This window comes from Microcebus murinus, chromosome 11 (genome assembly GCF_040939455.1).
Source record: "Microcebus murinus isolate Inina chromosome 11, M.murinus_Inina_mat1.0, whole genome shotgun sequence".
NCBI classification, from domain to species: Eukaryota; Metazoa; Chordata; class Mammalia; order Primates; family Cheirogaleidae; genus Microcebus; species Microcebus murinus.
The window spans coordinates 7,509,464-7,564,865 of NC_134114.1; the positions used below are offsets into that span (position 1 = coordinate 7,509,464).

General features: G+C 42.3%; 2 protein-coding genes across 2 annotated transcripts; one reads left to right on the forward strand and one right to left on the reverse strand.

Moving 5' to 3' along the window:
• Window positions 1-15,022: 15,022 nt before the first annotated feature.
• On the reverse strand, window positions 15,023-35,556 carry ATPSCKMT (ATP synthase c subunit lysine N-methyltransferase). The gene is made up of 5 exons (XM_012791133.3): window positions 35,520-35,556; window positions 28,912-29,201; window positions 24,503-24,640; window positions 23,407-23,457; window positions 15,023-16,400 (listed from the first exon to the last, which is right to left on the reverse strand). Exons 1-5 carry the CDS (start codon window positions 35,533-35,535, stop codon window positions 16,230-16,232), a joined length of 666 nt encoding a protein of 221 aa, XP_012646587.2. The 5' UTR covers window positions 35,536-35,556; the 3' UTR covers window positions 15,023-16,229.
• A 320-nt stretch (window positions 35,557-35,876) lies between these two features.
• CCT5 (chaperonin containing TCP1 subunit 5) lies at window positions 35,877-50,336 on the forward strand. Its single transcript, XM_012791131.2, has 11 exons — window positions 35,877-36,083; window positions 40,263-40,323; window positions 40,808-40,972; window positions 42,108-42,306; window positions 44,030-44,222; window positions 44,305-44,454; window positions 46,238-46,357; window positions 47,034-47,219; window positions 47,699-47,836; window positions 48,320-48,500; window positions 49,910-50,336. Exons 1-11 carry the CDS (start codon window positions 35,979-35,981, stop codon window positions 50,035-50,037), a joined length of 1,626 nt encoding a protein of 541 aa, XP_012646585.1. The 5' UTR covers window positions 35,877-35,978; the 3' UTR covers window positions 50,038-50,336.
• Window positions 50,337-55,402: the final 5,066 nt, after the last annotated feature.

Genomic DNA, 55,402 nt, shown 5'->3' on the forward strand with positions numbered 1-55,402 from the left:
AGTACTATCTTGGATAGATTAAAAGAAAAAAAAGGACATTCAGTATCATTCATCATTAGAGAAATACAAATCAAAGATACAATGAGATAACACTTCACCCCCACTAGGACAGCTATAATCAAATAGATGGACAAGGGTTAGCAAGAATATACAGAAATTGGAACCCTCACACACCATTGATGAGAATTTAAATGGTGCAGCCACTTTAAAATACACTTTGGCAATTCCTCAAAATGTTAAACATAGAATTACCTTATTAGAATTACCCAGCAAGAGAACTGAAAACATATGTTCTCACAAAAACTTAAGCATGAACATCCATGGCAGCATTATTCATAATAGCCAAAAAGTGGAAACAGCCCAAATGTCCATCAACTGATAAATGGATAAACAAAATTTGACATATCAACATGATGGAATATTATTCAGCCATAAAAATATGAAGTACTGTTACATGGATGAACCTTGAAAACATTAGACTAAGTGAAACAAGACACAAAAGACCACATATAGTATAATTCAATTTATATGAGCTTTCTGGATTTAAAAAATCCACAGAGACAGAAAGTAGATTAGTAGTTACCAAGGTTTAGGCAAGTAGAGGATGGGGGGTTAGTACTAGTGGGTATGGAACTTATTTTTAGCATATAGAAAATGTTCTGTTCTGGCATTAGATAATAGTGAAGATTGCACAAAGTCGGAACTGCATACTTTAAAAAAAAGACCAATGCCCTACCAATAAAGTACAAGTTCCTTTTATTAAAAAAAAAAAAAAATCAGATAAAATACAAATATATGTGAAAATCTGATTATGTTCAAAAAATTACATACAAGGTTATAGCAATTAAGCAAAGATGAAAAAGTGAATACTGGCCAGGCGTGGTGGTTCACGCCTGTAATCCTAGCACTCTGGGAGGCCAAGGCAGGAGGACTGCTTGAACTCAAGAGTTCTAGGCCAGCCTGAGCAAGAGCAAGACCCCATCTCAACAAAAAATAGAAAAATTAGCCAGACATGGTGGCACATGTCTGTAGTCCCAGATACTGGAGGCAGTAGGATCACTGGAGCCCAGGAGTTTGAGGTTGCAGTGAGCTGTGATGATGCCATGGCACTCTAGTGAGGGCAACTGAGCAAGACTCTTGTCTCAAAAAAAAAAAAAAAAAAAAATCAAATACTAAAAATCATATTTTGCCTTATCACATCTTTTTTTTCTTAAATAGAGAAATAATATTAATCATTATGTTTCTATATCATACAATATGGATATAAAAACATGTCACATGAAAGCTATATTTCTATATGGCTATGGCTAATAAAATAGCCAGAAATCACTCTATCTTCTTCTTTTGTTGGGCTAATTATAATAAAATATCCTGTAATGCTTTTTTTCAATAGCAAATAAATCATATCTATTCATTAATTATATACCACTTTCTCCCCTTTCTCAACATGTTTTACTATTTTGCAAAGATCTGATCAACAAAGTTTAAATAAAGCACCAGCCATAGTTTTGACCAGTATTTCCACTATGGGGGTCTATTCAGATCCTGCACTTCACATCTACTATTCATTAATTCATCAAAAACTTTACCACTGTTCCTTTCAAAATACCTGTAGATATCTGTCACAGGATTCGAGTTAAAAAAAAAAAACAAACAAAAGACCAAAATGCTGTGCATATGGTGCATGCTTAACTTTGGAAAAACAATGGCAATCAGATCGAGGAAATACATATAATCCAATGTTCATTAAAATTAAGATCAATCTTAAAAGATAATTACAAAAATACAGCTTAATTATCTCATAACCTCACATGTACAAATCGACCTACCAGTCTGAAGACCAGCCTGTTATTTATTCTTTACCAAATGGCAGTGGAAAAGACTAGAGGCTGCTGAAGGTTTGAAACACGGAAGAATAAAACTTCCATTATGTTCACACCACTGCAGCACTGACACTCGAGATAGGTAATAGATTTTGGAGGGCACTGAACATATTGGATTTGCATTATAATCACCAAATCTATGGATCATTATAACAACAGATTTCTTTATTATTATTATTTTAGCATATTATGGGGGTACAAGTGTTAAGTTTACATATATTGCCCATGCCCCCCTCCCCCCTCGAGTAAGAGCCTCAAGCGTGTCCATCCCCCAAACGTTGCACATCTTACTCGAACAATAGATTTCTTAATTAAAATACATTACAATTATAATGGTTACAACGTGGTTCCTATGAGAAGCCTGCTTTTCAGAATTCTTTCACTAACCCATGGAAAAGAAGGGAGAAAACAAATAGTAACATCTCCATTTCATATTTTCAATATAAGAAGATGAGAAAAGAAATGTCTTGCACACTGTCACCTGACATTACAAACATTTTTAACAGTAGGCCAAATGCGAGAGAAAATAAGCAAAACAGATTTTTTGACCCCTGTTATTTAGTGACTGAAAACTCCTACTCAAGGTCAAGGGTTTTACAGGTTGAATGTGACATATCAGTGTTAAAACTGATACAAGTAGCTCTGCATTGGAATGACATTTAGATGTGAATAATTCAAAGAGGATGAAAAAAACTAGAAATGCTCTCTTTGAAACTGCAGCAATGAAAAATATAGCAATTTCTACACAGTTTAAGAAAAAAAGTTGTTCATAAAGATCTCAAATTGTCAGCAGGAGAGGATTTTTTTTTTTTAAGATAAAAGTCATAGAGAAAAAATATTTAGGGCTAGCTCATACCTACTTATCTATCCCACAGTCTAATGTAGAGTCAGAGAGAGGTTTTTTCTCTGCAAATGGAAAATTTCACATGAATATAGGCTTAGGACTCAATGATGACACCATTTTTACACTTTTTAACTTTCTTGTGGTAGTCTAAATGTGTTCTATAGCAAAGTAATTCTTGTGCCCCCCAAAATAAGAGCTGTCTGTTTTAGTGGAAACCCTCCTTACATGGGACCAAAATTTATGTCTTAAATGGCATCGTGTAAAACCAACCTAAAGAAATAATCACCAAACAACGGAAGATACAAAATATCTACATGTGAGCCAAACCACAGAGCTGAATAAAATGTAAATCTATCATGCACTTATCTCATCTCAGAGAACTGCTGAGCACTCAAGCTTTTCTTCGTCTTTTTGCCTAAGTACTAAGTGGGTGGAAATGTTTTCCTTTCATTTACTGGAAACAAAAGTGATGCTGCATCAGCAGATAGGCTACAAAATAAAACATACCATAAGATGACGCCTAGTTAAATGTGAATGAAACCAAATGACAAGAGGCTTCATTAGGGCATGAGTTTTGCAATCAAAAAGTTGTATTCGGGAAATTTTAAATGTGGAAGGAAAAGGCCTAAGATCCCAGCAAAGACAGAAGGGGCACGCGGTACATGCCACAACCCAAAGAGCCCAAGACGCAAGAGAGACACAGCATGGTTAAAGAAAAGATGAAGTTGGAAGGTGGAGGGAGGGGGAGGGCAGTCAGCTCAGCCAACCATGGAAGGGAAAAAAAAAAATAGTCAGTGGGAAAGAATTCCCAAATTTTAAATAAAAGCAGAAACATGATAAGTGTGAAATTCATAGTTCAGTTTTTGGAACCTACCACTCCATAATACATGTTTTAATGGACATATGATAAACGAAAACTTGTTAGTAGAGGTAAATGTCCTGTCAATTAGCCATTATGCCAAGAGAAAATTTTTCATTAAAAATTCCAACTTTGGCCGGGCACGGTGGCTCCCGCTTATAATCAGTGCTAGTGGAATCCTAGCACTCTGGGAGGCAGAGGTGGGAGGATTGCTCGAGGTCAGGAGTTCGAAACCAGCCTGAGCAAGACCGAGACCCTGTCTCTACTAAAAATAGAAAGAAATTAATTGGCCAACTAAATATATATAGAAAAAATTAGCTGGGCATGGTGGTACATGCCTGTAGTCCCAGCTACTCAGGAGGCTGAGGCAGGAGGATCACTTGAGCCCAGGCGTTTAAGGTTGCTGTGAGCTAGGCTGATGCTATGGCACTCTAACCTGGACAACAGAGTGAGACTCTGCCTCAAAAAAAGAAAAAATTCCAACTTTAAGCTCATTCACTTAGGAAGAAACTAACACTACTAGTATCCTATGATCATAAAAAACGAAAGAAAGTTTTTTGAAAATAGAATAGAGAGCAAAACAACTAGGTTTTTTGTTGTTGTTTTTTTAATACACAGAGAGATGGCCACATCCATTAACTATGCTAAATAAATCCAGTCTCCAAGAATGTTAGGATAAAATATTGCTCAGACAACTGAGAGGCTTGTAAATAAGCCAGCCAAACTCTTACTAGGGATGTTGGAGAAACTGGGTAGAACCACAGAGGTACCAGAGGTCTGTAGAGGCCTGTAAATACCATCACCAGTCGTGGAAACTCTACATGAAAGAGAGCTTGGCGCTACCTTTGGGAAAGCGTTGGGCCTGCAAAGAAGTAGAGGCTGCTAGACAGGTGGTAGATTGCTAGGCACGGACCATGGCAGGGTGCCTAGTTATATTTTCCAAACTGCAGAGACAAGACCACTAGGTCTGGGATAAACGGCGAACATCCTGTCGCTGGACTTCACTAAGACATGTGACCAACTCTCCCCTGACGTCCCTCCTCCGCTGATTTAGTCCACGCGTATTTACGGACCGTTCTCCTAGCTGGGATACGGCGGTGGAGTCCTACCCACGTGGACCTGACATTCTGGTCACTCAATCACCCACATGTCCTTAGTTAGAGTCGAGACGGGGAAACACGAGCCGTAAGAGAGCATGGCTGATTGAGTAGATTATAAACCAAATGAGCAGCCTCCTAAGAGTGCTGACCAGCGGCGCAAAGCGGACGTGGTTTACGTGCTGGGGAGGTGCCAGAGATCTGATCACAGCCCTGTCTCACTCAAAGTCTGACGCTGCTTTTCTCAAACCATGTAGACAAGAACACTAATCACGCGGTTATTAAAGTTGTGTATGGCATGAAGTGTGCAGGAATAACCAAACGACTGAATAATTAAATTTGCATCCAAAAAGCCCTTAAAAAAAACATAGCAGTGGGGTACCTCTAACATGATAAAATTTTTAAAAGAATATATTTAAGGTTCTTCCCTTGCTTCAAAAACATAAAACCCACCTGAGTCAAAAAATAACTCCTCCTACATGTTGTACACAAGCATATGCTGTGGGATAGACAGCTTGTCAGAGACATAAGTAGAAAGTCCATGTGAGTTGAGAGTGTAAAATCCCAGCCCCATTTGAAAACGAGCTCAAGAGTGAGGAAGGGGCTGGTCCAGGGGTCCTCAAACTTTTTAAACAGGGGGCCAGTGCACTGTCCCTCAGACCGTTAGAGGGCCGGGCTATAGTTTTAAAAATAACTATGAACAAATTCCTATGCACACTGCACATATCTTATTTTGAAGTAAAAAAACAAACGGGCAAAAACACGCACATGTGGCCCGCGGGCCGTAGTATAAGGACGCCTGGGCTGGTCTGTTCTCTGCGCTGGCTGGGCCACAGCTGGGACTGAGTCTGGCTCAGGAACCGCACTTCGGAGAGATAATTACAACCTGGCTTCTGTTAAGGACAGTGATCAGCCTAGGGAGGGCTGAGTTATACAAAGAACCGTGAGAACAGAAGATTCAGTAAGGACAGGAGTGAGTCCTTCAAATATTCCAAGTGCTTGCCACGGAGAAAGCATCAGATTTGTTCAGGGCGGTCCCCAGACGATAGAATTAGGTTCAGTGGGTGTGCAGAGCTGGAGGGGCTGGTTTCAACCAGGAATCAGGAATAAGGAAGACATTTCTAACAGGGGTTCCCCAAGGTAAGAGGGGCTGCCTTAAGAATTGAGGGTGAATTGCCCAGACCATGGACATATTTCTGAGGGGCTTCAAAACCACAAAAGAAATATTTTAGACAAGGGGTTGTGCAGAGTCAATAAGCTGAAGTTTCCAGCTGGCGCTGTTTGTTCACGTTTCCTGCTCTTCTACCCAATGTGTCTTCTTTTAGACAATACAAAATCTAAAGATAAAGTGTTGGCTTTTATCTTGCCATCATAATTTGGTGTTGGGCATAACCAGTTCTAAAAGTTAGCATTAAGCTCTTAGAGAAAGCCAGAGGAACAATGAGGGAAACAGGCAGCAGGAAGGAGAGCTACAGCATTGACCGGCCAACGGGCATGGACAGGCCCAGGGAGGAATCCGATAGTTCTTCACTGTCTGGCTCTTCTAACATTTTTGGTTCTTTAAGCTGTTGACCTAAATCTCACAAATAGTGTGTTTCTGTCTTTTCCTTTTATTCTAAAGACATAACAAAAGGCTGGGTGTGGTGGCTCATGCCTGTACCCCTAGCACTCTGGGAGACTGAGCCAGGAGGATCTTTTGAGCTCAGGAATTTGAGACCAGCCTGACCAAGAGTGACACCCCCCGCCTCCCTCCCCCACACCGTCTCTACAAAAAAAAAAAAAGGAAAAATCAGCTGAGAGTGGTGGTGTGCACCTGTAGTCCCAGCTACTCAGGAGGCTGAGGCACGAGGATCACTTGAGCCCAGGAGTCTGAGTTGCTGTGAGCTACGATGACACAGAGCAAGACTGTCTCCAAAAAAAGAAAGAAGGAAAGAAACAGAAGAACACAAAGAATCAAAAGATCCAGAGCCAAGAAAGTTTAGGACAAAAGAATGAGCTGAAGCCTTTCATCTCATTGAAGCAGGATTTGCTAAGCTTAAAGAGCAAGAGCCTAACACTGAGCCGTTTACAAAGGTTAACCGTGCAGTTGGTGAGAACATCAGCAGCTACAAGGCCGTTTATGATGACAAAAAGAAAAAGGCTGTGCAAACAACCCTAGATACCTCTTTCAAGAAACCGACTTCAGTGGTGAGCTCCCTCCTCCGGCAACAGAATCAGACCCTGACTCTCCAGCACCTGCTCCATCCTCATCTTCCCATTAACGTCAGCTGCCTCCTTGCCTCAACTATGCCGTCTCCATCCTCATCCAACTATGCCCCTTCCAATAAGCAAGACACGGATGCAGCATTAGACGGGTGCTACCCTTTAATATTCTTTTTTGAAATTACCCCTATCCCCTATCTAAACGTTTAATATGAGTTTGTTTTTATATTCTATTAGTTTGAATTAAAGGAAGGGGCCGGGCGTGGTGGCTCACGCCTGTAATCCTAGCACTCTGGGATGCCGAGGCGGGCAGATTGCTCGAGGTCAGGAGTTTGAAACCAGCCTGAGCAAGAGCGAGACCCTGTCTCTACTATAAAGAGAAAGAAATTTATTGGCCAATTAATATATATAGAAAAAATTAGCCAGGCATGATGGTGCATGCCTGTAGTCCTAGCTACTCGGGAGGCTGAGGCAGCAGGATTGCTTGAGCCCAGGAGTTTGAGGTTGCTGTGAGCTAGGCTGATGCCACGGCACTCACTCTAGCCTGGGCAACAAAGGGAGACTCTGTCTCAAAAAAAAAAAGAAAGAACACAATCGTTTCTGTAACTTATTATTACACTGTATTATTATTAGCACACATGAGCTACTACAGTATTGTTGTTATCATTATCATACATGCTATGTTCATCAGGGATCTGAGTTACATGCAAATCTAACCCAAAGACATTCTCAGAAACATATCTCGTCCATAACCCAGGGACCACCTGTACTTCAAAAGTAGCTTAATTTCATGGCCGGGCGCTGTGGCTCACGCCTGTAATCCTAGCTCTTGGGAGGCCGAGGCGGGCGGATTGCTCAAGGTCAGGAGTTCAAAACCAGCCTGAGCAAGAGCGAGACCCCATCTCTACTATAAATAGAAAGAAATTAACTGGCCAACTGATATATATAAAAAATTAGCCGGGCATGGTGGCGCGTGCCTGTAGTCCCAGCTACTGGGGAGCCTGAGGCAGGAGGATGGCTTGAGCCCAGGAGTTTGAGGTTGCTGTGAGCGAGGCTGACGCCACGGCACTCACTCTAGCCTGGACAACAAAGTGAGACTCTGTCTCAAAAAAAAAAAAAAAAAGTAGCTTAATTTCAAACATAGTTATATGTTTACACTAACTTACCTTCAGGCAAAGTAGACACATAAGGCAGTTGGTGATCCAATACTGCTTAGAAGATACTATTCATCTACCCATTTCTATGTGGGTAGAATTCTGGAAAATCTGCTGCTTTTTCCTTATGTTGGGCATATGCTTCTAACTCAAGGACCACCCTGTGTCTCCCCAAAAAGAGTTATTCTGATTCTAAGAGGCACAGGACCCACGGTTCAGAGTCGTTCAAGTGTTGCTACTATCTGAGCTGAGCAGAGGAATGGATTGGTTACACACAGCACGAGAGCCTTCTCCACACCTTGGCCAGGTCACAGAAAGCACACAGGAGGTAGGGTCACAGGAAAAGCACACAGGAGGTAGGATCACAGGAAAAGCACACAGGAGGTAGGATCACAGGAAAAGCACACAGGAGGTAGGATCACAGGAAAAGCACACAGGATGTAGGGTCAGGCAGGCCTGCGCTCAAATACCAGCTCCGCTATGTACTGATTAGTGCATGAGCCTTGGCAAAGGGATCACTCTCTAACTGCTTCAGTTTACCCAACTGAGAAACAGCATGTCTACACGGCAAAGTTAATATGAGAATATAAAACAATGTATATAAAAGACCTGCAACATGGTAGACAGGACACAAGAGCTATCCTTACCATCCAAGTTTCTGGACTGCCAATTTCCACTCATAAAATTGACATTTGCGGGTTGAGAAAACCTTAGGGTGACAGTTTGCCTTTCTGAGCTCTCACAGATATGCCAGTAGGGTGGGTTGGGCTGGGACAGGGCCAGCGGGCAGCAAGGAGTCTGACATGTCTCCATTACATATTCATCTTTTTCAGACCCATTAACATCAAATTTAAGGAGGTCCTTAACAAAATGCAAATGCTCTCGAAAAACAGCAACATGTAATCTAACACTTAAATCCAAGATAACTGGGCATGTGAAAAAAGGCCACATGATAAAATGATAAATGGTAAGTTCCCCGGGATAAGGTATAGGGACCAAAAAGGGAAGATCAAGGTGGAAGCTTTACCTGTCTTAGAATTCTGCTGACTGCTAGCTGGGCTTTACCGGGATTCAGCCTAATGTGTCGCATTACACTGTCTCTCCTTCAAATCTCACCACCCGCCTGAGAAACACCGTGAAGCTCTGTTTACAGCAAACCCCACCAGAACTTGCTACTTGAATGTATCCACCAAGTTTGGGATATACGTGGAGTTTTGTGAAATTATTTTGGCGTTTGGATTAGTTCTTATAAAAAAATAATGTTGCTGCCCCATTTTTCATCCTATGATATCACAGAGAAGAAAACTAACTTGATTCCTCCTTTCTAGCCTTGAATTAAACCTAGTGATCAATGAGGTATTGTTTTATCAATCCTTCCTGGATAATGTTCACACCATAATATTAAATTAGAAAAATAAGACATCTAATTTCCCTCACCTATAAAAGTTATATGATCTTTTTGCTCATGTTCAATTTGCACCAGTCCATTGAGTCACAAGTGCGCCAACCGCAATATAATCATAATGTGTCATTATTACAGAAGCACCTCGTTCCAAAGGAATAAAGTGTTCTGCCTACAAGGACTCCCAGATAACTAAAGTTTTCTGTTTGAGCACAGAAACTTTATTATGTTATTTAGGTGCAGATATCCTTACATTCACGTAAATACACATTTTTCCATTTAAATATATGGCATGCACCATCTTTGGGGACAGTAAGTTCCTTGAGTTTAATACCTGCTATGGCAAGTGGTATTCCATTCATCATAAAATTACCTATTTCATAAATGGAGTTCTTCAAGGAACATGATGGAACCTGATCAGACAAGGAGACAGGCCATGATGCTCAAAGGTTCAGCCACAGCTCTGCTCGCTCTGCTCCTGCTGCACTCAGGTTCCGAGGCCCTGGGCAGGCGAGTCCCTGGCAGGGCTTGCCCCTCGGGACAGTGGCCTCCCTGAGCTAAGAGCGGAGCACGTTACCCTCTTGTCTCCCTCATGGCCGTTGCAGTTCCTCTGGCCTCAACCTCGTGACCTTTAACTTCTACTTCTGTGTCCCCAATTCTCAACGTGGACTCTGAGTAGCTCAACTCATCTCTTCTGCTGGCGACCTTGCTGGCCACCCTGCTTTTGGCTCAGAGCCCAACCCTGGTCCCAACAGCTGGGCAAGGGTGGAGGTGGGGAGATTTTTGGTCCTCATAAGGACTAGGTCAGGTGGGGCAGCATCGTTTCAAAGAGGATGAGGCACCATCAGCGACCTATTCCTACCAGGGGCTTCAAGAACAGCTCTCCCCCCCCCCCCCCCGCACCCCCGAGTTCAAATCCGTGCTGGGTAAGCACAACTGTATCAGCACCAGCCAAACCCTCTGGGATTTCATAGACGCCGACTTCCTCCTCTGAGCATTCACACCTCACAGCTGGGGTTCTGACAGTTTATCGCCATTCATCACCTTCCCCAATATTTTGACCACGTTGTTTTGCAATACCAGAGGGAAAAACTGCCATAGCCTCATGTTTGGGAGGATGCTGGGGTTGTGTGAAACCTTTGCTGCCAAAGGCTGTCTTAACGCTGCACAGACCCATGAGCTCTGCTGAAAGGATTCAGGCTGAGACCGGGAAACTCATCATCATTTTGGGTCATCTTAGGACTCCATGCCTGCTCACGGCTGGTCCCTTCTACAACACCCCCACCAAGTGGCTGTCCAGGCCCTGATCCGGCATCTCCCGGAGAAGGAGCTCTGCCCAAAGGCAATGCATTCTAACTTTAAATGACTTTATTAAGACTGTGCTTCACACTGAACTTAAACTTCAGGTCCCTTTAACATCCACATAATGACCTTAGCTTGCTCCCCAAAGCCAATCGGAGCAGACCTAATTGCAAGGCAGCAACTGAGCACAACAGAGCGCCAGTGCTCCTGCAACAGGCTGCGGCTCTGGGCAAGCGAACTCCTCTCGGATTAAAATTTAAAAAAAAATTGAAGATAAGAGCACCTCCCTGGGGATGAGAAGGGTGTGCAGGACATGAAATCCCAGGCACAGAATAATGTCCATTCCCATCCTTTCTTCTTCCACATGACAATCCCGCAAATATTTGAAAATACCTGTCATGCTGCCTCTAAACCCAGAGTAAACATTCACAGCCCCCTTAGTTATGCTCTTAGGATACATTTTCAAGACATCGAGAATTCACTTCCGTTTATCAATGTGGCTTCCTCTATTCCTTTTTCTATTTCTAGATTTTCGTATCGCCCATTCGAAACCATTGTTTGGGGACAACCATGCCAAAGGCACCCTCTATGTGAGCCAGGAAGGGGAGGTGCTGAGGAGACCCCTCCCTGGGAGAACCCCGCATGGAAGGACGGTGCCAACTGCACCCCAACAGCCATGCAGAGGGAGTCCGGCGAACTTCTGGAGCCTGTTCAGCCAGCCAGCCCAACCATCACGTTAGGGGGCAGCTGGCATCCCTTTGCTGCTGGCCCACCAGAGGACCCTCTGGGAGCATGGCTCCCTCCACGCCCGTCCTCACCAGGGCGAAGGAGGCACTGGCTGGAGCCGGCAGGAGACTAGGCGGTGCTGGGGCTCTAGGCTAGGGGCCGCTCGGCACGGCTACCAGCTCCTATGCTTGGCAAGCAGCCCTGCCTGCCAAGAGGGCGTCTCAGGATGCTTACTTCCCTTGGCTTCCCTAATTCCTTCCTACTCCTGAGAACTAGTCCCTTTCCCTATAAAACTCCCTGTGATACGGGGATACAGCTGAGGTTATGCTGTGACTCACCCTTGCCCATGTCCCCAAAAGCACGATGCCCTCCTTGGGAGACTCGGGTCCCTCAGGGACCATTCCATCCCCTGTGAAGTCCGGCCCAACTTCTCAGCCCTCGTGACTTGGTAGAGTCCCCCAAACACCACCCCTGGCAGCTAGTCTGTGAGTGGGGCTCTCTGCCTGGGAACTCTCCACCCCTTTCACGCTTCAGATGCACCTTCCAGCCTTGCCAGAAAGTGCCTCCTCCGCTAGTCCTCGCCAGAAGGGGACAGTGGCCCCATGGTGCCTGCCACTCCACTGTGGCTCCCTGCCCCAGGTCAGCCTTACAACCCTCTTACCTCTATCAAAACAACAACACAACACCCATGTAAAAGCAGCAAACAACACAACACCGCGTAAAAGCAGCTTAAAACAAATGGGTTTATCACTTCACTTCATAAGACGTCAGGAAGCAGGAGGCTCGGGGTTGGTTCAGCAGCTCAGCAGCATCCACAGATCTGGGTCGTTCTGTCTGTCTGCTCCATCATCCTCAGCATCTTGGCTTCCATCTTCACTTTTCCCCTTGTGGTCACAGAGTGGCTGCTAAGCTCCGGGTATTACCACCTAAAAGGGCACGTCCAAAGACAGGAAGGATACTCACTCCTCACCTATCTCCTTCTAGCGGCAACAAAAACCTTTCCCACACTGCCAGTAGACATGCCCTCAAATCTCACTGGCAGGAACAGGGTCACAATGCCCACCGTCCACCCTGGTACCCACAGCAAAGGGAAATGGAACCAGACAAGTGGCAGGGGCCCTGTGATGACCACATTGATCCTGGCACCAGAAAAACTAGGGGATCTGTTAGCAAGACAGAGGGGAGAATGGCTCCGAGGTAGGAGGCAAGCAGTGGCTGCACACCTCCTTCCTGGCCCACTAGCGTCCCTGCTCCAGGACAGGCTCTGCACACCTCCTTCCTGGCCCACTAGCGTCCCTGCTCCAGGACAAGAAGCCTGGGGCAGAGGCCGGCGGGCTCTGCTGCCCAGCTGGGTGAGGAATGCTCTGCTGTGGCCCAGACGACTTCAGGTGTCTCAGTGAAGGCCAGTCACACTATGGCACACAGGGCCACAAAGGCGGCCACACACACCGCACAACCAGTGGGTACACTTCTTGTGGGTCTGTCTGATGAGACTTAAGTAGACTCCTGTAACGACAAAGAGGTCTCTCTTGGAAAGTGCTCAGCCGGGGATAAACTAAGAAACGCATATAACAGCACACACTTAGAAGACTGCTGGACTTTAGAGCATTTATTTCTTCATCGTCAGGGCTTCCCTACCTTTGGCCATCAGGGAAAGTACTTTGGCAGAGGGATGGCACCCATCTGCACGGCTTAAACGTCAAGAATTGTGCATTTCTCCTCTTCTGTGTGGCTACGCCTTGTCGTGGTGCACGCTGTTTCCCAGCCACGGCCTCTGAAGGAGAGCCTCTTCTGAAATCTTTTAAACTTGGTTTCACATACACTTGGTGGAGCTAAGTATTTGAGGGAGTGTGAACACCAGAAGCGATTGAGGGTCTGACTGGGCCACCTGGGCCACCTGGGAGAGATGAGGTTGTGTTCCTCGGATCCTGCTTTTGGAAGAAGATGCAGTCAGAGGGCAGCTCGCTCAAGCCATTGGCCTGAGTGTTGACAGAAACCCCCATTTCTATTCACCCTGGGTCCTGTTAGGCTACATCACTCTAAACTATCTTCTATAGTTCTTTTTAAATTTTAAATTTTATTAAGGTAGCACTGGCCCCTGATTTCCATCTGCATAGACATTTATAAATCTTCTGTTTGACAGCTAACAATAGTAGCTCTCATTCCCAGACTTGTGTCATGTGCAAAATGGATCAATGTCCTTAACCTAATAACAGATAAAAATTCAAATCAGCCAGAGAGGCCACAATAACTTCTACAGAAAAACCCTTATTGTACAGTTTAATTAACAAGCCACAATTTTAAAAAAGCAATTACAGGCCGGGCGCGGTGGCTCACGCCTGTAATCCTAGCTCTCTAGGAGGCCGAGGCGGGCGGATTGCTCAAGGTCAGGAGTTCAAAACCATCCTGAGCAAGAGCGAGACCCCGTCTCTACTATAAATAGAAAGAAATTAATTGGCCAACTGATATATATATAAAAAAATTAGCCGGGCATGGTGGCGCATGCCTGTAGTCCCAGCTACTTGGGAGGCTGAGGCAGAAGGATCTCTCGAGCCCAGGAGATTGAGGTTGCTGTGAGCTAGGCTGACGCCACGGCACTCACTCTAGCCTGGACAACAAAGTGAGACTCTGTCTCAAAAAAAAAAAAAAAAAAAAGCAATTACAGATCTTGCAGACTCAATGAATGACAACGCTTATATGAAATGGTCCACCTTACTGTGAGGTTGCAGGACCAAGCATCACTGAATTCTTGAGAAGCTAAAGGAGATACTCCAAAAATGATAAGTTACTAATAACTCTGCACATAGCTTGATGCCTCTACAAATCCACCAGGGACACATCTACAAAGCTGCTTAATCCCTCCAAAGTTCCACAAAACCCTCCCCTACCACCACATCTGCATGGTGAGAAGCTCCCACAGGTCACTCTCCAAGTGTGCCCAGACGGGTCACAGGCAGAACTGGCTACAGTGGAAGGTGATGGTGAGAAGCACACACCAAGAACTGCCCTCCCGCCAAAACTACACACCACGGGAGATCTAAAAAGATTAGGAGCTGATGGGACAGAAAGACATGGCAGCCACCAGATGCCTAGAGATGCCTGCAACAACCCACCCCCGCCCCCAGACACACACAGCTGCCCTCTGTGTTGTCACACTGTCCATTTCTGTCGCACACTGAGACTGGCTTACTTGCTTGTCTCCCCCTTCCGGAATATGAGTTCCAGGAGGCTGGGGCTTTGCGAGTCTGTTCACCGTGGAATCACACAGAGCTTACTACACAGCAGATACTCAAGACATATTTGTTGAATGGATGAATGAACATGTCCCCAGATGGTTCTCATTTAAATAAAAAGTATCAAGTTGATCGTATTTTTATAAGTTTAAAGATGTGACCACCTTACTTCATTAAATCCCCATCGAGATAGTTGGGTGTTTAGGTTACAGGTGTGTGACTGGGAGTTCTATCTCTCTCCGCGATAAGCAGGGATTATTCAAGCCACCATTCAATGCTCTTTTTCAGATATATGAAACATGTCTATTCACATTCAAAGGTTTTCCTTAATCTGTCATTTATTTGAATCAGTCCAGTCTCCTCTCATAAATGAGAAATATTAAATAAATGGCTGCTCTCGTAAAATAGTGACCAGCAGAAATAATCTGCAACTTCCATGAATAATCATAGTGACCAGCAGAAATAATCTGCAACTTCCATGAATAATCTTTTCCTTAGTGCCTAAGATAACAAATACCATTTACAGACCAAAGACCATGTGCTTTGGGTTTAACAAACTGGTCTCCAGTGCTCTGCTCGGTTACCACTACCCCAGGGGCAGGGGTATCAGGAAGCCCAGGCTCACAGACGCCAAGTCACAGATCCACGGCTTCCTGCTGATGACAAAACAGGGACTGGAACCCAGGGCAGCCTACACCAAAACTTATCACTTATTTTGCTATTAATCCTTACCAACTCCCCACTATTATCATGTATCTTTTCTGAATATCACACTTCGTTAAACTTAAGATGCTATCAATTGTAGTTGGTATACACCTACATGATGTACAACACTGCCAATTAAAGCTACTGAACACCTTCCATTGGAAGATATGTCACAATTTTGGAAAATATTAAAATGTATATACACACACATTTACACCCATGTATACACATGTATATATATAAACATCTTAGATTCAATAAAATACAGTAATCTAGCCTTGGAACAAATTATTCCTAATAAATGTTATAAAATATAAATGCCTTTCCGAATCCTTCAAAAACTTAATTTTGCCATGAAGTACAACAAAGAGAGAAAACTTACATACGAATAAACCTATAGGAAACTGCAAGCATTTGACAATATGAATACATTTGTCTCTTTAAAAATCACTCCTCATCTGTGGCATTAAACCATACTGTTTATAATGTGTAGAGCTGTAGACATCTTTCAGACCCATGAATATGACCATTGTACCTTCATATTGTCATGCAACCAAATGCATGAAAAGGCAGTGAGCATGTTTTTTAGAATAAACCATTAAAAGAGAAATTCAAATCTGTTTTTCTTAACTTCTGTTTGTTTTCTCCTAAAGTTAAGGGAAGTAACAGTAATCTGTCATCCTATACCAAAGACAAATATGCTCTGCTGTTCAAGACACAGCTGCTGTGAGTTTCCACACAATCAGAGAAGACCGCAATGTTTCAGAAAAGCACTCTTGGTAAAGTTTATATTTGAATGACCAGCTGGAAGTGTGTTGATCTTCAGGGCCTCTTTGCACCCCCTCTAAAAGTCCTCGCATCATATGCCCACACCGTGTCTATCCCCTCCCCGGTGACGTGGTCCGGGGTCCAGTGTGGGAAAGGGAACCGGCAAGCAATGACGCGAGCATCGTCCTCAAGTTCAAGTTCAAGTTTCTTCTCCAACTGCAGCATCTGTGGGGAACAACAGCCATTATTTCAGTGAGCAGTGAGTCAAAGGAAATGACTCTAAAAAGTCCTTCTGTGTTTAAGAGCCCCTGAAAGTATCAGCATAAAAATTACTACTTTAAAAAGATCACTTCGGGGGCACAAATACATTATCAAACAGGCCATTCAAATGCAGAAGGCACATTAACCACTGCCATAAGAACATCTTCCAGTATCGATTATAAAATGTGCCATTTTTAGCAGATGTGCATCATAGATTTTCAGTTTTCTGACTAAAATCACGATGTGGCACTCATTAAAATAAGGAACAGCTTTAAACTATTTACCTACTGAAACATTTCAATATACCCAGTCTCATATATTTCAGACATATTTTTCCACATTTTTAACATCCCTGAAATCAGATACATCACACAATTGACATCATCTTAGAATTATAATTGGCAATATTTTTTTTCTTTCTTAATGGCAATGGTGAATCTTAAAATCAACATAATCTAGAATCAACGAAATATGGTATAATTAGACCCTGAAAAAATATACACATTCTATCAATTTGAAATATGATGAAATATTTCATAATTTTTAAAAACTGTACCCATAATATACTGATAATGAATTTTTTTATTTTTGTAGAGATGGGGGTCTTGCTATACTGCCCAGGCTGGTCTCGAACTCTTGGCCTCAAGCAATCCTCCTGCCTTGGCCTCCCAAAGTGCTGGGATTACAGGCGTGAGCCACCATGCCCAGCCCAATAATGAATTTCTTGATAGTCAACCTAATATATATATCACTTTTGTATTAATATATCATTTTATCACCAATCTATCAATAGTTTTTATTATTTGTAAAAGTATTGACATATTTTAATTACATCGACAAATTAACCACCTGCTTAAAAATTTATCTGTAGGTCCTAAAAATATATTTACCACCTTCACATCCTAAAAACATTTTTTCCACTTTATTCTTTTAACTTGTTATTTTGAGATAATTTCAAACTTACAGAAAAGTTACAAGAATAGAACAATGAACTCCTATTTGCCTTTACCGGGTTCACCAATTTTTACTATTGTGTCACATTTGCTCGCTTCCTTTCTCTAGGAACATTTTTTCTAAACCAATTGAGGAGAGCTTGCATACAATATGCTCCTTCACCCCTTAATACTTCAGTGTGTATTTTCGAAGAAAAAAACCCTCTCTAACATGAACCTAGCACATATCTTGTATTCAGAAAATTTAACATTGTATTCCAATAATAAAACTCTAACTCTGTCACTGTACCAATAATGTCCTGTATAACATTTTCCCAGGGCAGGACCCAGTCCAGGATCACTTTTACATTTAGCTGTAACATCTCTTTGCTCTCCCTTGATCTGGTACAGTTCCTCAATCTGCCTTTGTCTTTCATGACAGTAACACTCTTCGGTTATTGGGCCAACTGGCCCTCAGCTTGGGTGCTCTGGCGTTTGCTTCTCACTGGTTCAGTGTGTATCTTTGGCAACACCCCAGCTGCAAGGCTGTGAATTGACCAGGCTTCACAGAGGCCCAGGAGGTCCTTTTGCTCTCCATGGTGACATTAACTGCTCGGCAAAGGTGGAATCTGGTGTCTACACAGTGCAGTTACTACTTTTCCTTTTAGAATCAGTTGTTTGTGGGGAGATAGTTTAAGATGATGTAAATATCCTGCTACTCATCAGATAGTCCCTGCCCTAGAAGTAGCCCTCATTGATGATTCTGGCTACAGTCAATTTTTGCTATAATGGTTGCCAAGTGGCAATTTGCTAATCCTATCATTCCTTCTGGATGTGTGGTTGGCATTCCACCATAGGGACAAGCTTTCACTTCTCTCTCTCTCCCTCTATCTACCTATCATTAAGTATGAACACCTAGATTCTTATTTCATTCAATGGCTTATAATCTATTACTGTCATCATCTATTCTAATGCTCAGATTGTCCTAATTTGGCCACCAGAAACCTCTTGCAGCTGCTTCTCTGTCCTTTAGACACGCTCCCATCAAATATTCTGAGCACTTCCTTTTATTCTGGCTCCACAAAAAGTTCCAGGCTTTTGTATCTTCCCTTCCCCAGCCCTGGATCAGCCGCTTCTCAAAGATTCTTGGTTCTGCTTACTGAGAAATGATATTTAGAAACCCAGATCCAAGCAAAAACTACTCCCTTTAAAAGTAACCAATTAAAGCAAGATGAACAAATCAATAGTGCTTCTATGAAGGTTTTCTTTTTGACCTATATCTTATAAAAGTGCTTAGAAAAACTCAACACGACCTGTGGCTAGAGTGAGCCAAAATTCTAATTCTTCATTAGAATCAATACCAAGATAACAAAGATAAATTTCATTAAGGATGGAAGATTTCTATTCATTTAACAGCCAGTAAAGGATTAAAAAAGAAAATAAAAGTTTTGTTCCTTGAGGGAAAAATTAAATAAGCAAAGAATGAGACAATATGCATTTTTTCCAAAATATCAGAGATTTCTTATGGTAATTTTGTTCATAAAAAGGATAATTGTAAACTTATTCATATTACTATTATTCTTTTCTCTTTTACAGTTTCTTTTATTTCCAAATGATTGTCATATGCTAAGTCAAGATAAACCTAGAAATGAAAAGAGCTATTTCAATCATAAGAAATTAACTGACTAAATTACACATAAATATGCAACAAATCTGGTCCTTGATATCATACACAAAGAGAAGCAGTGATATGTCCTGTCTAATGGAATTCAAAATTATTCATATAATTATAGGCTTCAAAGTAACATGAACTCACCATATTCCAATTATATCTTCAAAACTTTAAATGTGGGTAGAAACCAGCTCAAAGGCATAAGAGGACTCAGCCGTGCCCCCAGCAGCCTCACCCCACGAGACCCCCTGAACACCTGCTTCACTTGGCTACTTGGGTGACTCACCCCAGCACTCCCCCCTTCCCAGGCTCCTCTCTCAGTGTCCCTGCTGGTTGCCACTCCTTTCCCAGACCCCAAATGTCAGAGCCCAGGGCCCAGGCATTGGACTGCTCCACTCCTGTGCTCCCCACAGGGGCCCACAGCCACCTGTGGGCAGATGCCTGACAAACCTACATCTCCAGTCACTCCCCTCTCCTCCTGACCCCAGATTCCTCCTTACCCAAGACCACCAGCTTAACACGCCCACACACACCCAAAGTCCCCGTGCTCACACTGAACTTCCCTGCCCGGCCCTGCCTGCACCTTCCCCAGCGCAGTTCGCAGCAATGCCAAACTTCAGTAGCTCAGGCGAAACGCCTGGGGTCTCTCCCGTGATCCTTCTTTGTCTCTCTTCCCCACGCTGGATCTGCCCTCTGATCCTGCTCATTCTATCTCCACCATGCATCCGGAATTTGATCCTTCTCAGCAGCCACTGCATTGTCCGGCCACCTGCAAGAGCTCACAGCCCATCTCCCAGCTTCAGCCCGGTTTGCCTTCCGTCTTGTCTCCGCAAGACAGCCCAGCCCGCGCTCCTCCTCAACCCCAGTGGGTCCCGCAATCCTCTCTGCTCACCCCAGGCTCCCGGCCATCAGAGGGCCAGCGTCCTTCCCGCCCCAGCCCTGTCTCCTCTGACCTCCCCTCACTCACGCCACACCCCTGCTTGCCGCTCTCATCCCAGCGAGCACACCTTCCCTCCCCCCAAACATCGCCTGTGCGGGACACCGTCCCTGCCCGTCACTCCCTTGCTTCCATTTGCTCCATAGCCCTTCCCCCCTGTTGGCCACTATCTTGTCTACAGGTGTCGCATTTAATGTATGCTCCCCCCACCAGCATAGGGGCACCTCAGGGTGGGGACGTACTCTGCTTATTCACTGAAGTATTCCAAGTGCTTGGAGCAGGGCCTGGCCATAGTGGCCATGGGAGGGAGGGAGGGAGGGAGGGAGGGAGGGAGGGAAGAACTGAGGGAGGGAGGGAGGGAGGGAAGAACTGAGGGAGGGAGGGAGGGAGGGAAGAACTGAGGGAAGGAAGGAAGGAAGGAAGGAAGGAAGGAAGGAAGGAAGGAAGGAAGGAAGGAAGGAAGGAAGGAAGGAAGGAAGGAAGGAAGGAAGGAAGATTCAGTCATGAATCATTTTTCTTTATCAGAACATAAGGATGATATTTTCATTCTTCAATTCGTAATAGAATTCAAAAGTAAAAATAGTCATTCTCACACATGGGCACAAAGAGACGTTAACAGTCACAGGAAATCAAGAAGTGGGGAGGGGTAAAACTCCACCCGTAAGGGACAGTGGACACTACGTGGGCGATGGGCACACTAAAAGCCCCCCGACTTAAGCACTATACAAGGTACCCACGTAACAAAAACCTTTGTACCCCCCATAATATTTTGAAATTATTTTAAAAAGTTAATGGCCTTTGGGAAAAGTGTAAGTAATGGGTGTGTTTGTGCCCCACGCATTCACTCCACAACTGTTTACCGGGTGGTCACTCTGTGCCGGTGCCGCCTGCAGGAGGTCTCGCAGCGAAGACGACAGGCCTGGTCCCCGACCTCGCGCTTTCCGTGCAGTGCGTGTGGCAAACACTGCCAAAGCCACCAGGCGAGAAACGTACAATAACTCATCCAAGGAAGGGCAAAGTGTGCCATGGGATTGAAAAACAGGGGACACTGGCGTTTGCCCCCTTGGGCCATCAAGGACACTCTGCGGAGGAGAAGACCACTGAGCGTGAGTGGTCAGTAGGCGTCCACTCACTAGGCCCGGAGCAGGAGGACTGAAGTCAGGGGGCCGGACACAGCCCCAGGCTCTGGGAAGAGAAGCCCAGCATATTCCAGGGGCGGGGAGAAGGACAGAGGGCTGGCACAGAGAGCTGGGAGGCGTGGCCCAGGTGAGGCTGCAGGTGAGTGGGGACCACTTCACGCCAGTCTCGGGGCCACACTGAGGGATTGGGACTTACCCTTTAAAAGTGGCAACAAGTCATAGAACGGTATAAATAAGGACATTATTGATCTGTCCTGCATTTTGAAAAGATGCTCTTGGTGCATAAGCTGGTGTTAAACGTGGATCTTTACAATCCTAGTGCTGTATTTGCCAGATCCGAATGGGATTCTTCAATCTTTTACATCAGATGTGTGCTTGTGTTGAACTGCTAGGACACCGTTGATTTTGAGCTACAACTGCACAGAGCTACCAGGGATGATTAATCTGGTATTAGAAGCAGGAGTGAGGATTTACAACCTCCGGGATTGTACCTCTGAACTTCTCCAAGGTTCCTCCTGGCTCTCTAAGTGTCTACCTGTGCATTAGCTGCCACGGGACACGTTTCATGGCACAGTGGCTTTGTCGAGCCACCTCCCAAGGCTGGCACAGTCATTGCTATAGCACCCTCTCCCTCTGCTCACTGCCTCCACTCAGGCAAAGCTTGATGGAGGCTGAAAGTCGGGGTCCTCCACACACGAAATTCCCTCCCAGACCATGTGGCCCTCTGCACCCCTGGTCGCTCTGCCAGCGTGGAAAACTGCAAGCTGGCTGAATCTCCGTAACACAGAAAATGTGGACGCTTCGTGTACTTCAGCTGCTCCCCTTCTTCCTTGGGAATGGTGAAGTGCTACAAGTTCCTTATTTAAGATTTCTCTATGTACAGAAGAATGGGCAATAATTGCAAAAGCATTCGTCAAAATAATAAGACTCTTATTTCCCCTGAGCGAATAGCTCCAAAAACTGACTCTGCTTCAAACGTGAAGAGAAACACCAGGAGTCGATGTTATGTGGAGATGACTGAGGACTACCAAAGGCCACTGCTGCCCCCCGCTGGGACCAGGCAGCCACGGTCTCATAATCCACGGCTCGCTTCCTCATCCTGCCTCTCCAGACGGCATGGAATTCCCAGCAAATACTAACTTCCTAATTCTATAAAGCATGGATTCAAGTTAAAGTTACTTGTCTCCAAAAAGCTAACTTCCATTTTAGAAGGAAAGCTCAAGCATCATAATAAGTAGTAAATTACCATCAAAACTCCACATCAATTCCATGATCCCAAGTGGGTTTTTCTAAATGACCAAAGACTGTGCACTGTGCCCTTCTACCTCACCTCACTTCTCTAACAAAAGTGTAGACACCTGAGTTTGGTCTTAATTTTAGGCCTAATGAGAATTACAAACACAGAATACTGTTACTTTCAAGAATATTTAACAAAAGTGTTTCCAAATTGTCTTTAAAAATTAAAGAATATGGCATTACACCGAAGGCCTTACTAGTTTCTCAAGCATTGAAACATCCTATATAAAAATTAAGGCATAAATAAGAAGACAAAAAAGTAAAATTTCTTTTTTTAAATTAAAAACTGTATCAGTTATATAGTGGCATTTGAGCCCACATCCATCCAATTCTGCCAAGATTATTATGGTTATAATTATAGACTCTGAAAAGTGAAAAGGGATTTCTTTCTACGGTCTGTAAACCAGCAATTACAGTGAAAGCATCGCACCATGGCCATCTTACCACAGGCCACAGAGGCCCATTTTCAGCACAACGCTGTGGCATTTTCACTGTTGAAAGTACATAATCAAGGTTCAATACTCCGTTCCTGGGAAAATCAGTAAACTGAGGTAAATTGAAACTAGTCAATGCTCATCCACCCTGAAAATTATCTTCCTGCACAATCGGAGGCAGGATCAATTCCAAGGGAACATCCCATTAACCTTCCCAAGCGACTTCAGCTGGAGGTGAGTGAGCAGCTCTGAAACCGCAAAGTACGTTAGACACTGGGACCTCAGAAAGCAGTTTCCAAACCGGAATTTTTAAGGCTTCAGTAGATCACTGGGAATTTTATCTGAAGCCAAAGTTTAAAAACATGACTGAGTCTTTTATGACTAAACTTTTAAGGCTCTGAAATATCTTAATAAACCAGTGAACTGAAATCCGGTGCTCCCTAAAATCTCCGGGAGGCCATCACTTTGCACATGGGTGAGGGGCGGCGAGTTGGAGCTGGAAAGGCCTTTGACACCACCTCACCCCACACACGCGGAGAACAGGAAAAGCGAGTACTCACCATCTGGGGCACGCCAAAAATAACGACGTTCGAGTACTGCGAAAAAGTAACCTAAATGAGATGAGGAGACAATCGGTAGATTAATTGTAAAAAGCCAAACAGGAAACTTTAACTTGTTTCATAGAAATGTCAGCAATTTTCCATTTTGCCAAATGGTGGGTTTGGCAAAGTCAAGTGTCAGAAAGGCCAGTGATGCCTCGGTGACCAACTGGAGCTCCAGCTGGCAGCTCCTGGCGTTCCCACTCTGCTCCACTCTATACCAAACCAGCCTCACAAGAACTCGCAGGATTTCAGAGCCAGCTGTTTTCTTATGTTGAACCATGCTTAAAATTCTAGTCCCCTAGCTCTTCTCTGAAATACTGTGTAAGAATGCAATAAAATGGTCTTTAGTTGAAAAACTGGGGGGAAAAGTGCTTTGCCAGTCAAAATTCTTATTGCCCAATAAAAGTCTTATTTACTCTATAGAGAGAGCATTTATGTATATATGGTGCGAAAAACAACGCAAGCAAAACACAAGTGAATTTTTATAAGCAACTGATGACAACATTACAATGGAAAATTCTTATTTAAGAAAAAGCATTTTATGGGTCACTCCTAAAGCAAAATTACAGGGCATTTTTTAGAGTACAAATAAGTTTGGAAGTATTTTGTGCTTTATGAGGACAAGAAATAACACGACAACACGATTGGTGGATTCTTTTCTCTATCACCCACCTCTGTGTCTCTAAATACACAAACACGCACACACACATACAGAGAAACATGGAAAGGTCTAATATTTAGCAAGAATAATTTACAAGATTTCCAAATGAGATGGAAAAATCTCACTATTTTGTAATAAAGAGAAATGAGTACACTGTAATATACTAAATAAAGTCTCAGAATCCACATGATGTATCGTATAGAAAACCTTAAGCTTCTAAAGTAGTCTATCTGTAAAATCTGTCAATTTAAAATGCGTACACATTTCATTATGCCAAAATATTCACTTGCTTTGTAATTATTTTTCAATACATTTTCAGTTTTCTGTCATACTAATTATGAACAATAACATTTTCTATTGGATTTCTCTAGCACCATTCTTTGCTCTACATACCTTCCACAAATCCGAAATATAAAACTTGGCAGAGCCATGCACACCTTCTCGCCAAGCACGGTATCTGGAGTACCAAACTAGCCATGGATTTAATTCATAACCAACAGCTGTGAATCCTTCCTTTGCAGCTGCTATTACCTATGGAGAGAGGCCAGGATTTATTCAAAATAGGAAAAAAAAATCAATTTACATGGTCAAATGATATGAATATCTCCTATTAATAGTTTATAATCCTAAAACATTCAATCAAAAAGTACCTCCTTGGAAGCTGACCAATTGAGAGCAATCATCGAAGCTCTTACAACTACACGAGAAGTTGCTGAAGAATTCGACATTGACCGTTCTACAGTTGTTTGGCATTTGAAGCAAATTGGAAAGGTGAAAAAAGCTCGATTAAGTGGGTGCCTCATGAGCTGACAAAAAATCAATTTACGTAGGAAAAATTATTTTTGATAGTGGCCTAGACAAAGAATTTATGACCAAGACACCAAAAGCAAATACAGCCACAACAAAAATAAATAAATGGGACTTCATTAAATTAAAAAGTCTCTGCACAGCAAACGAAATAATCAACAGAATAAATAAACAACCTAGGGTGTGGGCCAGTGGCGCAATGGATAACGCGTCTGACTACGGATCGGAAGATTCTAAATAAACAACCTAAAAAAACGGGAGAAAATATTCACAAACTATATATCTGACAAAGGGCTAATATCCAGAATCTACAAAGAACTCCTACAAATTAACAAAAAAAATCCCATTAAAAAGAGGGCAAATGACATGAATAGAAGTTTTTCAAAAGAAGATAGACAAAGGGCAAAAAAAAAATGAAAAAATGCTCAATATCACTAATTATCAGTGATTATCATTATAATTTAATGTAAATTAAAACCACAATGAGGCCGGGAGCGGTGGCTCACGCCTGTAATCCTAGCACTTTGGGAGGCCGAGGCGGGCGGATTGCTCAAGGTCAGGAGTTGAAACCAGCCTGAGCGAGACCCCGTCTCTACCAAAAATAGAAAGAAATTAATTGACCAACTAAAAATATATATACAAAAAATTGGCCGGGCATGGTGGCGCATGCCTGTAGTCCCAGCTACTCGGGAGGCTGAGGCAGGAGGATCGCTTGAGCCCAGGAGATTGAGGTTGCTGTGAGCAAGGCTGACGCCATGGCACTCACTCTAGCCTGGGCAACAAAGTGAGACTCTGTCTCAAAAACAAAACAAAACAAAAAAAAACACCACAATGAGATACCCTTACCCGTGTCAGAATGGCCATTATTAAAAAGTCAAAAAACAATACATGCTGGTGTGGATACAAAGAGAAAGGACCGCTTATACACTGTTCATGGGACTGCAAATTAGTACAACCTCAATGGAAAACGGTATGGAAATTCCTCAGAGAAATAAATGTTGATGTACCATTTGACCCTGTAATCCCACCACTGGGTATCTACCCAAAGGAAAAGAAGTCATTTTATCAAAAAGACACCTACACTCGAATGTTTATTACAGCACAATTCACAATTGCAAAGTCGTGGGATCAACCTAAGTGCATATCAACTCATGAGTAGATTAAGAAGATGTGGTGGCCGGGCGCGGTGGCTCAAGCCTGTAATCCTAGCACTCTGGGAGGCCGAGGCGGGCGGATTGCTCGAGGTCAGGAGTTCGAAACCAGCCTGAGCAAGAGCAAGACCCCGTCTCTACTATAAATAGAAAGAAATTAATTGGCCAACTAATATATATATATAAAATTAGCCGGGCGTGGTGGCGCATGCCTGTAGTCCCAGCTACCCGGGAGGCTGAGGCAGCAGGATCGCTTGAGCCCAGGAGTCTGAGGTTGCTGTGAGCTAGGCTGACGCCACGGCACTCACTCTAGCCTGTGCAACAAAGCGAGACTCTGTCTCAAAAAAAAAAAAAAAAAAAAAGAAGATGTGGTATATGTATAGCATGGAGTACTACTTAGCCATAAAAGGGAATGAAATAATGCCTTTTGCGGCAACTTGGGTGGAATTGGAGATCATTATCCTAAGCAAAGTATCTCAGCAAAGGAAAAACAAATACCACATGTACTGTCGAATGATTAGGAGATACACAATGGGCATACACAGGCACAAAGAGATTTTAAGGTCATTGGAAATCAAGAAGGAAGGATAGTGGGAGAGGATGAAGGTAAAAACTTACCTATAGGTACAATGAGAGGTGATAGGCACACTAAAAGCTCTGACTTAAGTGTTATACAAGTAGCCTGTATATGAAACTACTTTCAAACACAGTAGTTTTTGTTTTTGTAACAAAAACATTTGTTGATATTTTGAAATAAGAAAAAAAAATTTTTTAATGTGTCTCTAAAGTCACCTAGCTTTGTCTACAAGGTAATGGCCAAGCCATTTAAACTCAGTTTTCTTGTTTTTGTTAAAGATTTCACGCCAAGTATCAGAATGGATATTTAGGTCTGCTTTCTACAACTACATAGTTAATTCTGGATTAGGCAACCCTTGGATAGGTCTAACAAAAAATTGCTGAAAATCTGCTGCATCTCTCAATCAGTGGGCTAGCACAGCAGCAGGTGACATGAATATGCTCAGAAGAATGGTTTTGTGGACAATAATATACAATAAAATAATATGCAATAAAAGATAATCTGTGGATGAAAATCTGCAATTATTTACATATTTCCTTAATGTTTAATGACTGTTCAGTCAAAATTGAAAAGAGGCAAAAGTAAAATGCAATGCATCAGAATAAAGTTAACTGTGGAGTCCCACCGGCCTCTGTCCAGTGGGAGGGATGGTGAGGCAGTCCGGGGGTCCCTCTACCAGTCTCTCTGGCCCCATTCTTCACAGGAGCTTCCCTTGGCAGAGCTGTCCCGCCTAAGGTAATCTCTCAAGTTACTACAGTACGGCAAGGAAACCATTCTCATAGAAACCACAGCATCAAATATGGATTTTAAAACTTCCTCCTAATTAACACATATGTCTCCTGGTTTTTTAAAATCAAACACGAGTGGTTGCCAGAGACTGGAGGAGGAGGGGAATGGGAGGTGTTGTTTAACGGGTACTGGGTTTCAGTTTTGCTAGAGGAAAGGAGTTCTGGAGACGAGTGGTGGTGACGCTGGCACAATGTGAACACACTCAACACCATCGAACTGTACACCTAAAAATGGTTAAGATGGTAAACATCACGGTATGAGTATTTTAACGCAACTTTTAAAGTAAAAAGAAGTATAAATAAAAAAAATAAAAAAACGTGAGTTACTTTTTAACCTCTTCCTGCTTATTCCAGGTCAGAATCACAAAATCCCAGGCTGTGTGTGGGAAGGGGCTGGTGGAAGGTGGCAAGGTCCTGCTGGCTCCACACTAAATGCTTCCAGAACACCAGCCTTTCCTGCCGCCGTCCTCACTTTTCAGCTCATCATCAGGGTGAGGCTAAGCATGGCGCCGCCCTGCCCTCGGAGGAACGTGCTCTGGGACACCCACTTGCCAGTCAGTGGCCTGTGTCTTGATTCATACGTTCCCGGTTGGGGGCAAAGTGAGATGAAGTAGCTAAAAGTCTGATCTTCGGCTTAGTGGGGGTTAATCACCGGCTCTTCCTTATTTCAACTCTATATTACCCCACAGGAATTATTATTTATACACTTACAGACAAATGTAAACGCAAACATCTATGGTGCAAAAACGTAAAATAGTGAAACTCTATTATTTAACATGTTTTTTCTCAGTATGCCGCCTCCGTCAGCACAAGTATTTTAACAGACAATCTGTTTTTAAGTTTTTTGGGTTTTTTTATTATTAATATTATTTTTTTAGAGGCAGGGTCTCACTCTGTCACCCAGGCTAGAGTGCAGTGGTGTGATCATAGTTCAATACAATCTCAGACTCCTGGGCTCAAGCAATCCTCCTGCCTCAGCCTCCCAAGTACCTAGGACTATAGGCGCATGCCACAGGCCTGGCTAAATTTTATTTTTTGTAGAGGCAGGGTCTTGCTGTGTGGCCCAGGATGGTCTTGAACTCCTAGCCTCAAGCAATCCTCCCACCTCAGCCTCCCAAAATGCCGGGATTACAGGTGTGAGCCACCACAACCAGCCAGGTACTACTATTATTCATTCCCTTACTGCCAGAGAGACAATTTGATAATTACTAAGTAATGGTTCTTTTCTACAGTCATGCTTACAGAGTAGTTTCTCCTTTAAAAAAAAAATTAAATTTGAGAAAAATGAATTGATTTTGAAATGAAATGATTAAACCACATACTTATGATTTAATCATTTGTCCAAAGAAACACAAAATGACATGACCACTTTTTCAAAGCGTGAGATTTAGCAAGGCTTTGCATACCCTGTAAGAAATAGAAAGCAGAAATTTTTAACAATTCTGGCTCCAAACCTTAAAATGTTTTAGCAAAACTCACAATACGTCCATCGCCGCTGCCAATGTCTACCAGGGATCCTCTTCTACATCGCAACATCTTCACAACATTCTCAATCTGCTTTGTGGTTGCAGGTACAAAAGGCAAACACACTTTTCGTAGGGCTGGTGTTACAAATGGCGTGGCTACTGCATACACAGCCACTAGAGTCCCACCAACAATCCCAGTAATTAAGAATCCCCAATGGCTTTTCTTCAAACTGTTGGCTTCAAAACTTGTGGGTAAAACATGACTTGGCTGGCTTTCCTCTTTAAGCATTTCTGGGGATGTGCCTAGAGGGAGAGCAAGCAGAAAATACAGAGGTAGCACCAAATCTGAAATCCAAGATAGTATTTTTTTTATATATATAATTCTTATGGACAAATAAACTCACACTTTTTAAAGAGAGACAATTTAGCTGAATATACTCTAAATGATAAGTATAGGATCCCACGATGAGTTCTAAATTCCATTAACAAAATTACAGTGTTTTGGGGAAAATTATTCCATACTATTAGAAGACTGAAATCTTTTCTTTACAACATTCTGATTTTGTGTGTCTAAGAGTCATCCTTAGAAAACAATGCTTTCAAACTTATCTGGCAATGTAATAATTCAATTTCCATTAGTACAAGTTTAAACCATGAACTCCTCATTTTTATGTTCTGAACAAACAACGCCTGACAAACAAGCATAAAAATATGTAATTATTTTCCTATTTCAAATAGGATAAAAGGATTCCACATTAAAATTGGTCTGGCATCTGTAATCCCAGTGCGCAAATACAATATTAAAGTAATAGAGGAGACGAAAATCAGGTTTTGCCAAACATCTTAAACAAGTGTGATAATAAAGAGATTTTTAAAGCAGACCCAAAAAGAACAAAAAATAAAACAATCATTTCAATACTATCACAAGCACAGAAGAAAGCAAACAGATTCCAATCACTGATGACACAGAAATGAGTGGTACCTTAAATATCCTCCTCTTGAGCTTTATCCTTTACAACATTTTTAAGTTTCTGAAATTGATTTGAAATTGATTAACAATGCCACAACGGGAGGTAAGAGCAGGACTCCTCCAGAGCTGGGAGAGATTAGGATCCCAGCTCTGCCACTTTAACTGTGTGACCCAGAATCCCTCCTCCTTGCTCACCTCAGTTTCCTCATCTATAAAGTGGGGCTCACGGGGTTGTTGTGAAGGTGAGATGAAGGGGATGCAGGTAAAGCACAGGGCTGCACACAGTTAAAGGTTTCCTATAACTGACGTACAAAACTTTCACCAACTTAGTGGCTTAAGACAAAACATCTATTATCATATGGTTCTAGAGGTCAGTCTGAAATGGGCTGGAGGGCTGTGGTCCTCCTGGAGGCTCTAGGGCAGGATCGGTGCCACTTCTAATTCTCTTGCTATTCCCACCATATCCGCAGTGACTTCCTCTACTGAAGTCTTGAATCCCTCAAAGCCGTCCATCAACTTCTTCCCAACTCCTCTTAATGTTGATATTTTGATCTCCTCCCATGAATCACAAGTGTTCTTTTTTTTTTTTTTAGCATCTAAATTTAAGAGGGTACAAGTGTTCTTGATGGCATCTCGAATAGTGAATCCTTTCCAGAAGGTTTCCAATTTACTTTGCCCAGATCCATCAGTGGAATCACTATCTATGGCAGCCATAGCCTTATGATATTTTGTCTTAGAAAGACTTAAAAATTGAAATCATTCCTTTACCAGGGGCCACAGAATGAATGTTATGTTAGCAGGCATGAAAACAGCATTGATCTCCTTGCACATCTGTAGCAGAGCTCTTGGGTGACTATGTGCATTGTCTATGAGCAGGAATATTTTGAAAGAAATCTTTTTTTCTGAGTAGTAGGTCCCAACAGTGGACTTAAACAGTAAACCATGCTATAAACAGATATGCTCTCATCCAGGCTTTGTTGTTCCACTTATAGAGGACAGGCAGAGTAGATTTAGCATAATTCTTAAGGGTCCTAGGATTTTCAGGATGGTAAGTGAGCACTGGCTTCAACATCAGCTCCACTAGCCCCTAACAAGAGAGTAAGAAGCCAGACATTGACTTTGCCTCTCTAGCTATGAAAGTCCTAGATGGCATCTTCTTCCAATAGAAGGCTGTTTCATCTACACCAAAGATCTGCTATTTAGTGTAGCCGCCTTCATCAATTATCTTAGCTAGATCTTCTGGATAACTTGCTGCAGCTTCTCCATCAGCACTTGCACTTCACCTTGTATTTTTATGTGACAGAGATGGCATCTTTCCTTAAACCTCATGAACCAACCTCTGCTAGCTTCCAACTTTCCTTCTGCAGCTTCCTCACTTCTCTCAGACTACATAGAATTAAAGAGTGTTAGGGCCTCACTCTGGATTAGGCTTTGGCTTAAGGGCATACAGTGAGTGATCTGATATTATATCCAGACCACTAAAACTTTCTCCATAAGCTGTTTTGCTTTCCTATCATTCATGTGTTCACTGGAGCAGCACTTTTAATTTCCTTCAAGAACTTTTCCTATGCATTCACACCTTGGCTAACTGGTGCAAGCTTTCAGCCTATCTCAGCTTTTGACATGCCTTCCTCACTAAGCTTAATCATTTCCAGCTTTTGATTTAAAGTGAGAGACATGTGATTCTTTCACTCGAACACTTCAAGGCCACTGTAGGGTTATTAATTGGCCTAGTTTCGGTATTGTTGTGTCTCAGGCAATAGGGAGGCCCAAGGAGAGGAGAGAAAGAGGGGAAGAACTGTTCAGTGCAGCAGTGTGAACACACACGTTTATCAAGTTCATCGCCTTAAATGGGCATGGTTTGTGGTGCCCCAAAACAATGCCAAAAGTAACATCAAAGATCACTGATCACCCTAACAGATATAATAATAATAAAGTTTAAAATATTGCAAGAATTACCAAAATGTCACACAGAGACATAAAGTGAGCACACGCTGTTGGAAAAACGGTGCTAATAGAAAATGCACTATCTGTGAAGTGCAATAAAAGCAAAGTGCAACAAAACAAGGTATGCCCACATATGCTACAGTAGCAGGCTGGCATTTGTTTAAGAAAAGTCAAGGTGCATTTGTCATGTCTTGTATAAAATTATCCTGTGGGCATCCCATTTGTACAGCACAGTGTTTACGAGGATTTGAGTCACACAGTTCTGCAGTTTCAGAACTTAACTAGTTGTTTAACGTGAGGTAAGCTGCTACTAAGGCATGGTTTTCTCACCAGTAAGATTTAGAAATCATTATGGTGGGTTCTTTTTTTTTTTTTACTACAACTCAAAATTAAAAAAAAAAAAAGATGTAGCAATAATACTATCCTCATAGGGTTATTAGAACAGTTAAATAATGTATGTAAACTTCTCTATGCAAGTTCACAGAAAAAATAAAGTATACAAAGCACTTGGCACAGGCCTGAGAGACTGACTGTTCATTGCTATCATCATTCTCAATACCATCATTTTAGGGGAAGGGCTCAATTTTTAACAGCTTTATAGAGATATAATTCATATGCACATAATCTGCCCATTTAACATGTACAATTCAATGAGTTTTGTTATGTTCACAGATTTTCCCCTCAAGAGGAAACCCCTTATCCTTCAGCTATCATCCCCCCATCCACCCTCCACTGCTTAATCACTAATCTACTTTTTGTCTCTATAGAGCCCCCTACTCTGTACTATTCTAGAATATATTCTAGAATCCTATTCTGAACTTATAGCAGTGAAATCATATAGTATGGGGTATTCTCTGACTGACTTCTTTCACTTTGCACAGTGTCTTTAAGATTCATCCTTGTTGTTGGCTGGGTGCTCATGCCTGTAATCCTAGCACTCTGGGAGGCCGAGGCGGGCGGATTGTTCAAGGTCAAGAGTTCAGAAACCAGCTGAGCAAGAGCAAGACCCCGTCTCTACTATAAATAGAAAGAAATTAATTGGCCAACTAATATATAGAAAAAATTAGCCGAGCATGGTGGCGCATGCCTGTAGCCCCAGCTACTTGGGAGGCTGAGGCAAAAGGATCACTTGAGCCCAGGAGTTTGAGGTTGCTGTGAGCTAGGCTGACGCCACAGCACTCAGTCTAGCCTGGGCAACAAAGTGAGACTCTGTCTCAAAACAAAAACAAAAACAAAAAAGATTTATCCTTGTTGTACCTAGTATCAGTACTTTAATTCTTTTCGTGGCTGAATAATAGTCCATTGCATGGTTATACCACATTTTGTTACCCATTCGTTCACTGGGTTTATTAAATAAACATGAGTCAGATGATCCGAATTCTATTTCACCAATGTAGACATGTACCCTTCAATTCAACCACCAAGCCTGTGTGGTGGGGTCCAGTTGAGGTAGACACAGGCCAGGTTGTGAAAAACTCTGTAACATGAACAAAAGCCTGTGGAAATAAGGGGGAGGTTGAGGGATGACTGATCCCAATGATGGGACTGGTAAGGTGCTAGCAGAGAGTCAGAATTTGAGATGGAGGCAAAAGCAGCAATCCTTGCACTTGAAGCATGGAAGGTGGGGAAAGCCTTTTTTAAGGCAGGAGTAAGAGATAAACATAAAGGTAGGTCTTAGAATACCAGGCTCAGTGTGTATTTTATTCTATGTCCATTATAATATTTGTATTTTTAAGAAAGCAACACCAGCAGTGTTCTGTCTTGTTTTATGTCTGCAAGTCTTTCAACTTCACAAACATTTATATTGGGAAGACAAGATCCATACCCATTGCCTGAGCTTTAGAAGAAATTATTATGCAAATCCAATATATGACTACATTGTTAGCTCTGCCCCCCCCAAAAAAAGTATCCATTTTTATCAGTAAAAAATAGTCCCTAAACATTCAAAACTAAAATCAAGACTATTTCTACCAATCCTTTTAATGGAACATGTTTAGATTCATAGACTATTTAATACAAATAAATGGCAAGAGATTTCTGTCAGGTGTGCTCTTTGGGACAACCAGCTGTTCTATTAAATAGGAGCTTCGGTGGCCACTGGCCATTTTCATTAGCACTTAGTAATCCACCCTCCAAAGTAAAGGAAAGGGTAAGCTCAGCTTCTATTCTGTCTCCAGACTGTGCCTGGTTATTAACTTCTGATAATGGGTTAAACACTTCAATGATTTTCGTGATATATTTGGATCAGCTGGAGCCAGAGACAGTGCCTAAGATGTACAAAAAAGTACACAGGTTTCTTATCCAAGTTCAAACTAAAGAACAAAGGTCAGGGAGAGTAAGTCCTGTCTGGAATTGTGACCAGCCACGTGTTTAAAGTAGGATTTATATCTGAAAGTCCCAATACTTAAAAGCTGTTCATTGTGTACTTGCAATATGCATACTAGTTTAATAATTACATGTATGTTATATCCCTTAACATGTATTTTGTCCCTTAAGAATCCTTTCTTGTACTAGCCTGATGTCATTTGTGTCCTTTTGATATATATTTACTATTGATATTAGGAAAAATCTCCCTCACCCCAGAGCTTTGACATGACATAAACTACATAGAGGATGCCACTGGACGTTTTCTATTTTTCACAATTTAATGAGCCAAATGGATTGCAGAATTCACCATTTTGAACAAGGAAATACTTAATCAGTAAAGTTTAAGTGAAATGAGACCTGACCCTAAAATTTTCTATGTCCTTTGAGTCCCTCTAAGCCTAGAGAGTAAGTGGGCCAAGCATTAGGAAAGGTTAATTGATCACCAAACATCAAACGACAAAGTCAGTTCTTGATTTTGAAGAGGGGGTTAAATGTTATAATGCATGCATTTATTTCAACATTTATTACCTAATAAATGCTGTGAATAACACAACTGGGATAATTCGCTGTTCTATGGCAGTAGGGGTGACGGGAGGCTGGAAATCCACAACTAAGACTAAGCCTATAAAATATTAGGTCGTGATCTCTGAAGAAAGAACAGCATAAAGAATTAGAAGACAGGTTACTCTCTAGTTATAGTTGCCAAGAGCTTTCTGAGGGAGCACAACAGAAAGAGTGGGTGGGACTCACAGCACTAAGCTGTGCAACTTCGTGTCTTATAACTCTTGTATAACCTTGGGCAAGTTACTGGATCGCTTGAGCAAAATGTGGATTTATTTAACAAACTCTTAAACAGAGCCTGCTAAGGGCCAGGCTCTGTTCTCCCTGAATCCTTATGGCACCCCTGTAAGGCAGACACTACCGTTATTGCAGACATTTTTGCAGACAAGGAAACACCAAGGCACAAAGACAGCTAGTAAATGCTGCAGAGCTGCGATTCCAACCGAGCAGTGTGACTCCAGTGTCCCTATATCTGTTAAGACCGCGAAAAAGACTGAGTCATTTGCCCTAAAGCGCTCAGAACAGCGCCAGGCAGGTGGCAAACGCACCCCGGGTCCACGAGCCGAAGAAGGGGCACTGCAGGGCGCAGGGAGCGCCGGCCTGGCCACTCCGCACCGACCGCCAGGCTGGAGCCAGAGGGGCCGCCAGCCGGGGCTCCCACTCGCGCCCGCACACGACACGGGGTCCACCGTGGCGACCTCGGCAGGCCGCGAGCCCCACGTCACGCCCACGTCCCTCCCCACGCCCGAAACAACCCGCCAGTCGCCCGGCCTCACCTCCTACTCCTTCCATCGCGAGATTTCCAACCTTTTTTTTTTTTTTTTTTCTAAAAGGAAGTGGATTCTACCATTTTCTCGGAGCCGGGGGTGGGAAAAAGGGAGAAAATAATGCTGTAAGTGAATGAGTTCCTCGTTAGGACCTCCTATTCAGAAACCCTCAATTGCAAAGTTTTAAGAAATGACTATACTCAATCTGCTCTTGACTTGTTGGTTCTAAAATTTCTCGTCATTATTTTCAAACTCCCCCCCCAGCTTCTTGAATGGTAGAAGTTTCCAAAGGCCGCTGGTTCCAGAAGGTACTGTCTGGCGTGAAATTAGTCTCAGATGAAACATAAGTCTCGCTTCCCGCGTACTGCGCATGCGTGAGCTGTTGAACCGTCCCGCGAGAGGAAGGTGCGTCCTCGGTTCCGGAGTGGTCTCCGCCGGTTGCAGGGAAGTAACTCCTGCTGCTCCGCGATGGCGTCCGTGGGGACTCTCGCCTTCGATGAATATGGGCGCCCTTTCCTCATCATCAAGGATCAGGACCGCAAGTCTCGTCTTATGGGACTGGAAGCCCTCAAGGTAACGGGACGGGACACTCGCGGTGGGATGAGGGAAAGCGGCGGAGTCAGTGGCTCTGCGCCTGCGCAAGCTCCGGAGCGATTCTGCCATGTGCTCCCGGGAAAGGTCGAGAATCTCCACCTCCGAGGGAGCCCCTCTGGTCTCCAGTCACGCACCCCGCTCTCTGAGCTCGGGAGAGGCTGGCGTACAGGCCTTTGTCCGGACGCGGGGTCGGGTGGGCCGCAGGCGCCCTTCGGCGCTGGGTGGGGCAGCTTCGGGCCGGGCCGCCCGACGCTTCCAGCCCAGCAGTCACGCCGTACCCTGCCGGGGTTTCACTCTGAGGTGCAGGGGCGGTACTCGGGGCCACCTGTCCGTCAGGTTAGCTCCTTGACCCTCAGCTAGTGTACGCGCAACAGCCCTTTCGTTTTCTTTGTCACTCGTAAAGGTTGGCCTTTTGCAAAAGCATTTGATTTTTGAGTGCCTTTATGAGCGGCTGTCCCTGGATGCGGTGTTATAAGAATGAACATATACCCTTAAGGAAGGAAAGAACAGTCGTAAGAATGGGAAATGGACGCACATAGCCAGGCGGTGTCTGGTCGGAACGACCAGTTACGGAAAGGGATGCTACTAAAATGAAAGGACCCCGCACACATTTGGTAGAGGATGGCATTTGATCAGGGTTGGGGTGAGAGTTTGAATGAGGGAGAGTGAGCATTTAGGGAGAGGAAGCAGTGGGAGTAAATACCTGGGCAGGAAAACGCTGGGCACGTTGTAGCGTGGAAGAGCGATCTGGTTATAACGAAGCGCGAATAGTAGCTCTTGAGTGCTGTGCCTGGGAATCAAGACGTTAGGCCGAGAGGGGAGCCATTAAGACTGTTCTGAGCAGAATTTTAAGTAGAGTTACACCTTAGGAAGTTACACCTTAGGAAGCTCTATTTGAGGAGGATTAAAGGGAATAAGGAAAACCAAAAGAAAAACCAGTGCAGGGATCTCGGTAAGAAGGGAAGGGATGTTGACAGAAAATGCAGAGGAAGGGATTCTTTGAGACGGCTTTTAGGGTTTGTGAATCCATAGAGTTTGCATGTATAAACATGCCACCAGGTCTGAGGTGGACATGTTCACTTAGTGTTTTGGGGTTTTACTTATACAATCTTAGAAATAATACAGTTCTTCCGCAGACTGACTTAGGACAAGTTGTAACTTGTGTACAACCTTCTGAACCCTGTTTCCCAGTGGAAGTAATAGACCCATGTCAAGTTGAGGATTGACAGGTACTAAATGGAGGAATTTAGGAGTGGCCACATAGTGCTTAATCTATGGTGGGTACTCAGTATTTGTTTCAAGCTACTTGTATCACATATTCAACTCTAATTTTCACTTCATGGGCCCTGCAGAGAAAGGAACATCCAGTACACCCCCCAAATACAACAATGTAATTAAAGCTGCAGATTATCTTGCATCAGCCATTTTCTTCTGCCTGTGTGCCTGTAACCCTCACTCTCGGCCTAGGTATTATTTTACAGAATTGGAAACTTGGGCCCTGAGCATTTGAGAAATTGCCTGAGGTCACACAGTTGCTAAAGAGCATGGCCAGGATTCAAGCCCACCTCTGTCTGAGTCTAAGCCAATGCAACGTTCTCAGCCTTGGATTACTGACAATTTGGGGCCAGATGATTGTGGGGGCCTGTCCTATGTAGGATGTTTAGCAGTATCCTTGGTCTCTACCCACTACATTCCAGTAGCACCACTCTTCTCAGTTGTGGCAACCAAGTATGTCACCAGACATTGTCAGGTGTCTCCTGGGGGACAAAATTGTCCAAGTTAAGAACCACTTCCCTGTGATTATTATCTTTTAAAAATTCCATTATACAGACCTATCAAAGTGTATTTCAAGATTACCAGTATTCTCACGGACCTAATAAACTTTGTGTATTTTGTGACCTGCAGATGGGGGAACCGCAGAAGTATTCACCGAACAGGTGCATTAGCACTGGTTTGAAAAGTTGGTCAGATTTAGATGTGTGGAGGGCTTTAGGGGAAAAAAAGTTGCAGCTTTTGAACTTGACCCTTGAGGCACCAGGGAGTTTAAACCTTTGGGACTGGTAAACAACATGTTTGAGGAAAAATGGTTAGCTGGATGTGGGATGAATCCGAAGGGTGAGAGACAAGATAAGAGATCTTGGAATTCTATAGTTGCTTTGGATCTGTGTTACGTTGGTGATGGCAAAAATAGAAAGACATTTGAAGGAAATATAAACCTAATTGTGTGTGCAAACAGAGAAGGATCTTTTCAAGCTTTGGTTACCTTTTGTGTTTTGATACTATAGGCCTAAATTTAAGGGGGCAGTGTGAGGCAGGATGTTCCACTGGGAAGATTGTTTGCTATAACTGACATCCCCTGAGGTCCAAAAACTTCTCTGCAAATTAACGTGTCCAAATGTGGCTGGGTTTATTTTCCAAGAGTGTAGAAATCAAGAGCCAAGAATATGGATGGTAACATGGGTGTTTAAATATCTTTAAGAATTGAACATGCTGGGTGTGCATGCTTTGAGTATTGAGGCTTAGCGGTTTGGGGATACTTACTTGGTCCCTGACCTCATAGAACTTCAACTAACTTAAAGAGGTGAAACCAAAATCTATTAAAAAAAAAAATAGAAGTCAATAGTAAAAGAAATGTCACAAGCCAGAACATATTTTGCCTTACAAATGGAGACAGGGCCAGGCACAGTGGCTCACACCTGTAATCCCAGCACTTTGGGAGGCCAAGACAGGAAAATCACTCGAGGCCAGGAGTTTGAGACCAGCCTTGGCAACATAGTGAGACTCTGTCTCTACAAACAGTTTTAGTTTTTTTTTTCAAATGCAGGCAGCACTTGGCTTAGGAGAGAGTTATATTCTAAAAGTGTTTAATGCAAAACAAAACAGGCTTAAGTTCACAGGCTAGCCAACAAAATTCTGTTTAGTCTATAATATAACTGAACCATGGTGCCTTGATGTTTAGACTTTTCTGTCTGGAGATATGTAGAACCAGAAGGAGAAGGAAGAAAGCTTTCTTCCACTTTCATGAACAGCAGTGCAAATTATATTTCAGCATCTCTCCTATTTGCCAGATTCCCTGCTTCCTTTCCTTTCTGCTGCTTGCTTCCTCCTCTAAAAAAAAAATTTACATCTGTCAGGTTAGTAGCTAGATGTGGTAAGAAACAATACCAGGTAATTTATTCATTCTAATATCTCTGATAGCTAGTTACCTTCCTTTAGAGGCTAATTGCTCACTTTGATCTGTAGATATAATTATTGGGGTTTCAGGTGAGTGGAGGAAGCTTTTGAGGGCAAGAGAACAAACAAGTTGAAACAGAGTAGTCCACCTGATTAAGTGCCCACACAGAATCGCTACTACTAAATTCTTTGCTGCTCTTCAGAACTTTCCTTATAAAAATGATCTTTCATTAAAACTTTTGACAGGCAAGGGTGATTCTTCCAAGTATGCAAAGAGTATATCTCTGCACCATAGTGTGACAGTTGAAGGTGTTGTGTGTTTACTGTTGGACCCTTCACATGAAGTTAATACGGTCCCCTCCGTATCCCTGGAAGCAGAGCCTGCAAGTATAGAGGGCTGAATGCAAGAGACTTGAGCATCTGCGGATGTTGGTATCCTCAGGGTTCTGGAACTAATTGCCCATGGATACCCAGGGAGAACTATTGCAAAGTGGTCTTGCAAGGCCTGTCAGGTCAAGGTCAGACTGTCCATGTTTTCAGCTATGAAATGGGCTGGTAAAAACCTGCCTCGTTGACATGTTGAGGGCTAAATGAGATAACACAAATCACTTGGTTCTGTTTATTTCACGTAAGAATGGCTTGTTAAAGCTAGTAGTTATGAATGTTATCATACTGGTGGAACGGGGGAGGGGATAGGTAAATTCAAACCTAATGGGTGCAGTGTACACACTGGCTGGCAGATGGGCATGCTTGTAGCTTCAACTCTAGCGATGCAAAGGCAATGTATGTGACCAAAGCATTTGCACCCCCATAATATTCTGAAATAAAAATTTTATCATACTTAGATTTAGACTTGTCTATTGCCTCTTAAATTTAGAAGCTTCTAGAGAATAGAAACTAAGTCATAAGTGAATTTTTGTAATCATTATCTGTATACTATTGAAATGTGTATAACTGAATATTTGCTTTTTCTGTTTCATTTAGTCTCATATAATGGCAGCAAAGGCTGTAGCAAATACAATGAGAACATCACTTGGACCAAATGGTAAGAGTCCAACATTTTGTATTTTTTAACAAGTTTTAAAACATAAAGTAGTCAGTAAAAAAAACCTCTCTGTAGAAAGTTAGGGAGTGGTAGAGGTTGCATCCTAATATCCTAACACAGCCAGAATATTTTGGTGAGTTCCAGACTTCTTAAACATGATTATAATCATAATAATGTGCATAATTTTAGGTCACACCTTTTTTTCCACATAACATCGTTTCATTAACATTTTCCAAATCATAGCTATCATCTTTTGAGTGATGCTTCATTTAGTTATGTTCCATAAATTTCTTTTTGCCATTTATATTAGCCAATTTAAAAATGTCTTCAGGCATCCTTTTCTGTATTGAATTATTTATAATTAATTGCATAGATTAAGTACTAGGTCAAGAGATCTACCTTTTTTATAGTTCTTGGTATTTGTTGCCTTTTTTTTTTTTTTTTTTTTTTTGCCAAATTCTTTCTGAACTTTTTGTCTTCTTAGGACTTGATAAGATGATGGTGGACAAGGATGGTGACGTGACTGTAACTAACGATGGTGCCACCATCTTAAGCATGATGGATGTCGATCATCAGATTGCCAAGCTAATGGTTGAACTGTCCAAATCACAGGATGATGAAATTGGAGATGGAACCACAGGAGTGGTTGGTAAGAAAAGGCAAAATATCCTATCTCGTTTAAGAAGTGTTATTTAAAATTACAGGGCTAACATGCCTGCAAGAATGTTGATTCTGGGTCAGCATGAAAAGCAGACAAATCAGAGTTGAAGAACATGCTACAAGACAAGTGGCCCAGACTTTTCAAAACTGACAGTGTCACAAAAGAACAGAAAAGGGACTGGGGATAATTAGGCAATGAGAAGTGACAACCAGCAGTATGCTGGCTTGGTTTTGTGTGGTTTTTAAACTATAAAGGATGTTTTGAACAAGTGGAAGGATTTGATTATGTATTACATAATGGTATTGTATCAATGTTGAGTTTCCTGAGTATGATAATGACATTGCAGATATGTGAGAGAATGCCCTTGTTCTCAGCTATATATGTAGATATTTGGGAGTGACAGGTCATGATTTCTACAAATAATTCTCAAATAGTTGAACAGAAAAGGAGTATGCATGTGTAGAGAAAACATGGCAAAATGTTCATAAGTAAACTGGTGTTCGTTTTACTATTGCACTTTTTTCCTGAAGGTTTGAAATGTTTAAAATTAAAAGCTGGTGAAGACTAAAGAGATTTTAAAAAAGTCTTTAGGGTTACCTTTTCTGCAGACAAATTTCAATTTTTCTATTCAACAAATATTTTTGGGTACTGTTATGTACCAAACACTATTCTTGGTGTGCTTGAAGAGCCACAGATTTAAAACAAAACTCATCTTTGTGGTGAGAAAATGGGGGGAAAGGAAGATGGGTGAGGGTAAATAATAAAATGATTTTTAAATGATCTTTATCACAAAGATGAATTTCACTCAGTAGAAGTCCCTGGACCAGGAAAACAATAGTTTTTTTCTACTTACAAATATGTTCTTTTTACATCATGTTTTTAGCTACATTCTTCACATCACTGAGGGTTGAATGTTCATCTGTAAAGGGAGATCTGTTAAACCTCTGTTAAAACGAAAATAAGAGGCTCCATCTTAAAAATAGATGGCTTCCGTTTCTAATACTACTTCCAGCTTAATTTTGGAACCTTCTTATTTCCAGAGTAACATCTAATTTGTATTGATTATACTAAAAGTAAAGTTTTGACATTTTCCTAAACTGATTCTCTGCTGGCTTGTTTGCAGTCCTGGCTGGTGCCTTGTTAGAAGAAGCCGAGCAGTTGCTAGACCGAGGCATTCACCCAATCAGAATAGCCGATGGCTACGAGCAGGCCGCCCGCATTGCTATTGAGCACCTGGACAAGATCAGCGATAGTGTTCTTGTTGACATAAAGGACACTGAACCCCTGATTCAGACTGCAAAAACCACGCTGGGCTCCAAAGTGTATGTTTTGGTAGAAGATGCAATTAAGTGTTTGTAGATGAGGCACAGTTTGTTTGCCTGTTCCTAAAGGCAACACAAAATGACCACTGCTGGTTTCATACTGATCTGAAGAGTTTGTGTTATTTGGCTTTTGCTTTGTTTTTAATGCAGATGTAGACACGCGTCTTATATTTTGGTTGGCAACTCAATTTCCAAGTTTAGGTATTAAATGCCCTTGATGATATTTGTAAGATACATAGTTATTTTAATGTAGCAGGATTGGCTGGGTTAAAAATCAACTAGAGGCTGGGCATGATGGCTCACATCTGTAATCCTAGCACTCTGGGAGGCTGAGGTGGGGGGATTGCTTGAGGCCAGGGTTTCGATACCAGCCTGAGCAAGACCCCATCTCTGCAAAAATTGGCCAGGCCTGGTGGCAGTAGCCTATAGTCCTAGCTACTCGGGAGGCTAAGACAGAAGGATCACCTGGGCCTGGGAGTTGGAAGCTGCAGTGAGCTATGATGCAGTTCTTGCCCCCTAGAGACTCTAAGCAGCCCCAGCCCAGGGATGCACTCATTTTGAACAATGATGGAGACTTACTGTCTATTGCTATAATGTAGCATAAAAATCCAGTGTAAGGTGCTTTATCACACTATTTTTTTAAATTGATATTACTGAGAGAGATGTTTTCATTTTCATTTATGTGCCTGTAGTGGTTATGGCAAAAAGGAAGGAGTGGTCTCAACTCAGAGTACTCAGAGAAAATGCAGCAAAATTGTCTGTGTTGCCTTTTCCCCTGGGTAGAAGATGTCCACAGCAGCCTGTGTTAGAGCGGAAGCCTGCGGTGATGCCAGCTGTCCTCTGGTTACAGGTCTTAGCTGAAGCTAGCTCCTAGATAAGGGTGGCTACCCTAGAGGTGGCCTCTGTCACAAGTATAGCACTATTTTCTCATGAAAGGAAGGCATTACTGTTACTTGAAATGCACATGTTTTATTTTATTATTGCTTTATAAGTTGGCCCTGTTCTATTTGTAAGTTTGTATAAGACCCAAATATGTGTTGGTTTTTACTACAAAAAAATGCTCAAATCAGTTGAAAATGGCCAGTTACATTCAACATAAAGCAAAATGTTAAGTCATATACTTTAGGATCCTTAGCACATTTTTAGTTTCATGGTTCTCTTTCCTAGATGACTTAAGAGTTCAGACACTATTTCAAGTGAAGTCTGTTCAAATGTTTCAAAGCTTCCCCAAAAAGTAACATCCCCCATCTGTAACTGATGTGGTGGAAATTCTTGCAAAGGTAGCATGCCCGGTCCAGTCCTTTCACTTCCTATTAAATGCTTGACTTCATTGAGATAAAGTCTACTTTTCCTGGGTGAGTATCTTTCCCATTTTATTCTGAACTTGCAAAATAGTAATAGTATTCTTAAAAAGTAATAGGAGCTTAAAAAGAAATCTTAGTTCTTGCCACACTGCAGTGTTTCTTATATCCATTCATAATGGAAGAAAATAGTAAATTTCAGTTAGAGTTAGTGAAAATAAAGATATAATTTTCCCCCATCTAGGTTTATGGTCTTCTTTGGGGTCCATTGTTTACAGGTTAGAGATCCCTGCTCTAAACTATTATGATGGCATTTCTTTCTAAAAGACTCTGAACATTTTATAATACATCTCATGTGATCTGCTTTGGTTGCGGTAATTGTCAAATGAATGTGAAATTTTGTTTTGGGCTGTTTTCATCAGGGTCAACAGCTGTCACCGACAAATGGCCGAGATTGCTGTGAATGCTGTCCTCACCGTGGCGGACATGAAGCGGAGAGATGTCGACTTTGAGCTCATCAAAGTAGAAGGCAAAGTGGGCGGAAGGCTGGAGGACACGAAACTTATTAAGGGTGTGATTGTGGATAAGGATTTCAGTCACCCACAGATGCCAAAAGTAAGACATTGCTTTTCACAGCTTCACACTGTTTTTTATCTCTCAGTTCCTCCAATTACAATGTCTTTGTTTTTCCACATAGAAAGTGGAGAATGCTAAGATTGCAATTCTCACGTGTCCATTTGAACCACCTAAACCAAAAACGAAGCATAAGCTGGATGTGACCTCTGTAGAAGATTATAAAGCCCTTCAGAAATACGAAAAGGAGAAGTTTGAAGAGATGATTGAACAAGTAGGTCTTACTATAGCCCTTAGTGAAATTGAAATTCCCAAAGCATGTAGTTGGTTAGGTGTAGGTAATAAATGTGTGACTATGTTATAATCTTGATACTTTATGGCTACAAATAACAGTATAGTCCCAGTTTTAAATTATAAAAGGAATAAACATACACAGAGAAAAATCAAATGGTACAGAAAGGATCTCTGACTATAACTTTTAGACAAAAGAGTTATTAAGTAACTGGAATTAAACCAGAATATACTCATAGCAATCCCAATTCTTTACTCATAAGAGTATGATCTTATAAATACCTTAATGTAAGTGTATGTGCTCTTCTGAGCAGTTTCTCTTTTAGGAACCTGTCCTGGAAAGTTTAAAGCACCAGTACTCAACCTTCCATGAACATGGATATTGCTTAGAGCATTATTTATTTTAGTAGACAAAGTAGAAGCTATTTTAATGTCTGGTCTGTTATTAGGAAAGTCATTGAATTCATTTCTTCATGACACATACATTTGTGCCTACCACATACCAGGTCCTAGTGGCACAGCAATGAACAAAGCCAAACTTTTGCCCTTGAGGCACAGAATAAGGGAGACATGGGCAAGGCTCTGTTGTGGGCACTGGTCAGAGAAGCCTCTGGAGAAGAGAGCTGTGTTGAGTGAGAGGGCAGCATCTCTGCATTCCAGGCTGAGGAGAAATAGGGTAACCCCCGAGGCAGGAGCATGGTTGGTTTGTGTAAAGAACAGCCAGCCTGAGGGGGTGGGGTGTGCTGGCAGGAGTTTGTAAATAAAAGCCCGTCGTCTGGCATGCTGGGCCAACATCATGGGAATGTTGGCCAGGGTGCACTGGAGAAAAAAAGATAAACTGAGAGGCCAAAGTATTGGATGGGTCGCGTTTGGTGACGCGCAGGTTGCCAAGAATGAAAAGGAATAGTGACGGACTAGGTCCTGAAATTTTAAAGAATGAGAGCAGGGGACCGAGAGAGGAACATTGTAGGCAGCTGTGAGGAGCAAGAAGGACCCTTATGAGCACGAGGGAGGAAGAATAGCCACCATTTGAGGAGAAATGCGTGGGCAGGTCGGTTGTCAGGGGACAGCCAGATTTTGTTCACGGTAAGAATGTGACGGCAACGTTGTGTGCTGTTGATGGACTGCTCCAGAGGGTCAGGGAAGGAAGGAAGGTAGCAGTGCATGATCTGGGAGGCTTGGGTGCAGACAGGGAAACGGGAGTTGTGGGGTGGGGTGTGGTGCAGCAGTCCCAGGTGATCACTGGGGCTGGGGCAGTGATCAGCTTTGATCATTACCTTCTGACTGGGAAATGTGAGCCATTAATTTGCAACTGGGAATGGAGGATGTTTCTTACTAGAAGCAAGATTGCCTCTGTGGCCCTTAAATCACACAGATGAAACCACTTCATAAGTATTTATGACAGAGCAGAGCTTTTTATTAGCCTTTTCATCCCTGGAGTGGGGAGAGGGTATTAGCTTTGTTGACACATCTATTTATTTTGCTTTACTGTATGTAAGAGTGGGGTTCAGGGTAAATTACTGATTATGGTTTTTAGAATATAGTTTAAAAAATGAGTTGATCCCCATTGATGCATGTCCATTATTTAGAATTTGGAATTGGCAGAAAAGTAGACACTTGAATATTTCCTTCCTTTTTTGTGCTTTTATTTTAATGCACCTACCTACCTTACACACCCAACTGTGCGTCTCCCCTTTTTTCAAATGTTATAGTAAAGAATAAATACCTACTTTGTATTAACATGATTGTGGCATTTCTTTTCCCAGATCAAAGAAACTGGTGCTAACCTAGCTATTTGTCAGTGGGGCTTTGATGATGAGGCGAACCATTTACTTCTTCAGAATAACTTGCCTGCAGTTCGTTGGGTAGGAGGACCTGAAATTGAGGTAGGAAGCTCCATGTGAAGAGACTTTTCTGGACGTAGGGGTTGAGCTTACAGTGCCGGTAAGGGGTGCTTTTATAGCACTTGCCTTAAATAACCATGTGTCAAGGTTCCATTAGATTACAGGCGGATGAGATGGAAAAGAAGAAAGCATCAGAATCTTTTTTTATTTGAATAACAGTGCCAGGTATTTCTGGTGTTTCGTGGCATTTTGAAATGCTTTCCATATATCGTGGCTCTTGGCCCTGCCCTGTTTTTAACTTTCTGAGGCAGGAAGACCTGATCTCCTCCCCTCCCGTGTCGGCCAAATACTTACTAACACTGGTCCCAGGTGTACACTGTCTCATTGGTCCTCACTGCAGCCAGTGTGGGTGGTGTGCAGGCTAGGTTCCCAGAGAGGGAGCGCTGCACAGAGGGGAGACAAGGTCCTGAGGTCAGGGGACAGGTAGGTTCTGGGTGATAGAGCTGGGCAGCCCAAAGCCAGACCAACATGCCTTGTTTTAACATACCTTGTTTTTAACAAGGCTCTTCGGGTTGAACTGGAAACGTTTGGCCAGAGGGGGGCAGTAATTGTAGTGAACAGCGTGGTCCTAGATCAAAGTGAGCTCGTATGGTCCAGTTTTGAAAGTTAACTGTTCACCAACACTGTCTTTGTCCTTCTTCCTGAATACCCCAATTAGCTGATTGCCATCGCAACAGGAGGGAGGATCGTGCCCCGGTTCTCAGAGCTCACAGCTGAGAAGCTGGGCTTTGCTGGTCTTGTAAAGGAAATCTCATTTGGGACGACTAAAGACAAAATGCTGGTCATCGAGCAGTGTAAGAACTCCAGAGCTGTAACCATTTTCATTAGAGGAGGAAATAAGATGGTGAGAATTTAGTCATTGGTCCTATAATTTTTCTGATTTGGTACATAGTAGTGTGACATCAAAGTAACAGTGTGTCATGGTATAAATTATGATTACTGAACATCATGTTGAATTGTCACTTTCACAAGGCACATTTGTACTTTCCGTTAGGCAGAAACAGGGAGCCTAAGTAAATAACCATTGACAGTCTCTCTGTTGAGAATGAATTTTTAGCATGTCATGATAAATGCAAATCATTGTGGGGTGTTTTACTCCTTTGCCTGATCATGTGTCCTAGAATGAGTCATAGTGGCTGCCTCTGTTGAGTTCTGTTAACTACATTGGAGGGAGGAAAGCTGTTATAAACAGGTAAATCATCTGATGATAAAGACTAATGTATGGCACAGCCTCTCCATTTGTTTTTAAAGAGTTGCCAGGTATTTGGCTCTAAAGTGAATAGATCTTGATCACATTAATTTAAGCAAAACTGTTTTCCCTAGATCATCGAAGAAGCAAAACGGTCCCTACATGATGCTTTGTGTGTCATCCGGAACCTTATCCGTGATAATCGTGTGGTGTATGGAGGAGGGGCTGCTGAAATATCTTGTGCTCTGGCAGTTAGCCAAGAGGCAGATAAGGTAAACACATGCAAAGATGAGTAAGGGACAGAGATATCTCTGGTGTGTAGAGAATGTGAGGCTACAGAATAGAGCAGGGAAGCAGGGGTGCTGGGCAAGCTGAAGGCACATCCTTTTATTTAAACTCAGTTTACTTACCGTAAACTAGCATTCCTCAGCTGTTTTCAACTATACCATCCTTGAACTAATAATAAATCTCTACAGTCTTTTAATATTTTTAATTCAAATTAATTTTCTATTATAACTTAAAAATAAACCAGGGATGGTTGCTTTGTTGTGAGACCGTTTCTCACAAGTATTCCCTCTGTCCTTATTCTGTAGTGACATTTTAATATTCTGGTAGATGAAAAATAATCAAGATGGCTTATTCTTAAAACTCTTTATGTGTTAGCTTTTCAAAGTATGGAATAGAGTCATGTTTCCAAGTTGCCACTGGAGGTTTTGTTCTGCCAAGTGCATTTACCACACCCCATGCCCTTGCAGTGCCCGACCTTGGAGCAGTACGCCATGAGGGCATTTGCCGACGCCCTGGAGGTCATCCCCATGGCCCTTTCTGAAAACAGTGGCATGAATCCTATCCAGACTATGACCGAAGTTCGAGCGAGACAAGTGAAGGAGGCGAACCCTGCTCTTGGAATTGACTGTTTGCACAAGGGCACAAATGGTGAGGAGCTGTCATGATCTTTGTGTGGGGCTATGTTTTGTGTTTAAATTGACTGATTATATATTACTGTATAGTATATACTATGAAGCTATCTTTTTTAAAATACGCTTTACATATGCAAGTCCTGGAATTTTAGAATGTTTGATTTGATTATCTTAGGAGTTGGTTTAGCTAGCTAGTAGTGGCAATACAAAATTCATTTTAATTATAGTAAACTACAACAAGGTATTATTACCAAAGATGGCTTTCTTTTTTTTTTTTTTTTTTTTTTTTTTTTTTTTTGAGACAGAGTCTCGCTTTGTTGCCCAGGCTAGAGTGAGTGCCGTGGCGTCAGCCTAGCTCACAGCAACCTCAAACTCCTGGGCTCGAGCGATCCTTCTGTCTCAGCCTCCCGAGTAGCTGGGACTACAGGCATGCGCCACCATGCCCGGCTAATTTTTTTTAATATATATATCAGTTGGCCAATTAGTTTTCTTTCTATTTATAGTAGAGACGGGGTCTCGCTCTTGCTCAGGCTGGTTTTGAACTCCTGACCTTGAGCAATCCGCCCGCCTCGGCCTTCTTTTTTTTTTTTTAACCTCAATAAATCCTGCATTGGAACCAAAGATGACTCAAGTTTTATCTCTGGTTTTAGAAAATAATTCTCATTTTTTGTGCAATGTCTGTCAAAGTGGATAATATCATATAAAACAGCTCTGAAAGGGACTTTTAGTTTACAGCTTACTATGTGGTTATATCCTGCAGATTATGGAGTATTTTATAAATGTGATACACAGTAACTTCTATAGCCCCTTCTGTAGTTCAGCTGCTGAAAAGGTAGGATAGCTTTAGCTCATTGAAACAGTGGTCCCAGGGAGTTCTGTACTAATTGAGCCATGTCTGGAGTTCTGTTATCAGTCCACAGAATCTGATGGTTTGTTTTTATTTAGGAAGGATGCAGGTATATTCTGCTTTTCATACTCACATCCCAAGGTTTTAGTAAGAGCAGTTCTTTGTCAGACAAATAATGTAATGTTTTTAACTTGAACGCCTGGTCGTGCTAAAAATTTAGCATTTCTAGGTCTGTCTTGGAAATATTTTACATTTCAAGTACAGACTTTACTTACTTTAGATTTGCTAAGTTAGGGTGTGGATACTTTGTGGGAAAAGATGTCATTGAAAAGGTTGACCTTTCAGCCTCCCTATCCCCCCCAACAGCCTCTGTTAACTGGGTTCAAATTTCAAAATGTCCTTAGAAGTAATGGAATTATATTTATCTGAAAATGAAACATAACTGAGATTAGTGTCCTGCTTGGTCTCCAATGTTTGTATTTATTAAGTTTTACTGTGATTCCATAAATCAGGAAATCATAAAGTTATTGATATTAAATATGCTCTTTTAGGATAATTGATTTTCTTGTATTTTGCAGATATGAAGCAACAACATGTAATAGAAACCTTGATTGGCAAAAAGCAACAGATATCTCTTGCAACACAAATGGTTAGGATGATTTTAAAGATTGATGACATCCGTAAGCCTGGAGAATCTGAAGAATAAAGAAAAAATTCAAAATAACATGTAGTATGATCCACTACTGCAATTAAATAAATGAGTGTCTTGTGATACATCTACAGTTATTTATTATTACATCCTTTTTCAGACCTGTAGATGTTGTAATAGAAGCAGCTGTTTGGTAACCATAATTTCACTTGTTCAAAGTCGTGTAATTGTGGGGGTACTATCTCACATGCTTTTGTATTCGTTATATTAAAGGAATCTCTTTAAACAACCTTCATCTTCTTTTCAGGTTTAAGAAACATTTATTGTAATGTTAATTAAATGCTGCCTTAACTGAAGGTGTTTGAGTAGATCTTTTTCAAAATAAGCTGTAGGAATTATTAACAGCTTAAACATTGAGGCGTTTTAAGTGCTATTACTAGGCTACTCCAGCATAACCTAAGATGTTATAGTACTAGTGAGACTGGTGGTGTCTTGACACAGCCCCCTTTTCTTTACTCTGGTCCTGGCCCCACCCTGAACATGCGTCAGCTTCTGTGTGGAACCAACCAGCATGTGCAGAGCTGTGCCACTAGAAGGTCAATTTGGAACCCAGTTCTCTTTTTTTTTAATTCTCTCTCAGCAGTATGAAGAATCCAGTTGTTTTATCAGAGGGATAAAATAAGTGGAGTTTACAGTGAATTGTGTAGAAAATATTAACTGTTGGTTCATATTTTCTCTAATGCCTCGGCTGCTTTGCTAAATAACCTGTGCATTTAGGAGTAAGTGCTATTCCATTCTTCCTGATAGTGTGTGTATGGAACTACACAGTTCAGTATTGAAAGCTTAAAACCTACTGAGCATACAACCTATTTAATCAAAAAGGATTATAAAGCAGCACTATTAAAATTTGGGCTACTGCATTCTGGGTGCGGCACTTTCGAGGTTAGCGAGTCAGGCAGACCCACCTACATAAATACCTATGACATCGTTTGAGTTCATTTAAAGGACTGATTCCTGCCTGCAAAGAACTTCCAGCAGCCTTTGGACCAGACTCTTACCTTGAGGGGTCTGTAGTTTTATATAAGAAAAGTCACTAAACTAAACCTAGCCTCCCCACTTCCAAAAATGAACCTCACAGGCATTCCTGGTGTTTTCTGTAGTTGAGAGAAACTGGTCAAGAATGTGAGAACTTAGATGTTTCACAAGCTTTTAATTTTGTTTCATTAAAATACTTCCAGATAATGTGTTAGCTTTTATCTTCAAGTTCCAAATTACTCGTTTTATATCGTGGCTCCATGTTCTTCCCCATGTGTAGCAAAAGCAACTTAAGGTGCTTTTACCAAGTATAGATTCCAAGAACCAATTACTGTTGGTTCCAGTTCCTACACTAGCTGAATTTGTTTGAAGTTAAATGTCCTGTCTTTAATTCAAGTCATCCCCTGGTATTTGGGGGGGGCGGGGGGTGCTGGGAGGGATTGGTTGCAGGACCTCCCACAGATACTGAAAAACACCAGTGCTCAAATCCCGTATATAAAATGGTGTATTTGCATATCATCTATGCACATCCTCCTATATACTTTAAGTTTTTAAGATTACTTAGAATGTCTAATACAATGTAAGTAATACGTACGTAGTTGTCATACCAAGATTGTTTAGGGAATAGTGACAAGGAGAAAAGCTTGCATGGTCAGTACAGGCACAATTTTCCCAGATACCTTCAGACCAAGGTTGGATGCACGGATACAGAGGGCAAACTGTACAAGCTAACCCAGAAGTACAAATGCCTTTGGAAGGGCTGAGAGGCTAGTCATGACATGTCTGCTACATGTCACTGAGATTCTTGAATCCTTCCTTTCTCAGTTGGAGCAGCTCCACTAAAGGACTGTGGGTTTGGGATTGGGGAAGGTGGGGTGTGGTAGTAAATGAACAATGAATCAGTGATTTGTGAGCATGGAGAAGTGCTGCTGCAGCCTAGGTGCTACTTGCAGGCAGCCTCGAGGATGGGGTCACCTAAAGCACTAGAAAAAACGGGCCAAAATGGCTTCTGTGTGTTGAAGGTTGGAAAGTTGGGAGAACACAAGCCATAAATGGCAGTAATGACACACGCCTATCACAGTTCTCAATGTTTTAGAGACTTTAAAACTGGTTTTCCAAGTGTGCTCCACGGGTCCCCTGGCGTCCTGAACCTTTGCAAGGGCAAAAATAATTATTCTAAACTAAAAGGTCATTGCCTTTTTTACTGTGCAGACATTCACACCAATGCTGCAAAAAAAATGGCCAGTAAAACTGCATCTTAGCACAAGTCAGAGCAGTCGCACCAAATACTAGCAGTCATTCTTCGCCATTACTATAAAAAAAATTCATTCTCACAGATACCTTTGGTGAGGCGATACGCGTAGTGAAGCAGCGCTGTGTGGCAAGCACGATCTCCAGCTGCACGCGCTAAGGAGCCCCTTTGTACATTAGAGACTGGCTAACTGGCTACTCACATAAGTGACAAGATAGGGCATTTTCACACAAAAGAATAAAATAAGCCTGTCACTTCCAATGGAACAACTGACAGTATTCTATTTTGTCAATTAAGTTTTAGTTTTTAAGCTAAAATTAGAATTTTTGAACACTCGTATCCACTATCACGCGAGCTTAACATGGTCTCAAGACTTCTGATGAGATTTGTGGTAAAGTAAAAGATCAATTTTTGACATCGCACAATAAAATGTGTCAACATTTGGAAGGTCTGCCCCTTAAACCAGTATTTTCTAAATGTCACTGATGTTACAATATCATGCGTAAGTACAAGATCTTTTCAAAGTTGCAAGATGGACCAATGTAACAGAATAAAGTGTATGCAAACTACCCACTGAGTTTTGGTGTAATATTGAAGATGAAATACCCATTTTTATGAAAGGCAGTAGCAGTATGTTTCCCTTTTCCAGCTACGTGCATCTGTGTGTGGCCAGATTTTCTTCATATTCTTCTAAAACAACACATTGCAACAAATTAAATACAGAAGCAGCTATAAGAATCTAACCATCTTCTGTTAAACCAGACATTAAGGAGATTTGTAATGTCATTCTTCTCACGCTTTTTTGTTTTGGAAAATACATTTTCCATAAAAATTATGTTAACATTTAGTGCATTCATTATGTACATAAGTAAATGACTTTTAAGTTTCTTAGTTTTAATGTCTAATAAATGTTAATGAATATAACCCACATGAACAAAAGCTCTTGAGGATCCTCGATAGTTTTACGATTATAAAGGAATCCTGAAACCAGAACATTTGAACTCTGTATTAACACATCAACCACTGTGTCTATTAATAATACATTTAATCCTTGTAATAATCCTAGACATCAAATCCAAGGGACGCTGTATAATTTGAATGTACCACTCACTTCTTGAAATAAACTTCTAACTTTATGAAGTAAATATTTTCAATATAGGCAGCTGAAAATCTGCACTTTGCAAAATGTCTTTTTTGTTTCCTTCTGTTTCTGAGACAGGATCTTGCTCTGTTACCCAGGCTAGAGTGCAGGGGCGCCATCATAGCTCACAGCAACCTCAAGCTCCTGGGGTCAAGCAATCCTGCTGCCTCGGCCTCCCATAGGCCCATGCCACCACGCCTGCCTCTGTCTCTGCCCCTCCTTCCCCCACAAGGCTAGCTACAGAAACTCGAATCCCTCTTCCCCAAGGCAGGTCAAAGAACCCCTTTTCCCCAAAGCCAGCCATGAAAGCTAAAAATATTACTCTAACTTTCCTCCCTCCTTTCTGTGTAAAAACTAGCCATAAAGAAATTATCCGATCTACCTTATTTGATTACAGATCATAAGACCCCTATTCGAGAGAGGGCCCTGCCCACGCCCAGAGGGAAGGATGCTGCACAGAGAGGCCTGGCTGGGTCCCCACTCACTCTGTTGGCCTTAGATCAGACCCTTTTTGTCCAGCCATATTTCTACATGGCTGTCCATACTTTGTCGAACCTAAGCACAAAAATGGGCGATTTCCCCTGTATCTGTGGGTCTTCATTCTGAAGGCTCCTGTGTCACTATGACTAAATACATTCGTATGCCTTTTCTCCTAGTAATCTGCCTCTTGGTGATTTTCAGAGGGCGACGGGGAATCGTCCCCTTGTCCCTACGCTCAGGCCAGTGAGCCGTGAGAAGTGTCACTTCCGTGTGCGGCCTTGTCTTGGCGCTACCACTCTGCCCTGCAGGGGCTGCGGGAAGGACACACCCCGGGGTCTACGCCTGAGGCATCTGCCGAGTAAAGAAATCCTCTGGGCTGTATTGAGAAAGACCAACCGCAGGGCAGTCACAGGGGACAAAGAGGATCAAAGGACAGGCAACAGGATGAGAATCCTCTGGACTCCGCGTAGACTGGCACGTGTGGGGCCAGTGGTTTCCGGCAGCTTGTGATGTGGTTAGCGCTCCTGGAGAGCTGAATTTCTAATTTAATTTTAGTTAATTTAAATTTAAACACCGAAGCAGCGTACAATACTTTTCCTGCAAAAACAGCAAGAAGACTGTGATGAACTCTGACACATGCAGAGCCGCTCTGGAGCGTGTGCCGCACCCCTTGATGCCGTGCTGTCAGCACAGAGTGACTCCAAAGCCAGTGGACGCACTCAGTGTGGGGAGACATGGTTTGGAAATGGATACGCTCTTGCTTCAAAGTCAAATCAATTCTAAAAGACAAATAAACCAGTTTTGTCAATGTGGGAGGTGAACTGTAAAGGAAATGACTTTTAGCACTAAACCCAATTACTGGAGAACTTTTAATGTGTTTGGAACAATATGGGTATGTGAATCTACTTATTTTTAACTGTAAATTGTATAGCATCTAAAGAAAAATCAAGTGCTTCTGATGAAAATTTAGCATCTGGGCCAGGCGTGAGGTTCAAACCTGTAATCCTAGCAGTCTGCGAGGCCAAGGCAGGAGGACTGCTTGAGCTCAGGAGTTCGAGACCAGCCTGAGCAAGAGTGGGACCCCATCTCTACTAAAAACAGAAAAATTAGCCGGGTGTGATGGCCCATGCTTATAGTCCCAGCTACTAGGGAGGCTGAGGCAGGAGGATGGCTTGAGCCTAGGAGTTTGAGGTTGCTGTGAGCCAGGATGATGCCACAGCACTGTGTGACAGAGCGAGACTCTGTCTCAAAAAAAAAAAAAAAAAAATTTAGCGTCTGAATTGAGATGTGCTGGAACATAAAACTAAAAACATATACACTGCAGATTTCAAAGACATATAGCACAAAAAAGAATGCAAAATATCTCATTCATAATTTGTTATACTGATTACATTCTGAAATAACATTTGTGGTAAATTGGGTTAAACAAAGTGTGTTACTACCAGATCAGGGCTTAGTTACCCTCGACTCAGTTTCCATTTCTCTGCCTCTTCCCAGTTCTCAAGGTGGTCAGT

Excerpts from the sequence above, each read along its gene's own strand:
- ATPSCKMT (XM_012791133.3), bottom strand. Across the intron at positions 24,641-28,911 it reads GCAGCGGCGATGGACGTATT|GTAATAGCAGCTGCAAAGGA; the intron begins GTGAGTTTTGCT and ends CTCTCTCCATAG. Across the intron at positions 16,401-23,406 it reads TTTTTGGCGTGCCCCAGATG|ATGCTGCAGTTGGAGAAGAA; the intron begins GTGAGTACTCGC and ends TGTTCCCCACAG.
- CCT5 (XM_012791131.2), top strand. The coding sequence starts at position 35,979 with ATGGCGTCCGTGGGGACTCTCGCCTTCGATGAATATGGGCGCCCTTTC. Across the intron at positions 40,324-40,807 it reads AACATCACTTGGACCAAATG|GACTTGATAAGATGATGGTG; the intron begins GTAAGAGTCCAA and ends TTGTCTTCTTAG. Across the intron at positions 46,358-47,033 it reads TAGGAGGACCTGAAATTGAG|CTGATTGCCATCGCAACAGG; the intron begins GTAGGAAGCTCC and ends TACCCCAATTAG.